The 72,089-nt window shown below is 38.7% G+C and overlaps 5 protein-coding genes and 2 pseudogenes across 5 annotated transcripts; all 7 read right to left on the bottom strand.

Moving 5' to 3' along the window:
* Positions 1-2,859: 2,859 nt before the first annotated feature.
* Positions 2,860-3,822, bottom strand: LOC125119187 (olfactory receptor 7E24-like). Its single transcript, XM_047766049.1, has one exon. The coding sequence runs from the start codon at positions 3,787-3,789 to the stop codon at positions 2,860-2,862; it is 930 nt and encodes a 309-aa protein (XP_047622005.1). The 5' UTR covers positions 3,790-3,822.
* A 13,309-nt stretch (positions 3,823-17,131) lies between these two features.
* LOC125119204 (olfactory receptor 18-like) lies at positions 17,132-18,052 on the bottom strand. The gene has a single exon (XM_047766068.1). It carries the CDS (start codon positions 17,960-17,962, stop codon positions 17,132-17,134), a length of 831 nt encoding a protein of 276 aa, XP_047622024.1. The 5' UTR covers positions 17,963-18,052.
* Positions 18,053-23,808: 5,756 nt separating this feature from the next.
* LOC125119226 (olfactory receptor 7E24-like) lies at positions 23,809-27,196 on the bottom strand. Its single transcript, XM_047766080.1, has 2 exons — positions 26,272-27,196; positions 23,809-23,861 (listed from the first exon to the last, which is right to left on the bottom strand). Exons 1-2 carry the CDS (start codon positions 27,194-27,196, stop codon positions 23,809-23,811), a joined length of 978 nt encoding a protein of 325 aa, XP_047622036.1.
* Positions 27,197-36,553: 9,357 nt separating this feature from the next.
* LOC125119197 (olfactory receptor 18-like) lies at positions 36,554-37,477 on the bottom strand. The gene has a single exon (XM_047766058.1). It carries the CDS (start codon positions 37,382-37,384, stop codon positions 36,554-36,556), a length of 831 nt encoding a protein of 276 aa, XP_047622014.1. The 5' UTR covers positions 37,385-37,477.
* Positions 37,478-41,085: 3,608 nt separating this feature from the next.
* On the bottom strand, positions 41,086-41,182 carry LOC125119229 (uncharacterized; annotated as a pseudogene).
* A 5,328-nt stretch (positions 41,183-46,510) lies between these two features.
* LOC125119206 (olfactory receptor 7E24-like) lies at positions 46,511-47,428 on the bottom strand. The gene has a single exon (XM_047766070.1). It carries the CDS (start codon positions 47,339-47,341, stop codon positions 46,511-46,513), a length of 831 nt encoding a protein of 276 aa, XP_047622026.1. The 5' UTR covers positions 47,342-47,428.
* Positions 47,429-63,536: 16,108 nt separating this feature from the next.
* On the bottom strand, positions 63,537-64,585 carry LOC125119224 (putative gustatory receptor clone PTE01; annotated as a pseudogene).
* Positions 64,586-72,089: the final 7,504 nt, after the last annotated feature.

Genomic DNA, 72,089 nt, shown 5'->3' with positions numbered 1-72,089 from the left:
GTAGAACTTAATAATAGTCACCTTTCATTTAAAATCTTATACTATTACATGGGGGAAAAGGATGCCATTGAATTTCATTATAGTAAACACAAACTATATGTTTCTTCTCTAAAGTATTTGTACAGCACTCTATTTAAGGTCTAATGGTCTGTGGAAGAAAGGATATACTGAATGTATTGATATTTGTCAGGGGAGGGGGAGGAGAGGGCAGGACTGGGAGTTTGGGGTTAGTAGCTGCAAACTATTACGTTTAGAATGGATAAAAATCTAGGTCCTACTCTAGAGATCAGGGGATTGGATCCAATCTCCTAGGATAGACCATGATGGAAAAGAATATTAAAAGAATGTGTATATATGTATGTGTAACTGAGTCACTTTGTACAGCAGAAATTGATACAATATTGGAACCTATAACTCAGTATTATCAAATATATCTCAATATAAAAAATTAAATGTCTTCATTTTCCTTGCAAAGTAAAGGAATAAAAATTTTACATGAATATTTATTCAAGAATAAATTTTCTTGAATTAAAAATAATATTTTCTTCAAAACTATACAATGTAAAGTTATACTTATTCTCCACTCTTGCTATGCTGTTTTTGAATATATAGATAAAAGATATTAACTATCAGCTCTCAAATTACTCAAGTTCTCATTTGCAAAAATAAAATTGTAAGATCTCCTCTCATAGTCCAATTTGAGCATCAGAGTTGACTGTCAGTGAAGTTGGTAGGTGATGTAGCTTAGTGGTAAAAATCAGAGTAACTAAACCAGTTATTGGATAGCTTTTCAGAAAACCAGAATAGTACCTCAGAAACTATAAGTAGAAGCTCTAATGGAAAGATTGATATACACAGGTACCTGGGTATGTACCAGAAAGGAGCCCAAAGAACACTGATCATAGCAGGATACTGCTCAGCCATAAAAAAGAACAAAATAATGCCATTTGCAGCAACATGGATGCAATGAGATGATTATACTAAGTGAAGTAAATCAGAAAGAGAAGGACAAAACTCATGTTATATCACTTATATGTAGAATCTAAAATATGGCACAAATGATCCTATCTGTAAAATAGAAATAGTCTCACAGACATAGAGAACAGACTTGTGGTTGCCAAGGGGAAGGGGGGAGGGATTGGGATGGACTGGGAGTTTGGGTTTAGTTGTTGAAAACTATTACATTTAGAACTGATAAGCAATGAGGTCTCTATAACCCAGGGAACTTTATTCAGTGTCTTGGGATAGACTATGATGGAAGATAATATGAGAAAAGGAATCTATATATATGACTTGGTCATAATTCTATACAGAAGAAACTGGCATAACACTGTAAATCTACTAAATTCTAATGAAAATAAAATTAAACAAAGAGCATGGATACAAATTGAGATCCTAATGAGGTTCTTTTCCCAATTGTTAAGAACATGATTTTTGTTATCCTTGAATATCAAAAATTAAGATAAGGTTAAGTTTATTCATAATGACTTGCATGTCTTAACAATCCACAGGCACCTTTAGAGCCACGCGGTAACTGGAAATATGACAGCATCCCACTAAACTTAATTGTACACCCTAGGTAAAGACATGGCATTACAATCCCTTTTTGTTTCCTGAGCACAATTTGCAGTCTTCTAAATTCAGAATCTCACAACATACCTTTATTCCCCATGCTATGGTTTATCATTCAGAGTTAAAGAAAAAAGAAACCATTCTTGTTATTTTAATGAAGATAATATAATGAAAGTCATTGATTAAATATTTATTGAAAGATTAAAGGCATAGAAGAAAAAAATGTGGTAACATAAAGACATAGTTTCACGCATCACAAAGAGAACAAAGAAATTTCAGCTATGTGTGGGGATGGATGTTAACTAGATTTAATGTGTTGATTCACAACATATAGAAATATTAAATATTTATGTTGTATGCCTGAAACTAATAGAATGTTATATGTTATGATATCTCAACAAGTTAAATTGTTCCGCTTTTTAGTTATGTTACAATGAGAGGCCACTTCCAAGCTTCTTATACTCTGGACTCAACAGTCTACTAATATTTTAATCTGTTCTTATATTCCAATGAAATAGTCACATACATGGCTTAATAGCATCTTCTTCAGGATTTAAAAAAAAATATTGGAGTATAGTTGACTTAGAATGTGCAACCTTAAATTACCTATGTAATGTGATTGAGGAAACTTTGAGTGGAATAGAAAGGATATTTATCAGGAATATTGGAAAAACCTCTCTGCTCTGATAGATCCTCTCCCATCTACTCCTTGGGCATCAAGCATCTGCATTTTACACAAGAAGGTCCCAATTGATAGCTGATTATCCAAACTAAATATTAATAGTGCCTACTTTCCAAAGGTTTAGATAAGAAATTAAATATCCACCGTACCTACTCAAGAATCTTCTCAAATTTATTAAGGGGCAAATATTCATAGATGTCTTTGTTCTAAAGGTAAGGTTTAGATTCTCTGAACAAATGGGGAAACATATAGGAAAATATAGAAGATATCCATAACAAGAAAGAGAGAGCTATGTTTCTTTTGCAGTGAGAGAAATGAGAGTGCTCATGACTAAGAGTTCTGGATAATGCACAAGGAAAGTGAGACAAGTGTACTGATGTACTATACATAATCCTGGAGTAACCGACTTAAGTGGTAAATAAAAAATAACCCCCCCAATTTCATTAGAGTTATACTGAGAATAACAGCTGTATAAACAAATGACAAAGGGCTATATGGGTCCATACATAACATGTGAGTTCATATCCAAAATTTCTTGTTGTGCATATTGGATTTTGCTGCATTTTCCTGTCCTGTGAACCAAAAGGATAAGACGGATACTGACATTAGGCTATTCTGTTGATAATCCTCCACAAGGCATTCTTGACATCTTTGTTCCTCAGGCTGTAGATGAAGGGGTTCAACATGGGGGTGACCAGGGTGTACATCGCTGAGGCCACTAAACTCTTCTGGGGGGAAGAGGAGACAGCTGAACTGAGGTACACCCCAAGAGCTGTTCCGTAAAATAAACAAACAACTGACAGGTGAGAGCCACAGGTAGAAAAGACTTTGTACTTCCCACCTGTTGATGGAATTCTCAGAATGGAGGAAACAATTTGAGTATAAGAATAAAGGATCCCTGAGACAGGAATCCCACCAAAAATGGCACCAGTGAAATAGATTAATATGTCATCAATGGAGGTGTCAGAACAGGCAAGATGGAGAAGTTGAGGAGCATCACAAAAGAAATTAGGGATTTCCACATTTGTGCAGAAGGTAAGCTGTGAAATCATCAAGAAGTGAATCTGGGAGTCCAAAAGGCTGATGAAAAATGACACCAGGACCAACAAACCACAGAGGCGGGGCTTTATGATAACCAGGTAGTGCAGGGGGTAACAAACGGCCACTAACCGGTCATAGGCCATCACGGCCAGGAGTAGACTGTCCAAACAGCCAAAGAGGAAAAAAAAGGACACCTGAGTTAGGCAGCCTGCATAAGTGATGGATTTGCTGTGTGCCTGGATATTCACCAGCATCTTTGGGACTGTGGTGGTGATAAAACCAATGTCAGCCAAAGACAGATTGGAAAGGAAGAAGTACATGGGGGTGTGGAGGTGGGAATCAGAACTGACAGCCAGGATAATGAGCAGGTTTCCAAGTATGGTGACCAGGTACATGCAGAGGAAGAGCCCAAGTATGAAGGGCTGAAGTTCTGGATCATCTGAGAGTCCCATGAGGAGGAATTCAGAGACATGTGTAAGATTCTGTAGTTCCATGTAGAAGAGACACCTGTTGAAGAAGAAGAGATAGTTGGAGTTCTCTTGCAGTGCAGTGGGTTTAGGATCTAGCATTGTCTCTCTAGTGGATTGGGCCACTGCTGTGCCACAGATTCTATGCCTAGCCCAGTTAATTCCACATGCTACAGGTTCACCTGAAAAAAAAATCTAGAGAGATGGCTGGACTAAACAAAACAAGACACCCAGATAAGTGTATACATTTTTGATTCAAGAACGCTACAAGTAAAATATTCATACTTGAGGACCATACACCTCAGGACCTTCATGAATATTTCTATTTGAGTTCTTAAAAGAATTTTCTTCTTCATGTCTGGGTTATTCACCTTTTTCTGTACACAGTCACGTTAGAGATGTTAGGCTGAAGAATGTTATAGAAGAAAGGAATTCTTGAGATAATAAATTCTTGAACACAGTAAAATATCAGTCCTCAATTTAAAAAATAGAATGAATATTCTGTTCAAGAAAAAATTGTTCCAATTAAATGAAACTATGAAGCACTATAAGGTATTTAGAATGAATAAGCAATGAGGTCCTTCCATGTAGCACAGGGAACTACTGTATCCTGTCATTGGGATAGATCATGATTGCAGACAATATGAGAAAAAGAATATATGTATTATTATGACTGGGTCACTATGCTGCACAGCAGAAATTGACTCAACAGTGTAAGTAAATATACCCTAATAAATTTAATAAAGTGGAAAATAAGTTAATAAAAAAATTATAGTACTTAATCTTATACGAATTCTCTTGATTTGGAGTGTAATACTTGGAGAGATACAACTACATTAAGGATCCTAAATTAAAATCAAACAGTCATACTCTGTACTTTTATATGGCAATTATTTTCATGTTTTGTTTTCATAATTTGGTTATGACAGCCATCTTTTATGGAGACCAGTACTCACTTAAATATGTAGGCCATCTGGTCCAACCATTAAAATATAATTCAAACATATAAATATTTGTTCTTGCTGTACTTCATATTTTGATAAATTTGCTTTTGTTATAGGCACAAAATCATGCATCACTAACTAAAGATGGTATTGATTTACAGCGCACCAGCGATTAAACAGTATTTAACTTTTAATGAATATTCTGTACCTACTTTTCATTTTTTGGTGATTTTCATCAGTCTGTACTATCTCAGGGAAATGTCCGAGGTTGAGTTTGCTTTTTGCTGTTTTTGTTTTCAGAGGCTTGATAAAAATTCTTAAATATGTCTGTAATCCTAAACTTTTGTGAGTGGTTGATTTCTCATCAAAGCCAACCTTCTTATACACGGTTAGGAAATTTCTAATCAAATTTGGTTTGATTTATTCTTGTTTTTTATTGCCATTACTCTAGGAGGTGAATCAAAAAAGATGTTGTTGTGATTTATGTCAAAGAGCATTCTGCCTATATTTCCTCTAAGTGTTTTATAGTATCTGGCCTTACATTTAGGTAATTAATCCACTTTGAGGGTATTTTTTTTTTGGTATGGTGTTAAAATGTTCTAATGTCATTCTTTTACATGCAGCTGTCCAGTTTTCCCAGCACTACTTACTGAAGAGACTGTCTTTCTTCCACTCTATGCTCTTGCCTCCTTTGTCATAAATTAGTTGACATAGGTGCTTGTGTTCATTTCTGCTTTTTTTTTAAATCACAACAGTAAATATTAACTTTTTTGATTACTATCAAATGGATCATTTCATTTCTGGGCTTTCTATCCTGTTTCATTGTTCTATATTTCTGGGTTTTTTTTGGGTGCCAATAGCATATTGTTTTGATGATTGTAGCTTTGTAGTATAGTCTAAATTCAAAGCGCCTGATTCCTCCATTTCTGTTTTTCTTTTTCCATATTGCTTTGGCTACTTGGCGTCATTTGTATTTCTTTTTTTAAGTATTTTATTTTTTAATTTCTTTTATTTCATGCCAATTTTAAGATATTTTGTTCTTATTCTCTGAAGAATGTCATTAGTAATTTGATAGGGATTGCACTGAATCTATCGATTGCCTTGGTCATTTTGACAGTATTGATTCTTCAACTCCAAGATCATGGTATATCTTTCCATCTGTTTGTGTTTTATTCCTAGGATTTTATTCTTTTTGATGCAATGGTAAGTGCAATAGATTTCTGTGTATGAATTTTGCATCCTGCACTATGACACGACTCTGTCAATCAACTATAATCTAATAAATTGACACAACTCTGTAAATCAACTATTCTCTAATAAAAACTAAAAAACTTAAATCAGAGTTTGAATCATAGTTGGAATAATGGGTTTATCAGTGAAATGCAGTCCTAAGAAATTATTTAAGGACCTTTTATTTTATTGTACTGTAGAGAGATAGAAGCCCATCATGTCCCAGGGAATTCATTCATGAAACATGTAGAAATCTTAAAGTGTGTCTTAATTCACACAATAAAATTCTCTCTCTCACTTTCCCTTTCTTTATAAAGAAATATCATATTTTTCGATGAATATTTTATATTCCATTTAGTAGAAAATGATAGATTTCCTCAGAAAATCTATGACAGAGATACACCAAAGCACTGTTTTATTGTTTGTCCAGTGCTGTGGGACATCTCTAGAAGGAAGAAACTACCCTCCATGTGGAAGTCACACTGCCTAAGCTCTCTTTCAGATGAAACAAGGAAGGGTCTATTCAATATTTAATAAAAATAGTTTTGCTTGCAGCTTACTCTGTGCCAAGCCAGGTATATAGGCTCTCTGGAAGCAGAAATGAATGTGATTTTTTTCTTACCTTTATTTGGCCCTATACATATTTATGAATTATGTTCTTTGGTTGTGATACCTATTAAAGCAAATATTGAAATAAACTGATCTCAGATTTAGATTTTGAGTTATCCAAAAGCATTAAAATAAGATTGTAAAAAATAATAATAATAAATATCCATCCAAAATGATGTTCTAAAATGTATTAAAGTAGTAGTAAGCAACTATAAACTATCAATTTTTAAATTTTTAAAATTTAGTATGTTTGAGGTACAGTTGATTTTAAAAAGAACCATGCAGGTCATAATCTTCTGAGACAAGAGGTATGATTAAGTCATTATGGTTTCGTAATCATAATGCCTTTGAGATCCCTCGGTTTTATCAAGTGTATTAACAGTTTGTTCCTTTATATTATGGTTACCATAGTCTGTCTATTTTTATAGAGAGACATTTGGATAGTTGCTTATTTGAGCCAATTATGGATGAAGAAATTATAGCTAAAAAATACATGAAAGTGATTCAGTTGTTTCCCTTCAGGCACTCAGAAACCACCTGTGTAAGGACAACAATAAAATGTTTTCTCAGGGCTCTGAAGAAAACTAAAACTTTGTATTACTGAAATATATGGCATTTAATAATAATGATAATGATAATGCCAAAAATATACTTACTGCAGGCATCCATCTCATAGTTACTCACATATTCAGTACTTATTATGTTTAATGCTTAATCATTACAGTTATATGGACTGGAGATCAATTCAGATGATAATGTTGAGGCTCAGAGATCCTAAGAACGTGTCTTGGGTCACACAGATAATGAGTAGAACAGAGGGATTTAAAATTAAATGGAGTGTCTCTGAAGCCCATGCACTGACCACGTCCATTGTTTCCTTCCACTTCAGAGAGTCTAAGCAGAGGTTCAGAGCTCTGTTTCCTAAGGTATATCTTTTAACTACTTCCTGTTTCCTGACTAAGAATGTAACCCAACACTCTGATTTTATGTCTCCTTTAGAGATTGAAGGGAAGTAAATTATAAGCATGAAGGAGGAAGTAGATAGTAAAACAAAATCAAGGAACAGGGCAAAGAAAGAGAGAGAACTGTCCTGGATCACTGTGTGTCAACAAGTTCTGTGACTTCCACCTATGATCTCAGATAACTTCCTATGACTTTTTTTTTTCTTTGAGGGACACACCTGCAACATATGGAAACATTCCCAGTCTAGGGGTCAAATCAGAACTGCAGCTGATGACCTATAGCACAGCCACAGCAACTCCAGATCCAAGCAGTGTCTGCGACCTACAGCAGAGTTCGCAGCAACGCCGGACCCTTAACCCAATGGGGAAGACCAGGGGTTGAACCCCCGTCCTCATGGATACTAGTCTGGTTCATTATCGCTAAGGCACAATGGGAACTCCACTTCCTATAACTTATGCAGCAGGTGACACCTTCTACAGGCCAATGTGGTCTCATAGGAATCCCAAAAGGAAGAGCATAGTAAACAGTGGGTCTCTGGCAGTAGTGACAGAAAAGAGAAATATCAAGTTGGACTGAAAGATGAAAATATTGTCTAGATGCCCTGTGAATGGAGTCTGAATTTTGCATTCAAATCTGACTCCACCCCTTTCTATCCAGGACTATAATTACATACAAGTACATATAAATGTTTTCCTGTCCTTACCTGTAAAATAATGATAGCGAAGGTTGTTCTTTTTTCAGGGAGGTTATATAGAAAAAAGTTAACAAGTAACATTAAAAAATCCTATCTCAGTATTCCCATTGTGTTTCAGAGGGTTAAAATCATGGCACAGTGTCCACGAGGATGCAGGATCAATTCCTGGCCTCACTTGGTGGGTTAAGGATCTAGCAGGTCGCAGATGCAGCTCTGATCTGGTGTTGCTGTGGCTATGGCCCAGCTTGCAGCTGTGGCTCTGATTTGATTCCTAGACAGGGAACTTCCATATGCTGCAGGTGCAGCCATAAAAAGAACAAAAAAAAACTTATCTCAGAGTCTGGCACTAGGAAAGCCTACGTAAAATGTTCATGATATTGTGATCAATGTCATCATTTCCATCATTGTCGTCATCACTTTCATGATCATTTTGGTGATTAGCAGATAGTATAGAAGGAAATATTTCCTGCTGTGGTGGGAGAGATGTCTACAGGTGCTAGAAGTCAGTGCAGGATCAAAATAACATTGTTTGGAGTTCCCGTCGTGGCGCAGTGGTTAACGGATCCGACTAGGAACCATGAGGTTGCGGGTTCGGTCCCTGCCCTTGCTCAGTGGGTTAACGATCCGGCGTTGCCTTGAGCTGTGGCGTAGGTTGCAGACGCGGCTCAGATCCCGCGTTGCTGTGGCTCTGGTGTAGGCCGGCGGCTACAGCTCTGATTCAACCCCTAGCCTGGGAACCTCCATATGCCGCGGGAGCGGCCCAAGAAATAGCAACAACAACAGACAAAAGACAAAAAGACAAAAAAAAAAAATAACATTGTTTGTGAGAGTTCCTGCACCCCCAACAGAACCAGGATTTAAACCTCATAGATCTCTAGCTGAAACATTGGATACTGATTCCCTCCCCTATAGCTGTCCTGCTTGTCTCAGTGATAAAGGGAAAAAAATGCTCCTCCAGCTTGTCTTCCATCCAGTTTCTCCCTGGGCACTCACCGGCTGCTCTGCATCTCTACTGGGGCATGAGCAAAGACTGACGATCCCAAAACCCCTCTCTTGCCTGGTAAGCAATGAAAACTCAAGCACTGTTCTCAGGACTAGCATGGGGCCTCTGATGCAGGCAATGAATGACTCTGGGAAGAGAACATATAGGTATGAATCCCACTGGACTGGAACCAGAAACTGAGGAGCTGGAAGGCAAAAGCGATTATTTACCTTTGTGGGACCTTGGGGGCTCAATGCTCAGAAGCTCATAATTAGCCAAATAGGTCCAGGTCCTCCCAGCCTCTGAGGACTTGCTGATATTAGCGAAAGCAGGAAAGGAGAAAAGGGGCTATCCTTGGAACCTTCCTCATTTTAGGAGAAAGCTCAAATGTATGACTGGCTTCTGACTTCCAAATTATAGGGATTCTTATAAAAATAACACATATTCTATCAATTAAGAACATATAATGAATTTGGGTTTAGTAGATGCAAACTAGTGCCTTTGGAATGGATAAGCAGTGAGGTCCTGCTGTATAGCACTGGGAACTACATTTAATCACTTATGATGGAGCATGATGGAGGGTAATGTGAGAAAGAGAATGTATATATGCATGTGTGACTGGGTCACTTTTCTGTAGAGTAGAAAATTGACAGAACACTGTAAACCAGCTATGATGGAAATGATAAAAATCATTTAAAAAGATAAATGAAATAAGTTAAGTATGCCTTAAATCTGCAAATCCATTAACTAATAATGAAATTTAGAGAGAATTAGGTCTTTTATATTCAGAATCAGATATATTTCTTTTTTTCAGTTAAGATTTACATCTCCAAGGAGAAGTTCCTAATTTTCTTTTGATTGTCCTGGCTGACAACGTGTATTTTAGCAGTGGAAATAGATTTGGGCATTGAAGGTGGATATTTCCTGCTATTTTGAATGACAGCCCATTTTTTTCATTTTTCTGCTGAGTTGATATATATTGGTACATTAGACAACTACCTATTTTCATATACTTATCAGGAAGTTAACTGTTTGATTAAATACTTCAGGAAGTCTCACAGAGGTATACATTCAAAATGTAGGCCAGTATTATGGAGAACAGTATGGAGCTTCTTTAAAAAACTAAAAAGAGTGTTAGCGTGTGATCATGAAGTCCCATTCCTGGGCATTTATCCAGAGAAAACCATAATTTGAAAATATACATGCACCCATATGTTCATAGCAGCTCTATTTACAGTAGCCATGGAAGCAACCTAAATGTAATCAGTAGATAAATTGGTAAAGATGTGGTGTGTATGTATATATATATTTATGTAGTGTGTGTGTGTGTGTGTATACGCACACACGCACACATGCAATGGAATATTACTCAGCCATAAAAAATAATGAAATAATGCTATTTGCAGCAACATGGCTCAACCTAGAGATTTTTATAGTGAGTGAAACATGTCAGACAGAGGAAGACATATATTATATGATATCATTTCTATGTTGAATCTAAAAAAAGGATAAAAATGATCTTATTTACAAAACAGAAGTAGATTCACAGATACAGAAAACAAACTTATGGTTAGTAAAGGGTATGGGGGATAAATTAGGAGTTTGTTAAAATATGCATACTGCCATATATAAAATAAATAACCAGTGAGGACCTACTATATAACATGTGGAACTATACTCAATATTTTGTAATAACCTATAAAAGGAAAGACTCTGAAAAGGAATGGATATATGTATATGTATAACTGAATCACTTTGCTGTGCACTTGAAACTACCACAACACTGTACATCAACTATTCTTCCATAAAATAAACAATAAATAAATAAAATGTAGGTGGGAACTGCCACCATATCAATGCTTGACTAGAAGAGGATATGATTTCAAGTTTTCTCATATGGCAAAGGCAGGATCCAGTTCCTCTTGGGCAGTTGGCCATAGGCATCCCTCAGTTTCTTGCCACATGGACTTAATCTACTGGACCTCTGAAATATGTGAGAGCTGAAAGCAGAAGAGGGCTAGCAGGCTGAAAGTCTGATTATTTACTCATTAATGTTGGAATAACACATGAATAATTTTCCAAATACATTTCGTTGCATGGAAGTCACTAGCTCTAGCCAACACCCACAAAACTTTGTCTATAAAAGGTCATTAATACAGATGTGGGAGATGTTGTTGTGGCTCAGTGGGTTGTGAACCCAGGCTGTATCAATGAGGAGGTGGGTTCAATCCCTGGGCTCTCTCAGTGGGTTAAAGATCTGGCATTGCCATGAGCTGTGGCAGAGTTCACAGGCATGGCTTGGGTCTGGCACTACAGTGGCTGTGGCATAGGCTGGCAGCTGCAGCTCTTATTTGACCCCCAGCCTGGGAACTTCCATATGCCACATGTGCAGCCCTAAAGAGCTAATTGGGAGCATCTTAGAAGCTGCTAATCACAAAGATTTCATCCTCTATCAGGAATTTGGGCTCTAAGCACCAAACTGACTATAGAGATGTCTCTCTGCTTTTCAACATAGTACCCAGCTCTTTGGAGTTCCCTAGTGGCTCAGCAGGTTAAGAAACCAGCACTGTCTGGGAGTTCCCATCATGGTGCAGTGGAACCAAATCCAACTAGGAACCATGGGGTTGTGGGTTTGGTCCCTGGCCTCACTCAGTGGGTTAAGGATCTGGCATTGCTGTGAGCCGTGGTGTAGCCACAGACGTGGCTTGCATCTGGCTTTGCTCTGGCTCTGGCTTAGGCAGGCAGCAATAGCTCTGATTTGACCCCTAGCCTGAGAACCTCCATATGCCACAGGTGCAGCCTTAAAATGACAAAAAGTCAAAAAAAGAAAAGAAAAGAAGAAAGGAAAAGAAAAGAAAAGAAACCAGCACTGTTACTGCTGTGGCACAAGTGTGATCCTTGGCCTGTGAACTTTTGCATGCCATGTGTGTGGCCAAAAAAAAAAAAAGGCAAATATAGTATAGTTCCCAATGCTTCGTAGCACCAACTTCTCAAAAAAAAAACTTTACTGGAGAATAACTTATACATGAAAGAATTTGTTCTATTGTAGGTATTTCTGCAGATCCCACCTTGCTGCCCCTGGCCATGTCATAAGAAGTCTCCCTGGTTTCACTTAAATAGAGAAGTCTCCCAAGCCTTTCCGTGTTGGAAATAAGTGTCACATACCCTTGGAAAGACTTCTTGCTTATCTCAAGGTGAACCACCTATAGAATAACATAGAGATGCTGAGATGTTCACTGCTGTCTCACTAAAACTGATCAGCAGTGATCCTGGAGTGAATAATTTGCATGGTGATGATAATTATGGGGCCATCCTCATGTCCTGAAGTTCAAAGTCTTCACAGTAGTTGGACTCATTTAGAATTTAAACTTTTTTGTGCCATCACAATTCAAGTAAATTTTAATTTTGAAATTACCTAATCTTTTTGTGTATTTTAGTAAGTTTTTTTGCATGTGGGAGGGGGTGTAGAGATGTAGAGAGTTCATAATGTGCTTGTTTATGTTTTCTTGATTAGAGCTATATGTTGAAAGAGACATTTAAACTCTTAAAGAAAAAAATCAAAAGAGTCGTTTTCTCTTTGCCAACAGATACCACAGCCATTTCAGGACCAATTCAACAAGAGTCTCTAGAGGTTTCGGCTTTCTGTTCAACTAGAAAGGGCACATCTCTCTACAAATGTATACTTCTTAGGATCTTTATTTGAACTCCTGAAGTCTTCTTTATTCTTTTTATGGCTGAAACTGTGGTAAATGTAAGTTCCCAGGCCAGGAGTTGAATTGGAGCCGCAACTGCTGGCCTACACCACAGCCACAGCAATGCCAGACCCAAGCCACATCTGTGACTTATGCTGCAGCTTGCAGATCCTTAACCCACTGAGTGAGGAGAAATTGAACCCACATCCTCATGGAGACAACATGAGGTCTGTAACCCTCTGAGCCACAACAGGAACTCCTTGATGTCTTTTTTAAAATGTGGTTTTTGTCTTATAGAGTGAGATAAAGTCAAGTGCATGGAAATCATCATTTCTGGCAACCTCTATGTCTTCACTTTGCAGCCCACCTGGCTCTGATTTCTCTACATGAGGAACTCAGAGATTGGTTTCTAATTAATGGATATAAAGAACACGATTATTTACTCAATATAGCTGGATATGAGAGAAAGGATGCTAATTATGTGTGTGTGCATAAGTGGCAAAAGAACATTTTAGGAGCCCAAATGACCAAATAACAGGAGGAAAGAGAAGGATTGGAGGTGTGAGGGCTGAGACATTTTAAAATGCTTGGGGAGGAAGAAAAATCTAATACTTAAGAGAAGTCATTTCTTAGTGGGAGGTTTCAATCAGATACTTGTTCATTGTTAGTGAAATTCATAGGTAATTTAGGTCCTTGGTAAAAGGCAGGGTAAATTACTGTACTGACCTACCTACATGGGAAAAGAATCTGAAAAGGAATTGATAGATAGATATAGATATTGATATATCTGATTCATTTTGCTGTACACCTGAAACTAACGCAACATTTAAGTCAACTATACTCCAAGAAAATATTTTAAAGGCCGAGTAATTTAAACCTGTTCCTGGATAGATCTTCAAAAAGCCCAGATTGCTCTCTCAGAAACAATGTGTAGCATCTCTAAAGGGAAGGTTGAGATGACCATGGATACCTAGGTATGTAGCAGAAAACAGAGTGACCCCAAATCCGTGATCATGATGGAAAAGAAAGATGAATTGTTATAAAGTGAATCCTAATGAGGTGGTTACTAGTGAAAGGAAAGGTTTCTGCTTTGCTGAGGGTGTGATCCTTTGCTGTCCTTGAGTAATAAAAATTAAGATAAGATTATACATAAGGACTAGGGTGACAATTATCTACAGGCACAATTAGAACCACACAGCAACTGGATCTACCACACCAGTATTTACACTTCAACTTCATATCCAAAACTAAGCCATATCATTACAATCACCCTTATTTTTGTAGGCTAAGCTCACTTTGAAATTTTCAGTTGCCTCTCACAATGTAGCTTTATCCCCCATATTATGATTTATTAGTCAGGGTTCAGTCAAGAGAAGGGAGATTGTGCTATTTATTTTACTGGTGAAAATTTAATATTGGTAATTTGTCAAATAATTATTGAGAGATGAAAGGCACACAAGAAAAGACATTGTAACACAGAGTGTTCACTGAAGGAAGTGGTGACAATGCCATAGGTTAAGGGGTATGGGGAAAAGTTGGGTGATAGGGAAGGGTGACTTTTCCCAAACATGAATGAGAAGGAACTAAGAGAAACAAGATGGAAATTCAGAACAGAAGTCTAAAAATGCCTGGTCCCTGCCATAGCATCACAACTTAAAGTATTAAAGGGTAAGTTTGGAGGAGAAAAACAGTACCTGAATAACCAGCTCATATGACCAGCTCATATGGAGAGAGAAGACATATGAAAAAAATATTATCAGAAATATTGAGAAAAAATCACATTGGTCTTGCTAAGGTAAATACTCTATCTTCTTCTTTATGAATTCTGATTACCTTAAGATCTTCAGGATCTAACTATGAACAGTATAGGGCCCAAGACATACAAGCTATCTTTGAATGGAAATTCTGACAGAATTCAACAATCCTCAACATTGGCTTCACATAGACTCACTTGGTCATGCTCTGGACTTCCCTTGCAGTGCAGTGGATTAAGGATCCTGTATTGTCACTGCAGTAGCCCAGATCACTGCTGTGGTACAGGTTCAATCCCTGGCCCAGGAAATTCTATATGCCACAGACACAGCCAAAAAAAAAAAAAAGTCAGTCATGCCATTTTTGCTCTCTAATCTAATTAAATCTTTGTTTTCTTTTTTTGTAATTCATATATTAGTTTAAGGCATACAACACAGTGAGTCGGTTATACATAATGAGAGATATATATTATTTTTCAGATTCTTTTCCCTTATGGTTGTTATAACAGATTGAATAGAGTTCGCTGTGCTGTGCAATACATCCTGGTTTAACTATTTTATACATAGCCATGTGTATTGTTAATCCTAACCTCCCAAATGATCCCTCCCCTCCCCCACGCCTCCCTTTTGTAATCATAAATTTGTTTTGCATGTCTGAAATCATGTTTAATTTGATGTTTGGAAGAAGAAGGAGAAGGAGATGAGGTAGAAGGAGAAGAGAAAAAGGAAAAGAAAAAGAAGGAAGAGGAGAGGAGAAGGAGGAAAAAGAGGAGGAAGGGGAAGGAGAAGAGGAAGAAGAAGAGGAGGAGGGAGAAGAGGAAGAAGAATAAAAAGGGGGAATAGGAATGGAAGAGAAAGGGAGGGAAGGGGAAGGGGGGAGAGGGAAAGAATGATAAAGAGGGAGCAGAAAGAGAAGAAGAAAGCAGAAACTAAATAACACCTACAATCTTGCCCAAATTACAGTCAATAAACATAAGCATCAAAAAGCATCTGAGCTGTAGGGTGACTTGGCTTCTTCCTCTACCAGCCAGTTTTCATGCTCCTTGCTGATCCTAAGGGTCATGGCTCTTCCCACCAAATATAATTCTGCTGTTTTAGATGTGTTTTCTCTGCACAGTGGCCTGTGGATGAGAGCCAATTCCATTAAGAGTTCAACTAAAGAAAGAGCATCCCCTCCAATCTTGGAAGAAAAACTAGTGATGTGATGATTGATCTCTTACATTTTACTTTAGAATGAAAAGGTTTTTAAAAGCCAATCCGTGGAGTTCCCATCAAGGCACAGTGGAAACAAATCCAGCTAGGAACCATGGGGTTGCAGGTTCAATCCCTGGCCTCACTCAGTGAGTTAAGGGTGTGGTGTTGCCATGAACTGTGGTGTAGAACGCAGATGCGGCTCAGATCCTGCATTGCTGTGGCTGTGGCAGAGGCCGGCAGCTACAGCTCCGACTGGACCCCTGGCCTGGGAACCTCCATATGCTGCAGGTGTGGCCCTAAAAAGACAAAAAGACAAAAAAAATTTAAAAATTTAAAAAAATAAAATCCAGTCCAAGTAAGTTTTAATCCATGGTGGTGGGACTCAGGCAGGAGGATTTTTAAAGTTTATCAGCTGCTTCCAATATGAAGCCAAGATTGAGAACAAGTGACATATATTCCCCCATATACCTTCATCAATAGATTTGATTGAAGCCAAAGTTTTATAGAAAATAGCCTTGGGTAGTTCAAATGATTGAAAATTTTATATGCAGAATTCTCATTGTGGCTCAGCAGGTTAAGGACACAATGTGGCCTCTGTGAAGATATGGATTCACACCCTGGTCTCAATCAGGGGGTTAAGGATCCAGTGTTGCTCTAAGCTGCAGGGGATGTCGCAGATGCAGCTCAGATCCAGTGTTCTTTGGCTGTGGCATAGGCTGAAGTAGCTCTGATTCACTCTCACCTTGAGAACTTCCATATGAGGCAGGTATGGCTGTAAAAAGGGAAAAAAAGAGAAAATTCTATATACATTTTAAAAGAATTGTGAATTTCTACAGAATGCTGGGTCATAGGTGGCAAATGCAGAAGATTCCATAGATGTAATGGAATTCGCTCATGCAGCGATTTTAACATACATAAGAGCCAGAATAGGTAAAAATACCCATTCATTTTTCTGATATAGGTTATTCCAAACTATTGAGTAGATTTTCCTGTGCTATACAGTAGGTTCTCATTAATCATTGTTTTATACAGTAGCGTGTATGTATTATTCTTACCCACTTAAAACAAATACATCATGGTAAATCAACTTTACTTTAATAAAATTAAACTTTAAAAAAGATCAAGAATGGTCTCTTAATCCCATCAAACATATGCCCATATAGGAAATGTTTAGTTATTATAAATATGATAAATAAATAATGTGAGCTACAAAACTTATGCAACCCAACAAACATATCTGCCAATTGCAGATGTTTTGTGTGAAATTATTTTTAAACAGCAGATGAAAAAAAAATGGCCAAGTATTGAAATTAGGTTCTTCTGTTGAAGAGCTTCTGTAAGACCCTCTTGATTTCCCTGTTCCTCAGGCTGTAGATGAAGGGGTTCAGCATGGGGGTCACCACTGTGTACACCACTGAGGCCACTGCATCATTTCTGGGAGAATGTGAGACAGCTGAGCTGAAGTACACCCCAATACCTGTTCCATAAAATAAACAAACAACAGCCAGGTGAGAGCCACAGGTGGAGAAGGCTTTGTACCTCCCACCTGATAAGGGGCCTCTCAGAATGGAGGGAAGTATTTGTGAATAAGAGAAAAGGATGCCTGAAAGGGGAATTCCACCAAAGATGGCACCAATGAAGTACATCATTACTTTATGGGTGGAGGTATCATCACAGGCAAGCTTGAGGAGTTGAGGAGGGTCACAGAAGAAATGAGGAATTTCCACTTTGGTACAAAAGGTAAGATGTGACATCATCACACAGTGCAGCTGGGAGTCCAAAAGGCTGAACAGAAAAGACCCCAGGACCAGCAGGCTACAGAGGCAGGGGTTCATGATGACCTGGTAGTGCAGGGGATAACAGATAGCTACAAAGCGATCGTAGGCCATGATACTCAGAAGTGCACTGTCCAAACACCGGAAAAGATTAAAAAAAGACAACTGAATCAGGCAGCCCACATAGGAGATTACTCTGCTGTGAGTCTGAATGTCCAAAACCATCTTTGGGACCGTGGTAGAGGTAAAGCTGATGTCAGCCATGGACAGAATGGAGAGGAAGAAGTACATGGGGGTGTGGAGGTGGGAGTCGGAGCTGATGGTCAGGATGATCAGTAGATTCCCCAGCACGGTGACCAGGTACATGGACAGGAACAGGAGGAAAGTTAGAGGCTGCAGTTCTGGATCCTCTGAGAGCCCTAGGAGGAGGAATTCCAAGACACCGGTGAAATTCTGTGGTTTCGTGGAGCAGAGGCACTTTCTGAGAAATAAATGAGAGTTGATATAAAAGGAAACAATATACATGTACCCATCAGTGTGTCTCTGTTTCAGAGCCAAGCAGTTCATATATAAAATATTCAATTGAGGACCACAGCCCTTTAGCAATATTTCTTTGTCATAACAAACACACACTTCTAAGAACTTCTTTTTTTCCAAGTTTTTTTTCTCCATACATCTGTTTGTATATGTATCATATCGAAAAAAATAAGCTAAAGAACTTAGAGGAGTAAGGATATTTAGAGCCTCAAAAAACCCTCCATAAGTAATGAATGGCCAACAGGGACTTGCTTTATAGCACAGAGAATTCTGCCAAATATTCTGTGATAACCAATGTGGGAAAAGAATTTGAAAGGGAACAGATGTGTGTACATGTATAACTAAATCACTTTGTTGTACAGCAGAAATTATTACAACTACGTAGATCAACTATACTTCAATAAAACTTTAAAACATAAAACAACACCATAAGCACACTAAAATACCAGTTCTGATTCTTTCAAGGAACCCAGAGGAATAAGAAATATCCTTTCCTCTAAAGAAAAAAAAATCCTAATTGAAGGACACTAATAGACAGTCATATATACTGTATTTTATCCAAATGAGGTACAAGTAATGTCCTTCATCTGTACCATTTATAAAACCCTAAGAACTATGCAATAAAGCATGTGGGTCTACTTTGTGTGTGTAATGTTTGGTTGCTGGCAGATTTTAAGCCATACTTCTTTGTGTGTCTTTGTTACTATTGTTGCCGCTGTTGCTGTTTTGGTGTTTGGGGGCAGTTGCCATTTTTAATTTTTTAAAATTAAAGTATGATTGATTTATAATGTTGCATCAATTTCTGCAGTACATCAAAATGACCCAGTCATACATATTTATACATTCTTTTTCTCATATTATCTTCCATCTGTTCTATCCCAAGAGATTGGATATAGTTCCCTAGACAATCTATACAGTAGGATTAAGCTATACTTTTCTCTCTTCCCCTCTGGCTCAAATTGTGGGCAAGTTTATAATAAGCTCCTGGTTCCCCTTCCTTTGGTGATGCTAGAAAATTCAAACCAAGCCACCTTGAGCACACAGGCAGGAACTCTCACTCGGAAACTACACTCTTGCCACAATTAAAAAAATTTTTTTAACCCCCAAACCAGCCACTTTCTTTGAACTCTTCCCCCATTTCAAACTCACTTATAGGACCTTCCCTGCACTCCCCAGACAGGAAGATCTTCAGCTGAGGAGTAAAACCTATTACATCCTCTTGTATGTGTGGCATTTTCCATCACACCATCCAGGCCAAATCTGGCATGGGAGTCTGTGCTATTTCTGCAGAGTGTCCACTGCAACAAGTGAGGCACTGGGACAACAACCACCACCATCAGAGGTCTTTCTGCTCATGCTGCAGCTTGCTCACTGGCTTTGTTGCCTGATGGCAAACACACACTTTGGCAACTGCCTCCTGGCAAGCTTGTCCTTCAGACTGTGCTGCACTGAGCTGCATACATTGAGCCCTTCCAATCCCCTTAGAGGTGTAGCTAATCTAGCATAGGATTTTCAGTAATTATTTGGCTATTTGAGACAAGAGTTTGGGATTGTGTCTCCCCTTAATGTGGCCCTGGATATTGTGTCTCAGTCCAGACCAATCTGTATGTCTTCAAATAAAGCTGTGGCTGACACTAGGGTCAGGGGACTGACTGGCTATGTGTTTCAAGCATGCAGTGGTGCATGGGTGCTCAGGGGAAAGAGGATACCCTGTGGAAGATATAGGTACCTTATGCGGTTGCTCATAAGGGTGGAAGGAAGAGAACTGTGATAGAGGGAGAAGGGGAAAGAGAGAGGAGGTGGGAGAGAAAAGAAGAGAAGAAAAAACCGATATTGTGTATTTTCTGTCATCTGCATCATAAAAAGCCCAAAATCTTTAAACACCACTGCTGCTACCATTGTCCATGCCTTTGTTACAACAAAGAACTAGATCCTTGTGCTTATAGGGAGAAACATCCATGACACCTATGTAGTACAGTGAAAGAGTTATGTCAAACCCGATTTATGCACATATATAAAGCCTGCAGAATATATCTCAGTTTGGACTAGCCACATTTCAAGGGTCCATGTGAAACTAAACGGTACAAAAAGACACTGTCCTGTACCCTGTGAATAGTCCGGCTGCTCAGATCCAAACCTGGGTTCGCTCCTTTTTACCCCAAGACCAATTTAAATAAGAATACTCTGCTCAAGTGTAAAAAAAAAAAAACAATAATGTGTGTACCTCTATCTTGTTGGTAATTGTGCAGATGGAAATTTGAAGGCTACATAGCACATAGCTAAGAGCCTGTCACAGGATAACCTTGATGAAGTTTGTGATATTATGGTTACCCTCTTCATCACCAACATGATCATAATGATGACATGTAACATCATAGTTTTTTATGGCCACCTGGTGGTATATGGGAATTCCTGGGCCAGGGACTGAATCTGAGCCACAGCTGCATTTAACCCAGTGAGCCAGCCCAGGGATCGAATCTGTGCCTCCACAGTGACCTCAGCCACTGAAGCTGGATTCTTAACCCACCATGCCACAGTGGGAACTCCTCCAAGATGATCTTGGAGTGCTTAGAGCATGCTTCAAATAGATCCACTGCCTTCTCTCTTGTGGATGATGCTTATGGATGCTTAATGGGTGATGCAGGAGAGAAGAATTCTGAATGTGAGTTCTGAAATCCCCAGCAGAAAAACAGAACATAGATTTCATCAGCTACTGAGCTGAAACTAGCATACCAGTGTTCACCCCCCCAACTACCCCATCCACTCTTTTTGTCTTGATGAAGAAACAATTCCCAATAATCCCTCCCCCGTCCACCACCTCCCTGGGTACTCACTGGTCCATGTTGTATCTTTGCTGCATCATGACCTAGGAGTTTGGATCCACTGCCCTTTTCTGCCTGATGAATAATGAGGGCAAAGGCTCTGTCCTCAGAACTGAGAAAGACATACATAGGCATGAATCCCCTTATGCAGATAATGACTCTGAGAAAGACATACATAGGCATGAATCCCCATATGCAGATACATATAAAACCTGCCTGAGAATGGTACCCTGAAAGGCTGGAGACACTGGCTAGTTATTACTTACTGCTACATTGCCTTAAAAACTCAATGCACAGAGCTCCTCATTAACAAAGTTGGTCCATGTTATCCCAATCTCCGAGGACCTCCTAATATTAACAAAAGAAGAAAACAAAATGTATTTTGAGCATTCTGGGGCCTTCCTCTCCTCAAGAGAATGCTCACCTGTACTCTTTCAATGTACAGATTGAATTGCATTCCAACTTCAATCATATTAACTCAACCTGCAGCCTCCTTTTTAAAATTCGATGTATGACTTTTTGACTTTGACATCTCCAAATCCATTGTGTCAATCCAATAAATTAAGGATAATTATATAACGAGCTCTGAAGTTACTTCTCTTTTCTCAGTTAGGGTTTATGTCTCTAAGAGGAACGTTCTAGTCCCCTTTTTAGGGATTTCTGCTTATTTCAATGATGGCTCAAGTTGTAATTTTTCTCTTTAATTGATGGATGTTGGTATATTAGAAAAGTATGGACTATATACACTTATTTATAAGTTGCTACTTCTCTTAAAGAAACCAGAGTATCTAACAGATGCCAATCAAGGTGTCAGCTAGAGCTGCAGTCCTCTCAAAGTTTCACTGGGAGAAGAATTGTTTTCAAGCCTGCTCATGTAGTCCTTGAAAAGATGGAGTTCCCTGTGGGCTGTGGACCAGAGGTTTTCCTCCATTCTTTGCCACATGGGTCTCTCATGGGGAAGCTCACACTTGCCAGTTGGTTTCCATCAAATGAAGCAGCCAAGAAGATGGAGTAACAAGGGTCAGAAAGAGGAAAGGTAGTCTTTTTGCACCCTAATCTCAAAAGTGATATCCCATTAGTATTGCCCTATTGAAAGGTTTGAAAACAAATCTCTAGTCCCATGACACACTCAAGACATGAGTTTCCACCGTAGCATGAATAGAGGAGTGGGAGGTTATTGGGAGCACATTAGAGTCTGCCTACCATGCTGCCTCGTCTTTATCAGGACATTGGTCTCTAAGCACCACAAGACACTGGAGATAGCTCTCTGCTTCTCAACATTGTCCTAAACTCATTACACCACAACTGTCTCAGCCATGTTTCCCTGTTGAGAAGAACTGGCATATGGGTAGAAATTGGCTCTGATTTGGTATTTCTGCAGACCTCACCATGTTGTTTCAGGAGAGGCAGTTTGAAAAAGCCAACGTAATTTTTCTTCCACCACCAAGATCGCACCGTTGACAGCCACAGCCCTTCTGTGCCTCAATACAGCAAAAATCCCTAGGAGAATCCTGATTTTTCTCATTGGGAAGAGTGCATCCTGTTCCAGAATTTATTTTCCTTAGATCAGTTTGTATTCACAGAGATTTAAGTATATGTGCTATGGGCCTGTTAATTCTTTTCCAGTTGATAAAGTGAGTTGTAGGGGAATGATCCCTTGCAACACTCCACATTCTACTAATGCAGTCCTCCTGATGCAGAGGTCTCAGGAGGAGGAGTTTTGAAATTAATTTGTCATTAATTGGTATGAAAACAGTGAAATCACTGAGATAGTAAAGTAGGAGTAACCCAGCCTCTGTAACCCCACAACGATCAACAATTAGACAGCTATCCATGTACAAAAACAACTCTGGAAGAGGTTGGGGGTCCACATAGGAAACTTCAGCAACAGAGTAGAACCAAACTGAGAATAGCTGCATGAAAGGGAAGGAAGCGGTACAACCGCTACGGAGGACAGTATGGAGGTTCCTAAAAAATCTAGCTATAGAACTACCATGTGACCCAGCAATCCCACGCCTGGGTGTTTATCTATGTAAGTCAGAAAAAGACAAATACCATATGATATCACTTATATGTGGAATCTAAATAAACCAAACTCTAGAAATAGACAGTAGGATGGTGGTTACTAGGGACTGCGGGTGGGGGAAATGAGGAGATGTTGGCCAAGGGGTGCAAACTTTCAGTTACAAGATGAATAAATTCTGGAGATTTAAAATACAGCCTGGTGTCTATAGTTAACAATACTGTATTATACACTTGGAAGTTGCTAAGAGAGTAGGTCTTCAATGTTCTCACCACAAAAAAAGATATCTCTTAAATCATGTGTGACATGATGACAGTGTGAATTAACTCTATGGTGGTAATCACCTTGTAATATATAATATAATAGTATCCAATCAAGACACCGTACATCTTAAACTTACAATTATATGCCAGTTATATTTCAATAAAGTTGAAAAAAGGAATACATCAAGCTAGGATACGTGAAGATAATGATATCTGTATTTATTTAGTTCATAACATAGGAATATTGTCTGTTTCATCCCAGAATGCTTTCAGCTAAATATCATTAAAAATGAAGCGTTAAAGGCCCTGGGAATTATGAAAATACCTCCCAGTACACTCAGCTAATTAGTTGTAGGAGCTAATGTCTCAAGTCAAATTTCAGCCTGTGAAGCCCGTGTATTAAAACTATACAATGGCCTGTTAATATATTAATTATAACAAGTTGCCCTTATTGATTGACTGCTACATACTGAATGCATAGTGTTCTGATTAATACATTTCATTGTATCTTCTCAACCAGCCTCTCAGTTAAGTGCTCTTATTATCTTAACTCTACAGATGCGGAACTTAAATAGAAATATGTTCTATATCATATGACGCAAGCTCATAACTTTGGGTTACTTATGAATTACTTAAATGCATATTTAAATTAACTTCCTTAATGTTATAGTAGGATGGACCATTTGGTGGGAAACTACCATTGGACTGGTCCGTGACATACACTATATAAAATTGTTGTATGGCCTTGGAAGATAAGCACTATTGCACTTAATTTACTGCTGAGGATTCTGAGGCCCAGAAAACCATTTTGAGGAGTTCCCTTGTGGCACAGAGGGTTAAGGACCTGGCATTGTCACTGCAGCAGCTTGGGTAGCTGCCGTGGCTTGTGTTTGATCCACAGCCTGGGACATTCTGCATGCTGAGGGTGTGGCCCCCCAAAAAAGTTTGCATTGCCAAAACATCAAAATTTTGAGCCCATATTAGGGTGTGGAGTATTCCATATCCCACATTCTTTCAATTATCTATGTTTCTTATTCTAATCAAGTATTGTCACACCACACCTCATGGCTATGTGAAACTTTCAGTCTTTTCCCATGCTTAATGTTAAGCCATCATTATCACCCTTTTAAATTTAAATCTAAACAAAAGAACAAAATGCTACCTCTGAGGGGAGTGTACAATTTGACATTAAAAGGAAACATAGATTTCTCACTTACCAAGGTTCTTTGGCTATCACTTAAATTTGCATAAGTAGATAGCAAATAGACTAATGTAGTAATTTGTACTGGGTGATAGTTCCCACTAAATTCTATAGCTTCATCATCTGTCAAGTTCATACCTTTCTTCAAATCAAAGTTTTGTATCGATGTAGTTGGTAGGTGACTTTCCTTACACTTAAAAAGTAGAGTCAACTAAATTAGTTGTTGGATAGATCGTCAGAGAACCAAGACTACTACTAAGAAAAAAATATATATACAGCAAAGTGACACAGTTATACATATATATATATACATATATATATATACATTCTTTGTCTCACATTATCCTCCATCATGTTCCATCAAATCAATTAGATATGTAGTTCCCTGTATAGCAGAAATTGACAGAACATTGTAAATCAATTATAATAAAAAAAATTAAGAGGAAACTATTGTGATGTTGCTAAGGAAAGATGGATTATCATTTTGAAGAACACAAACGAAGCCCAAAGACTGATTTATTTTGACAGAATATAGGGAAGTTTGGGAACAGTGAAGTCCTAACCAGGCTGTTACCAGTGAAAGAAAAAAGCTCCCCTTTGCTGCCAACAGGGCCCTTTACTGCTTACGGTAAAGTAAAGGAAGACAAGGTTTAATTTATTTATGACAAATTTTGTAACTTAATAATCTTTAGACACTTTTAGAGCTACATATCAACTGGAAATATACCAGGACTTAAATCTGTTCTACAACCTTTATCAATGGTAGGTACTTAAAGACATTTCTAATTTTTAATCTCATCTGTCAACATTTCAACTGCACACAACTCATGGCATACATTTCTCCCCATGTTATCATTGATCATTCAAGGGTCTATCAAGAAAAAGACTAGCTATTTATTCCAGTTAAAAGAACTGAGTGTAGAGAATTGGTTAAATAGCTACAACAGGACAGTCAAAAAAATGGAACTGTGTGGTTAACAGATAGAAGCCAATAAATACCAAGGGCTTAGGGGTAGAAAAGGAGTAGTGAACTTAACTTTTGAGTGGGGTGAATGAAACTTACTTAGCATTATTTAAAGTATATAAGAAGAAAGCCATAAGGAAGATAGAGCAGTGATGTCAAAGGAACCACCCTGGTATCACAAGGTAAGTGTAGAAGGGTGATTTGGGGGCAGAGAGACAGTACCTTAATGACCAGCACAAATGAAGATCTTATGATATTGAAGGACAATGTATTTGAGGACATTGCCTGGAGTCGTAATAAGCTCTTTTGTAACTTATCCTTTCGAGCTTGATCTCTTGAGACAATGACAACTAAACCTTTCCAAGTGCTTTTAAAAACTCCTCCTACCTAGATACACACCAGTCCAACTAAATCAGGATCTCTGGTAATGAGACCAAGTCCTCAGTATGTATAAAACACTCAGGGGATTCCGTAAAATCCATTCTTGAGGACCAGTGAACTGCATGCTCAGACATTACTTGAATAAACAGATGTGACAGATGCAAAAGTTTTCTGGAAAAGAAGCAGTAATAATGGAAAAAGGTGAAAACATTCAGCATGTAAAAGAGAGTTGTACATTTCTTCTGGATACCATGGTATTTGAGGGGAACCTCTTATGCATTCATTATGATGTACAAGGGATCCCAGAATATTCCCACAATCCAACTAAAAATGAATTAAAGGAAATTATTATCTATATATGGAACATGGAGAGTAATGAAACAACTATGTGACTAAAGAAAGAGTATTCCCTGGTCTGCGATTTAGTTTTGCTCATTTTTTCAATCCACGTTTCAAGAAGAATTACACACAAGCTGATATTAGCCTGTTCTGTGAAGGATCCTCCATAGGGCACTCTTGATGTCCCTGTTCCTCAGGCTGTAGATGAAGGGGTTCAGCATGGGGGTGACCACGGTGTACATGACTGAGGCTTCCACGTCCTTCTTGGGAGATGGTGACAATGCTGATCCAAGGTAACCACCAATAGCTGTTCCATAAAATAAGCAAACAACTGACAGATGGGAGCCACAGGTGGAAAAGACTTTATACTTCCCAGCTGATGAGGGGACTCTCAAAACAGATGAAACAATTTTATAGTAAGAGAAAAAAATCCCTGAGATAGGGAGAAAACCAGAGATGGTGCCAACAAAATACACAACAATGGTGTTGGTGAAAGTGTCAAAACAGGCAAGTTTGAGGAGTTGAGAAGGGTGACAGAAGAAGTTTGAAATTTCCACATCCTTAAAGCAGGCAACTTGTAGGACAAGCAAATTGTGCAGCTGAGAGTCCAAAAGACTAACAAAAACAGACACCCAAACTAAGAAGCAACAGAGGCGTGGGCTCATGATGATGGGGTAGTGCAGTGGGTGACAGATGGCCAAAAACCTGTCATAGGCCATCACAGTCAGAAGAGTACCATCCATACTTCCAAAAAGGATCACAAAAGACATCTGTGTCAGGCAGCCCACATAGGAGATGACTCTGCTGTGAGTCTGGATGTTCACAATCATCCTGGGGACAGTGGTGGTGATGAAGCCCATGTCAGCCAAGGACAGGTTGGAGAGGAAGAAGTACATGGGGGTGTGGAGGTGGGAGTCAGAGGCAACAGCCAGGACGATGAGCAGGTTCCCCAGCATGGTGACCAGGTACATGGACAGGAACAGCCCAAGGAGGAAGGGCTGCAGGTCTGGATCCTCTGAGAGTCCCAGGAGCAAGAATTCTGAGACACTCGTTAGATTTTGTCGTTCCATGTGTGTGGACACCTTTGGAACAAGAAAAGAGGGTTGGAAGAAAGGAAACAAGCAAGTGGGCATGCAGCACGATTGCCATATTTTGAACTCAAGCAAGTCACAAAAAAGTATTGGCACTTGGGGTCACTGACTACAGAATATTTCTCAGTATGTCGAATCCTATCTTCTTGGAAACTCTTTCCTCATTTGTTTGTTATTCACCTCTTCCTATACACATTTACTTTTGAAACACTCGACTGAAGATTAACAGAGGAGCAAGAAAATTAGAAATAATTTTTGTTGTTAGAGCCTGCATTGTAGTTCACAGATGTAGCTAGGATCTCGTGTTGCCAGTTGCTGTGGCACATGTTGAAGCTGCAGCTCCTATTAGACCCCTAGGCCAGGAATTTCCATATGTTGAAGTTTTGGCCAGAAAAAGAAGGATAAAATACAATATTGCCATCTGCAGCAACATAGATGGACCTAGAGAATATTATGCTTAGTGAAATAAATCAGAGAAAGCAAGTACTATATATCACCTATATGTAGAATCTAAAATGTAATACCAATGAATCTATTAGAAAAATGGAAATGGATTCACAGAGAAAACCAATTTATGATTAACAAAGGGGAAGTGGAACAGGAGGGACAAATTAGGAGTTTGGGATTATTAACAGGTACAAATGACTACACATAAAACTGTTTAGCAACGAGGATTTACTCTATAGCACAGGAAACTGTATTTAATATTGTACAGTAACCTATAATGGAATATAATCTGCAAAAACTTTGAATCACTCTACTGTACACACAAAACGGACACAATATTGTAAATCAATTACACTTCAATTAAAAATTTAAAAATTCATTTAATCTTTGACTTTTGTGGCCTTCAAATTTTGATAAATATGGTCTAGTTAAGTGCACGTAATCATCCAACACTGATAACTGCAAAGTTGTTAGTATACAGAGCATCTGTCAAAGTTTGAACATTCATGAAATTTAAGGAACTCTTGAAAAGTTTTAATTTTACACAGGGTTCATTTTACCAACCCCATAGAACCTCAGTAAAATGTCTGGTGTGTGAGACTTCTCTTTGCTTATGGGGGGGGCTCTATTTTGCAGTGGCCTGGTAATACTCCTTCATTAATTTTTTTTTCTAGTAAAAGTTATAATATGATATCACTTATATGTAGAATCTAATTAAATAATACAAAAGAACTTGTTAATGAGATTCTCCTGTATAACACAGGGAACTATATACAATCTCTTGGGTTAGAATATGATGGAAGATAGTATGAGAAAAAGAGTGTAGATGCAGATCTGGACCCCAAATGTAACCAGTGTCATGAGGCTGATGGGTATGTTTTCTTGTCAATGTTTCCATAATGTCAATATGAATTTATTTATCCATAACCAACTTTCTGAAAATTTTACCTGAAGAGTACACTACACATGATGCCTCTGAAATGTATTGGAACCACAACATTGTGTTTAAGTCTCTTGTGAAATACACACAACTACTTCCAGCCTTTTCCTTGTGTGATACATTACCTGAGATAAGGTTGTTTTTACAATGGAATATTACTCAGCCATTAAATGGCATGAAATAACATTCTTTGCAGCAACATGGATGGACCTAGAGATTCTCATGCTAGGCGAAGTAAGCCAGAAAGAGATCGATAAATACCATATGATATTATTTACATATGAAATCTAAAATATTACACAAATCAACATATTTACAAGATGCAAAGAGATGCATAGACATAGAGAACAGACTTGTAGTTGTCGAGGGAGAGGGGTGTGGGAGGGGGAAGGACTGGGAATTTGGGATTAGTAGAGAAAAACTATTATGTACAGAATGGATAAACAACAAAGTCCTTCTCTAGAGCACTGGGAACTATATTCAAAATCCTGTGATAAACTATAATGGAAAACAGTATGAAAAGGATGCCTGTGTGTGTGTGTGTATAACTAAGTAACTTTGCCATACAGCAGAAATTAATACAACATTCTAAATCGACTCTATTCAATACATTTTTTAAAAGATAATTTTTATCAGTTTATAAATCTGTTGATTTTAATATAAATTTAACATATTTTAAAATATATTTATTATATTATAAATGCAATACATTCATAATTTAATATATTTGTAAAGTAAAATTTCATTTTATATAATGTTTTTTTATTTTATTATTATTTGTACTAGTTTCTTGTAAACAATCCTATGAAAATTCTTAAACTTCTCTCTATATCACATATGTAAGAATTTATATAGAGAGCCAAAATAATCAGACAAAGAAATAAAAGACATCCAAATAGGAAGAGAAGAGGTAAAACTGTCACTGTATGCAGATGACATGATACTATACATAGAAAAACCTACAGACTCAACCTAAAAATTAATTGAACTGATCAACAAATTCACCAAAGTAGCAGGATATAAGATTAACACTCAGAAATCAGTCGCATTTCTGTATACTAACAATGAAATATTAGAAAAGGAATACAGAAACACAATACCCTTTAAAATTGCACCCCAAAATATCAAATACCTGGGAATACACCCGACCAAGGAGGTAAAGAACTTATATGGTGAGAAGTATAAAACATAAATCAAGGAAATTAAAGATGTAAAGAAATGGAAAGATATTCCATGTTCCTGGGTTGGAAAAATTAATATTGTAAAAATGGCCTTACTACCCAAAGCAATCAACAGATTCAATGCAATCCCTATCAAATTACCCATGACATTTTGCACAGAACTAGAACAAACTATCCCAAAAATTTATATGGAACCACAAAAGATCCAGAATTGCCATAACAATTCTGAGGAACAAAAACCAAGCAGGAGGCATAACTCTCCCACACTTCAAGAAATACTACAAAGCCACAGTCATCAAAGCAGTGTGGTACTGGTATCAAAACAGACAGACAGACCAATGGAACCGAATAGAAAACCCAGAAATAAACCCTGACCACCCATGGTCAATTAATCTTTGACAAAGGAGGCAAGAACACGAAAGGGGAAAAAGACAGTCTTTTTAGCAAGCATTGCTAGGAAATCTGGACAGCTGCATGCAAATCAATGAAACTAGAACACACCCTCACACCATGCACCAAAATAAACTCAAAATGGCATAAAGACTTAAGTATAAGACAAGACACCATCAAACTCCTAGAAGAGAACATAGGCAAAACACTCTCTGACATCAACCTTTCAAGCATTTTCTCAGGTCAGTCTCCCAAGGCAGCAGAATTAAGAGCCAAAATAAAGCAATGGGACCTAATCAAACTGACAAGTTTTTGCACAGCAAAGGAAACCAAAAAGAAAACAAAAGGAAAATTTACAGAATGGGAGAAAATAGTTTCAAATAAGGCAATGGACAAGGGCTTAATCTCTAGAATATAGAAGCAACTTATACAGCTCAACAGCAAAGAAGCCAACAACCCAATTGAAAGATGGGCAAAAGACCTGAATAGACATTTCTCCAAGGAAGAGATACACAGATGGCCAACAAGCACATGAAAAAATGCTCAACATCCCTGATTGTTAGAGAAATGCAAATCAAAACTACCATGAGATACCACCTCACACCACTCAGAATGGCCATCATTAATATATCTGCAAAGAACAAATGCTACAGGGGGTGTGGAGAAAAGGGAACCCTCCTGCACTGTTGGTGGGAATGTAAGCTGGTACAGCCAATATAGAGAACAGTATGGAGGTACCTTAGAAATCTATACATAGAACTTCCATATGACCCCGCAATCCCACTCTTGGGCATATGTCCAGACAAAACTTTTCTTAAAAAAGACACGTGCACCTGCATGTTCATGGCAGCAATATTCACAATAGCCAGGACATGGAATCAACCAAATGTCCATCGACAGAAGACTGGATTAGGAAGATGTGGTATATACACACAACGGAATACTACTCAGCCATGAAAAGAATGATATTAATGCCATTTGCAGCAACAATGGATGGAACTAGAGATTCTCACCCTGAGTGAAGTAAGTCAAACAGAGAAAGACAAACACCATGTGATATCGCTTATATCTGGAATCTAATGTATGGCAGAAAGGAACCTTTCCACAGAAAAGAAAATCATGGACTTGGGGAATAGACTTGTGGTTGCCCAGGGGGAGGGGGAGGGGGAGGGAGTGGGATGGTTTGGGAGCTTGGGGTTAATGGATACAAACTATTGCCTTTGCAATGGATCAGCAATGAAATCCTGCTATGTAGCACTGGGAACTTTGTCTAGTCACTTATGATGCAGCATGATAATGTGCAAAAATAGAATGTGTACATGTATGTGTAACTGGGTCACCAGGCTATAAAGTAAGAAAAAAATTGTATTGGGGAAATAACTATTAAAAAATTAAAAAATATAAAATAGGAAAAAATTATATAAAAAAGAATTTATATATAGAAATGCAAAACATCACTATTCATAGGAAACCCCATAACCCACAATATTAGTGCCATTGCAGCTTCTACTCTTTCATTCCCATAATTAACAGGTAGACACAAAGAACAAAAAGAAGGTGAATTAATTCTTCTATCACCATTTGAAATATGGGCATAAATTTGGTTTGAAAAAAAACACTTTTTAGCTACTGTAGAGGTGACAGAGAACAGGTACAGGAATAAACCAATAAACATTTGAGTCCTGGATCTTTCTCCCACTGTATGTGCAGTGTGTATAAATCCCTCCTCCTCTCTGGGCTTCTCTTCCTTCCTGGAAATAGAGGGTCAAACACCACCTCTAGAACATCTGTGGCAAAGTCAAGCTGTCTTACGGGAGTTGGAACTTAATAAATATTTGGTCATTTTTATAAAGAATTTCAATCACTATTGGTATATGTGTATAGCAATTACATGCAACCTCCCATTTAAAGACCTCCCATGGATTACATGGCAGAGAGGCTGAAGACGTTCTTATTTCAGGGCACGGGAGCATGGATGATATGAAATCCTAAAATGTGTCTCAGCTCATGTAATAAGATGTACCCCCTTTTTCTTTTCTGACTCTTTCCCCCTGATATTTATGAAAAGTTCTGCAGTGACTTTTCAACCATTGCATCCTGCAGATGTTATTAAATGGAAAATAAAAGGTCCCATAGAAAATTGAGGACATAGACACATAACAGCACAGTTTTACATTGTCTGCAGTCCTAGAGGAAATTCCTGAAAAGGATGAGAACACTGGCATGAACGGTTCAGTGTGGAAACCATGTGGCCCACATTTTGTCACTGTGAAAAGGGTTTATTGAACACTTATCTGGGGATTTTTTTTCCATTCCCCGTGCCTCCTCTGTGCCAACAGAGTATTATGGGTTCCTGGGAATCAGAAATAAATGAGCCTCAGTCATTTATCTACCTATCTGGAAAAGGTAGCTGTATAATACAAACAAAATGTCCTGTTGGGGATATAAGGAAACAATAAAATTAGGACCACGTATAAAGTCCAAAGGCATGAGAGTTAGACTTACCATTGTTTGTAACAAAGTATCTATTTTTTTTGCCTTTTCTAATGCATCATCACATAGTTTTTGTATAGAGGGAATCAATTATACAGTTAGTCCTTATTCAATGGATTTGTATCAACAAGGCATCAATTCATTTGACAATCCTAAGTCTCAGAGATACTAAGAAATTTCCTCCAACTACACTATGAATAAGAGGAGCACACAGGATTCAAAATTAAGATGTCAGGGAATTCCCTGGTTGTGCAGAAGTTTGAGGGTCTGATGTTGTCACTGCTGCTGCTTGGGGTGCTGCTATGGTGTGAGTTTGATCCCTGGCTTAGGAACATCTGTATGCCATGGGCACAGCCCCAAAAAATTTATATTGTTTTCAGTCTCTGAATCCTACACACTAAATTTCAATATTTCCAGACTTTCTGAAAGTTTCAAGCAGATGTATGAAAGTCTCACTAGTATCTGAGCTAATTTCAAAAAAAAAAAAAAAGCTCTTCATTTTCTTGAGTAGAAATAGACTTTAAGGTTCTGACTTTTATGTTTCCTTTTGTGATTGAGCAGGGCAATTGTGAGCATGGAGGAGGAGGTAGACAGCTGAAGTGAAATCCAGGAGCAGGGTCAGCAGAGATCGGCTTTGAAATGTGCTATGCCAATTCTTTATGACCTTTGCCTGAGACCTCGCCCTTCCTTCTTCCTATGGTTGATCCAGCAAGTCCTACCTACTGCCCTGCACTGTGGTCCTCCAGAAAACTCCAACGGAGTGGCATAGTAAGCAAGGGGTCTCTTCCAAGACTGATCTTGATATGACTGTTTGGGTTGGCAGGGGGAACACTGCCCAGATGGCCTGTGTCTGGAGTCAGCCTGTCCAGAATGACTGGCTTCAAACTGGGCTTCGACCTTTTCAAACTCATGACCTGGTACAAGTTGTATAAAATACTGTGCTCCTTTTACCCTGTTAAAGTAATAGTTGTGTCTGAGCACTTATAATTGGAGAGAGATTATGCATGCAAAATCAAATAAGATACACTAAAAAACACCTAGAACCTGACACTTAGGAGGCCCTCAATCATAGCGCATGATGTTATGGTTAATGTAAGCCTGATTCTCCTCCTTGTCCACATTACTGATGTTATAATCACCAGAAGTGCTCAGGGGGCAGTTTAGAGACCCATTAGCTGCTACAGGTGGGGAGATGCCAAGCAGAGCCAGAGCCGGTGATGGTGGAAGCACAAACTGAATGAGAGTTATCCCATTTCTACCAGAACCAAGAACACAAACTGGCCCTGGTGCAAAATTGTGATTACTGGTGCCCCCTCAGTTGTCTAACCTGACTGCTGTGTTTGTCTTGTTGAGGAGGAAATCATGCTCCCAACAGTCCCTCCATCAATAGCTCTCTCACCTCAACACTTACTGGGCTGGGCTGCATCTCTGCTGGACCATGACCAAGGGCTTCATACTCACTGCCCTCTCCTGTGTGGTGTGGGCTGAAGTCTCAGGGTCCCTCCTCAGGACTGGCAGGAAGACAGACTCAGGCTGGGAACTGCTGATGCAGGTGCCCACAAAGGATGGAGACGTAGGTGTGCAGTCACACTATTTGAACTGGCCAAGTAAAGGGCTGGAGGCACTGGCCAATTATGTACAGTGAGTGACATAAGGCTCAGTGCACAAAGCCCATGTGGTCCCAGTCCCTGGAGACTTGCTAGTATTAATGGAAGAAGAAAAGGAGAAAAGTGGATATACTTGGACATTTCTGAGTCCTTTCTCTCCTCAGGAGGAAATTCCCTTGTATTCCCTGCTTCTTATGTCCATGTGTAGGATCTTAACAAGAAATTCAGACCAACCACCCCCCAATGTAACCACTCAGTGTGTTATTTTGATCACCGTAAAGCCATTGCATTGATCACAAAATCTATGCCACATTAGGTTTTCTATACCAAGAATGTGATACTCTTTCTATTTTTTCAGTTACTCTTTGACTTTAAGGATAACTTATATTCATTTATTTAGCCTGTACGTGGGTTGGCATTTTCTGGTAGAAATTTAAACATTTTAGAGATAGGTGTTTTTCCAGTTTTAAAGTTTAGCTGAAGTATAGTTGATTTACAAGGTTGTGATCATTTCTGCTGTACAGAAAAGTGATTCTGTTATACATGGACACACAGCCATTCTCTTTTAGACTCTTTTTCCCTTTAGTGCTCATTTGAATGCAGCGTCCGTCTAAGTTTTATTCCTCTAATTTAATTACACTTACATATTAGAAAACTGTTGATTTTTACTTGGTATTTGGTAACTGATACTTAAATGTTTCAGAAGTCCTCCCAGATGTTGCAATCAGGGTGTCAGCCAGGGCTGCAGACATTTCAAGGACTGACTAGCAGAAGCTAACTTTAGCTCACTCACAGGGCTATTGGTAGATTCATGTGTTCACAAGCTATTAACCAGCGAATGTGCACAGTTCCTTGACACATAGGCCTCCTCCTTGGGAAATGGATCTTATGAGTATGAGCAACAGAGAGACCACAAGATGAAAGCCATATGGTATTTTTGCTCCATTCCCAGAAGTGACTTCCCAACACTTCCCAATGTGTTCATGCAGGAATTAAGTCTATACAGACATCTCACACTCAAGGAGGGGAAAACTGGGAGCATCTCAGATACAGTCCATCATGATAGTCTCACCCCCCTTGAAGACATTTTCTCTTAGCACAATAAGACTCAGGTCCTGTCCATCTTTTTTCCAGCCTGGTCCCAAATTCATCCCACCATCAGGATCACAGCAAAAGTTCCCTGGGCATAACTAGCAAATGGGTAGAACTTCTACTCTACTGGGTACTTCTGCAGATCCCACTCTATTGCTTCATGGGACACAGTCTCAAGTAGACCCCCTGGTTTCTGACTCACTAGGGGAGCCCTTCCATCCACATCAGGCCAATCTGCCTCTATCCCATGGTCAAATGTAGCAAATATGCCATCGTTTCTGGTTTATGCTAACTAGAGAAGTACAACTCACAACACAATATATTTTTGTAAGATTTCTTTTTTAATATTTTCTTTAATTTTATTGGAGTACAGTTGAATTTCAAAATTGTGTTAGTTGCCAGTGTAGAGGAAAGTAAAACAATTATGCACATACATATATACATTCCTCTTCAGATTCTTTTCCCTTTACACAGTTATTACACACTATTGAGTATATTTCCTTGCACTATAAAGTAGGTCCTTATTATTTCTTTTGTTAGCTGGTGGCTCAGTGGGTTAAGGATCTGATATTGTCATTGCTGTGGCTCAGATTCAATCCCCGGCCAGGGAATTTCTGCATGCCACTGGCACAAAAAAATATATTCTCAAACTACACCCAAATCCAATTAAATGAGAATATCCAGTGGTGAGACCAAGTTGTAATAAGTTTAAGCTTGCCAGGTGATTTGAAGAAATGTCATGGTTGGGAGGCAGCATCATATAACCTCATAACATAACCTGCACATGCAGATTTGAAGAAACAGAAATTACTATGGAAAATACACAAGAGCTGTGGAAAAGTTGTAAATGTTCAATATATTGAAAAAGCGTTATTCATCTTTCAAGGATGGCTGGATCACCAAAGATAAACTATGAAATCCCTGTAGATATAGTAGTATTCAGTCACGCAGTGATTATGATCTACAAAGGATCCTAGAACACTCCGCCAGTCATAGTAAAGCCATAAAAGTCATTGAAATATTAGCCATTGAAATAAAAGCCATTGAAATATTCAGCAAGGAGAGGCATCAAGTCCATAAGGGCTACAAAAATGATGTAATAAGAAAGTGAGAACATCAAGTATACATGTTCCGTTTTGCTGCATTATCCAGCCAACACTCCACATGGGTGGCACAAGTACTCAGATTACACTGACTTTCTGAGAAACCTCCTCATAGCCCTTTGGATGTCACTGTTCCGCAGACTGTAGATGAAGGGGTTCAGCATGGGGGTGACCACAGTGTACAACACCGAGGCCACTGCATCCTTCCTGGGAGAATGTGAGACAGCTGAGCTGAAGTACACCCCAAGGCCTGCTCCATAAAATAAGCAAACACCTGCCAGGTGAGAGCCACAGGTGGAGAAGGCTTTAGACCTCCCACCTGATGAGGGGATTCTCAGAATGGAGGAAATGATTTTATAGTAAGAGAAAAAGATCCCTGAGGCTGGAATCCCACCAAAAATGGCACCTACAAAATACATGATTAAGTTATGGGTGAGATCGTCAAAACAGGCAAGCTTGAGGAGTAGAGAAGGGTCACAGAAATAATTAGAAATTTCCACATTCTTGAAGCAAGTGAGTTGGAGGACAATCAAATTGTGTACCTGGGACTCCAAAAGGCTAACCAAAAAAGACACCAAAACTAAGTTGCAACAGAGGTGTGAGTTCATGATGACCAGGTAGTGCAGTGGAAGGCAGATGGCCACAAACCTGTCATAGGCCATCACAGTCAGAACAATACCATCCATACATCCAAAAAGGATGAAAAAAGACATCTGTGTCAGGCAGCCTGCATAGGAGATGACTCTGCTGTGAGTCTGGATGTTCACAATCATCTTGGGGATGGTACTAGAAATGAAGCCCATGTCAGTCAAGGACAGGCTGCAGAGGAAGAAGTACATGGGGGTATGGAGGTGGGAGTCGGAGGTGACAGCCAGGATGATGAGCAGGTTCCCCAACATGGTGACCAGGTACATGGACAGGAACAGGACAAAGAGGATGGGCTGCAGTTCTGGATCATCTGAGAGTCCCAGGAGGAAGAATTCTGAGACACCTGTTAGATTTCCAGTTGTATGTAGCCTGGACTCCTTTTAAAAAAGAGTGGGCAGCAAATAAGGAAATAAGTAAGTGGGAATGCAGCACTCTTTCCATATGTTGGATGTAAGCAATTCGTTTCTAAGGTCATATACCCCAGGTCCTTCAGCAATATTTCTCAGTTTGACACATTTATCTACTTAGAATATTTTCCTCATTGGTTTCTGTGTTATTCGCCTAATTCTATTCACTCTTGCTTTAAATAAAAAAAAACAAAACTCCACTGGGAGGTAAAAGGGAGAAAGAACATTAAGACATGATGTCAGTGAAACACAGCCTACTTCTTTAAAAATAATATAGAATGAGATATTGCCTTCCTCCCTAAGAAATACATAATTGAATTTTTAGAAATCAAGGGGAAAAATTAAAAAAAAAATCAAGGAGTAGTTATAGAAATCATTTTATTCATGCACAATTCTATATATTCATTTCATTTAGAAAGTTTATAAATCTCTATGAAATGCAGAACCATGTCACCTGGATTCAAAATTAGAAACAAATTTTCATAATCAGAAAACATTTTCAGAGTTCCCACTGGGGCTCAGTGTGATAAGAACCTGACCTATGTCAAACAGCTTTCTGCCTAGGTTTTCATCCAGCAGATTTATAGTATCTGGCCTTACATTTATGTAAAATCCATTTTGATTTTATTTTTGTGTATAGTGTTAGAGAATGTTTTAATGTCATTCTTTTACATGCAGCTGTCCAGTTTCCCAGCACCACTCATTGAAGAGACTGTCTTTTTTTTGCAATTGTATATTCTAGCCTCATTTTTGCAGATCAGTTGACCCTAGGCATATTGGTTTATTTCTGGGATTTCTATCCTGTTCCACTGGTCTATGTGTCTGCTTTTGTGCCAGTACCATACTGTTTTGATGACTGTAGCTGGGATAGTATAATCTGAAGTAGGAAGCCTGATTCCTCCATTTCTGTTTTTCGTTTTCAGTATTGCTTTTGTTATTTTGGATATTTTACGTTTCCATACATTTTTAGAATCTCTTGTTCTAGATCAGTGAAGAATGGCCTTGGATCTTGCTTGATTCACCTCCTAAAGTCAAGTCATTAAAAATAAAAATAAACCAATGGGACCTAATTACACTCAAAATCCTTTGCTTTTGAGAAATTATTAAAAAACAAAACCACAACACACAGGAAAGGGAGCCATTTAAAAACAAAATCACAACACACAGAACTGGAAAAAAAACTGCAAATGATGCCTCAGACAAGCCGACTAGATGCCTAATCTCCTAAATACACAAGCAACTCAGCAACAAATAACAAAGAACCCAATCAAAAAAAAGCGGGTATAAGAAAAATAGACATTTCTCCAATGAAGACATACGCGGGCCAAGAGGCACATTAAAAAAAGCTCAGCATCACTAATTGTTAGAGAAATGAAAATCAAATCTGCAATGAAATGCCACCTCACAATGGTCAGAATGGCCATCATTAACAAGTCAGCAAGTAACATAGGCTGGAGATGATGTGGAGAAAAGGGAACCCTCCTAAATTGTTAGTGGGAATGGAAACTGGTACAACTACTGTGGAAAATATTATGGAGGATCCTCAGAAAACTAAATATAGACTGACCACATGATCCAGCAATCCTACTCCATATATCTGGACATAACTTTCACTCAAAAAATACAGGTACCCCTATGCTCATTGAAGCATTATTCCCCAAAAACAAACAAAAAAAATGGGGGAGTTCCCATCATGGCACAGTGCAAAGGAATCTGACTAGGAAGGATGAGGTTGCAGGTTCCACCCCTGGCCTTGCTCAATGGGTTAAGGATCCAGCGTGGCTGTGAGCTGTGGTGTGGGTCACAGATGTGGCTCAGATCTAGCATTGCTGTGGCTGTGGTGTAGGCCAGAAACTGTAGCTCCAATTAGATCCCTAGCCTGGCACACCCCATATGCCATGAGTGTGGCCCTAAAAGGAAAAGAGAGAAGGACAGAAAGAGAGAGAGAGAGAGAGAGAGAGAAATAGAGAAAGAAAGAAAGAAAGAAAGAAAGAAAGAAAGAAAGAAAGAAAGAAAGAAAGAAAGAAAGAAAGAAAGAAAGAAAGAAAGAAAGAAAAGAAAGACAGACAGACAGACAGACAGACAGACAGACAGGAAGGATGGAAGGAAGGAAGAAGGGAGGGAGGGAGGGAAGGAAGGAAGGAAGGATGGAAGGAAGGAAGGAAAGGAAGGAAAGGAAGGAAGAAATGGAAACCACCTAAATGTATGTCAACGGACGAATGGATTAGGAAGATGTGTTACATATATTCAAAGGATACTACTCAGCCATAAAAAAGGAATGAAATTTTGACATTTTAAACAACATGGATGCAGTTAGAGATTCTCATACTAAGTGAAGTAAGTCAGAAAAAGAGAAAAATACCGCATGATATCACTTTTATGTGGAATCTAAAACATGGCACAGATGAACCATCTGCAAAGCAATGGATTCACAGATGTGGAGATCATCCTTGTGGTTGCCAAGGAGAAGGGGGAAAGAAGTGGGATGGATAGGGATTTGGGGTTGGTAGATGCAAACTATTACATTTAGAATGAATAAGCAATGATGTCCTACTGTACAGCACAAGGAAAACTATATCCAGTCCCTTTGGATAGAACATGAGAGAAGAAAATATGAGGAAAAAGAATGTATGTATATGTATGACTGGGTCACTATGCTGTACAGCAGGAATTGACACAACATTGTACATCAGTTATATCCTAGTAAAAATTATTTTAAAATATATAAATAAATAACATGTAAGAACATCTGGACGGTTTCCTTACTATGAAATGATGAGACTTGGACTCCTGAAAGAAAGTTTGGAAAAATCATTAATATTGCTTAGACCAGTGGTTTTAAATCCCAGTTGGTTGATAATTCATGTGTGCTTATTTTAAAATACACAGATACACCAGCCTCTGCCTAGAACCAATATCAGGATCTCTACATGTGACTTTTTGATCATACTACCATGATTCTGGGCTTGATAAACACTGCCTTGGAATATTGCCCAACACTTAGAGAAGGCTCCATGAATACTACTTATAATTGCTCTCATCAATCCCCCCATCACTTCTTTAATGTGAACATTTAATAATACTTGTTTCAGTTCTCACATCTTATTGAGATGTGAAACATAACTGGTAACATTTGGCTTTTCTTGGTATCACAGCACAATCCCATCGCTCTGCAAACCTGTCCCCCAAAAGCCACCAGTGTCATGAAGTTGATGGGTATACGTCCCTGTCAATGTTTCCATGACATCAATATTCTTTTATGTACCTATAAGCAGATTTCTTACAATTTCGCCTTAACAGAATACTACCTATGATGCACCTAAAATGTACTTTAAAAAAATTAATGATTTTTATTTTTCCATTAGGGTTGGTTTATAGCATTCTGTCCATTTCTTCTGTATAACAAAGTGCCCCAGTCACACAAATACATACATTATTTTTCTCACATTATCCTCCATCATGGTCCATCTTAAGTGACTACATAGAGTTCCCTGTGCTATACAGAAAGATCTCATTGCTAATCCACTCCAAATGCTGTCGTTTGCATCTAATAACCCCCAAAAGGATGGTGGCAATGCCTTAGCATGTTGTTCAGCCCAGGGGCCTCTTGCATCCTTGGGAAGGGGAGTGCTAACCTTCTCTCCTTTCATAAAATGTACTTCACCTTGATACTTTACCTGAGGTTACGTCTCTTTGTGAAGCACAAAAAACTATTTCAAATATTTTTCCTGATGTACATGATTACATAAGGCAAAACATCATTTTATTTAGTTTATATATTTATGTTTCTATATTTTAAACTAAATTTAACAAATTTAAATGATATCCACATATATTTACTATGAAGATATAATTGTGTATTTTATTTATTAAATAATGTACATCACACATTTTATATTATATTATTATTTATATCAGTTTATTCTATGAAAATTCTTGTACCTCTCTTCATATATTAAAATGAGAATAGGCATATATTTGTGAGTGGTGATCAGTGCAATTTCAAAGAATTGGGTCGTATTCATATATACTAACATTAATTGCTTATATATTTTTCAATACAAAATCATTCTCTATCAACCACAACACCTTTTACTAAGGTATCCTTTGAAAAAATATCTCTTTATTTTTGCTGCATCCTTATTTTAGTTTTTAATTTTTTAGTAAATTTTAGTTGATTTACAGTGTTAATTTCTGCTGTACAACATAGTGGCCCAGTGATACATAGGTATACATTCTTTTTCTCATACTATCTTCAATCATATTCTATCCAAAGGAATGGGATAGAGTTCTCTGTGCTGTACAGTAGGGTCTCATTGTTTATTCATTCTAAATGTAATAGTTTGAATGTACCAACCCCCAGCTCTCCATCCATCTCACTCCCTCCCCTCGTCCTTTTAGCAACCGCAAGTCTGTTCTCTATGTCTCTAGGACTCTTTCTGTTTTCTAGATGGTGCATTTGTGCCATATACTGGATCGCACATATAAGTGATATCATATGGTATTTGCATTTCTCTTTCTGATGTCTATCTTGTGATAATTTCATGGCACCTGCAGGTGACATTTTCATCTTGCATAGGAAATTGTTTCAACCTTAGATTTCACAACTGGACAGAAAAACATGACTATAGAAAATCCTATAATCCTAAGATGTTCGTGCCATTTTGGACCCTAGAATGAGTCACTGCCTCATTTCCATAATTCACAGATAGACGCACTGAACCAAAAGAGAATAAATCAATTCTTCTACCTTCATTGCACATCTGGGACCCAAGGAGGTTAGAAAAGACCCACTCATTAGCTACAGTGGAGGTGACTGAGAACTGTTGCAAAATAAGCAGATCAATATTTGAGTCCAGGGTCTTGCAACTCCTACATGTGGAGTGTGTGTAAATCTCTCTTCCTTGCTGTGCCACTGTTCCGTTTTGGAAATAAAGAATCTAATACCTACCGCTGGACCATGTATGGACCTCTAAGTTGTTTGTAACTTGGAGATATTGCATCATTTTTTATAAAGAATGTCAATCATCATTGGGATAAGGTGTTTATTAATTAAATCCATTCCCCAAACTTAATGAAGTTTTGTGGATTATATGCCAGAGAGTTTGGAGCCTTTCCTGTCTTAAGGCCCTGGAGCATGGAATGACATGAAATCCAAAATACGTATCAGCCCATGAAATAAAATGTACTCCCAATATTCCCTGATGCCTTTTTCCCTCATATTTATGAAAATTTCTGAAATGGTTTTTTTAATGAATCCTGAAGATGCTATTAAATGGAAAATAATAAGTCCCATAGAGAATCTATCACATAGTCACAAATGAGCACTATTTCGTCTCTTGTCCTAGTCTCATGGGACCTTCTGAAAAGGATGAAAATGCTGGCATGAATGGTCCACTGTTTGGAAGTCCTATGCCCATAACTTCGTCTCTATGGGAAATGGAAGGGTTTATTCAACACTTTAAACGTGTTTCCTTTTATTGTTGGTGCCTCCTCTTTGCTGCTGACAAGATGCAGGCTCTGAGAAATCAGAAATAAATCAGTCATTTTTGCATATATGAAGAATGTTCCTGCAGAAACAAAAATAAAATATCCTGTCAAGGATGTAGGGAAACCATGGCATCTGATCAAAAGATATTTAACCCTAATAACATTAGAATTAGCCTTATCATTATTAGTAACAAAATATTGAAAATTCATTTTCCCCTTTCTTAATGCATCCATCACATAGTTACTGCAGAGAGGGCAACCATGATGTGTCTCATCCTAATGGAGTGGATTTGTATCAACAAAGAATCAACTCAGTTGACAATCCTAAATCTCACAGATTCTAAGAAACTGCCCTTAATGCACTAAGAATGAGTGGAGCGCCAAGGATTCCAAATTAAGTTTTTATTTTCTGAGTCCCATGCCCTAAACATCATTATTTTCAGACTTTTCCAAAGTTTCAAGAAGAGGTACAGAGGTCTAACCACGGATACATCTGAAGAATATTATTTTTAACTGTTTTCATTTTCCTGGGTAGGGGTGGACCCCAAGACTCACATTTCCTTTTTCCTTTTGTGGTTGAGTTGGCTGATTATGAGTATGGAGGAGGAAGTGGATGGAGTAACATCCAGGAGCAAGACCAACAGAGAAATCTACCCTTAAATATGCTGCACCGATTCTTTTGTGATTTTGCCTGTATCTCATAAGTCTTTCCTATCATCAGTGCAGCAAGTGCTACCTACTTCCCTCCACCGTGGTCTGCAAGACAACTCCACAGAAAAGGGCACAGGGAAAGGGAACTTCTGCCAGCTCTCACAGGGAAGACTCGTGACCACTGGGGTTGTCAGGGGGAAGGCTGCCCAGATGCCCTGTGTCTGGACTCAGCCTGCCCAGGATGAGTGGCATCAAATGTGGCTTTAACCCTTACTAACCAATACCACAGTACATGTTACAGAAAAGGCTGTGTCTTCCTCTTATAAACATAATCATGAGGTGTGGACACACAATTTGAGAGAGACAATACAGACATAATCAAAAAAGAGACATAAAATGCATACCTCAGTGCCTGACACTCATCAACAGAGCATGCTGTTGTGGCTGATGCACTGCTCCTCCTCCTCCTCATAGCATTGCTTTCATAAGCATTTGAAATGCTGAGGGGGTAGCTTGGAGGGACCCACATTCTGCTATGATGGGGAGATCTCAGCCTGTGGCCGAGCCAGTGGCAGAGCCAGTGAGGTTGGACTCCAAAGTCTGAATGAGAATTCTCGCCCCACTGGAAATGAGAACATAAACTTCACTGGGATCTGATCCAAAATTCTGTATAGTTGGGCCCCTTCATCTTTCTAACCCAACCTTCATGTTTGTCCTCTTGAGGAGAAGGTGTGGCCTCAACATGTCTTATTTTAATCACTCTCTTCCTTCAGCACTTACTAGGCTGGGCTGCATATCTGCTGGTTGATGACCAAAGAGTACAGATTCATGGCCCTCTCCTGCCTGGTGTGTGATAACATCTCAGGGCCCCTCCTCAGGACTGGCAGGAAGTCAGACTCAGCTGGGAACTGCTGAGGCAGGTGCCCACAAAGGATGGAGACATGGGTGTGGAGTCACACTCTTAGAACTGGCACACTAAAGGGCTGTAGGCACTGGACAATTATGTACAGTGGTGGGACCTTAGGGCTCTGTGCACGAAGCTCATAATTAGCCAATTGGTCCATGTTGTCCAAGTCTCTGGAGACTTTCTAGTAGTAATGGAAGATGAAAAAAAAAAAAAAGAAAGAAAATTGAATGTCCTTGGGAGGTTCTTGTGACAGAATACAGGATGTCATGGTAACCAAGTGAAGTCCTAATCAGGCTGCTTCTAGTAAGGGGAAGAGATCCCATTTGCTGACAGCATGCGTCTTTACAATCGTAAATTAATGGAAGTGGTGATAAATTCATTGTGATGACTTGTGTAACTTGACGATCCATCATTAGAGCCATGCAGCAACTAGAAGATGACATCAAAACCTATTTTCCAGTGGTGTACCCAAACTAAGACAGAGCCTTGACCACCACATTCTTCCCTTTGAACATTTTGCAAACTTCCAATTGCAGGTACATTACAAGTTATTACATAGCTTGTGGGGTATGTAAGTATCAGTTAGGAGTCAGTGAAGAAAAGAGAAACCAAGGAGTCATTTTAATGGAGAAAATTTAACATAGGAGTTGGTTAAAGGCAAAAAAGAACAAAGCATAACACAACTATCATAAGTGTAGGAAGAAGTTACCACACCTAAGGAATGAGGGTATAAATGGAAAAGTTGAACATTTAGGTTGAGCATTTCAGGTAAAGAGACTTTTTCTGGCCATTCTTGAATAAATGTAAGATGAACACAGGATGGAAAATAGAGCAGTAATTTCACGATCCCCATCCTAAAGCAAAGTATAGAAGTGTGGGTTTGGAACAGAAACAATCCCTTCACAAATAGCACATAGGCCAAGCTCTAATGGTATAGAGAGACATCTTATGTGAGGAATCATAAACAGAAGTAATGGGGATGGGGTTCCTGTTAGGTTCCAGTAGGTTAAGTATCAGAGGTCTCCTCTGTGAGGATGAAAGCTCAAACCCTGGCCTTGCTTAGTGGGTTAAGGATCCAGTGTTGCCGCAAGCTACAGCACAGGTCACGAATATGGCTCAGATCCTGTGTTGCTGTGACTGTGGTGTAGGCCTGCAGCTGCAGCTCTGGTTTGACCCATTACCCAGGGAATTTCCATATGCCACAGGTGTGGCAGCTAAAAAATAAAGAAAGAAAAGAATTAATGGGGAAAATAAACTGCCCGTTGCTATAGTAGACTCTTCATATCTTCTGCCTTCGAGCTCTGCTCTCTTTAGGATCTTCTTCTATGAGCAATTAGAAACCAAGCCATAGAGGTCAATTTGGAATGAAAGATCTTTCTTAGATCAGAAGTTCCCTACCTAGGCCATAAACTCTAACCACCTAGGTGCTTTAAAAAAAATCCTCATGCTCCAGATACAACCCATACAATTATCAGAAAATCTGATGTTGAGATCCAGTTGTCAGCATTTTTAAGCATCCTGGAAGATTTCAATAAAAGCCAAGCTTGAGAAGCAGTGGCATGACTCTTCATACATATCCTGCATAAACAGTTTGGAAAAAGAGTTGTCAAAAATAATAGACATTTTCAATAATAAAAAGAGAGCTGGTCATCTTTTCAGGAAGCCTGGGTCACCATGATAAACTACAGACATTTCCATAGATACAATAAGAGTTAGCCATGCAGTAATTATGATATGCAAACATCCCAGAATACTCTCCTAGTCCCATGAAAGACATATCAAATGAAGCAATATTCAAATATGAGGCCACGATAGGCATGAAGGCCTATAAGAGCTACAAAAAGATGTAATGTGAGAGGAAGACTTTTCAGGTCTAGATGTTGCATTTTGCTGCATGTTCCAACCTACATTCCAAATGGATGACACAAGTACTTAGATTAGATAATTTTGCTGAGGAACCTCTTCATGGCTCTTTTGATGTCTCTGTTCCTCAGGCTATAGATGAAGGGGTTCAGCATGGGGGTGACCACAGTGTACAACACTGAGGCCACTGCATCCTTCCTGGGAGAATGTAAGACTGCTGAGCTGAAGTACACCCCAAGGCCTGTTCCATAAAATAAGCAAACACCTGCCAGGTGAGAGCTACAGGTGGAGAAGGCTTTATACCTCCCACCTGATGAAGGGACTCTCAGAACGGAGGAAAGAATTCGAGTATAAGAGAAAAAGATCCCTGAGACCTGAGTACCACCGTAAACGGCGCCAACAAAATACATGACTATGTTATTGGTGGAAGTGTCAGAACAGGCAAGCTTGAGGAGTAGAGAAGGGTCACAGAAGAAATTAGAAATTTCCACATCCTTGAAGCAGGGAAGTTGTATCACAATCCAATTGTGCATCTGGGAGTCCAAAATGCTGATGAAAAAAGACACCAAAAGTAAGAAGCAACATAGGTGTGGGTTCATGATGACCGGGTATTGCAGTGGTTGACATATGGCCAGGAACCTGTCATAGGCCATCACAGTTAGTAGAGTACCATCCATACATCCAAAAAGAGTAAAAATGGACATTTGAGATAAGCAGCTCACATAGGAAATGACTGTGCTGTGAGTGTGGATGTTCACAATCATCTTGGGGACAGTGGTGGAGATGAAGCCCATGTCAACCAAGGACAGGATGGAGAGGAAGAAGTACATGGGGGTGTGGAGGTGGGAGTCAGAGGTGACAGCCAGGATGATGAGCAGGTTCCCCAGTATGGTGACCAGGTACATGGACAGAAACAGGACAAAGAGGAGGGGCTGCAGTTCTGGATCATCTGAGAGGCCCAGGAGGAAAAATTCTGAAACCCTTGTTAGATTTCTGGTTAGATCTCTGGTTCTGTGCAGCTTTTTTTAAACAAAAACAACAAAAACGAGGGTTGAAAATAAGGAAAGACAGGAGTTCCCTTCATGGTTCAGTGGTTAACGAATGTGACTAGGAACCAAGAGGTGGCAGGTTCGATCCCTGACCTTGCTCAGTGGGTTAAGGATCCAGTGTTTGCCATGAACTGTGGTGTATGTTGCAGATGCAGCTCAGATCTGGCCTTGCTGTGGCTGTGGTTTAGGCCAGTGGCTGCAGCTCTGATTAGATCCCTAATCTGGGAACCTCCATATGCCATAGGAGTGGCCCTAGAAAAGGCAAAATAGACCAAAAAAAAAAGAGAAAAGAAGGCAATACGTAGCAGGCATGCAGCACACTTTCTATATTTTGGCTGCAAGCAATATATTCCTAAGGTCATATACCCCAGGACTTTCAGCAATATTTCTCAGTGTGACAAATTTTATCTGTTTAGAACATTTTCCTCATTGGTTTCTGTGTTGTTTACCTGTTTCTATTCACCTTGTTTTGTAAAACAGTACCAAGGGGTAAAAGGGTGCAAGAACCTTAGAGAAAATCACATAATGATCTAAATTAAATACAGCCTACTCCTTTAAAATAAAGTAGAATGAGAAATTGCCTTTCTCCTTAAGAAAAACATACTTTGAATTTTAAGAAATCAAGACATAGTTACAGAAATATTATTTTATTCAAACACAATTCTAGGTGTTTCCTTCATTTAGAATAATTACAAATCTCTATGAATGCAGAACCACATCCTCTGGATTCTAAATTAAAAATGAACATTCATAATCAGAAAACATTTTAGGAGTTCCTGCTGGGGCTCAGGGGTTCAAGAAGCCAACGTATGTCAAAGAGCATTCTGCCTATGTTTTCATCTAGCAGTTTTATGGTGTTAGGGCTTACATTTAGGTCTTTAATCCATTATTGATTTTTTTTGTATGGTGTTAAGGAATGTTCTAACTTCATTCATTTACATGTAGCTGTCCAGTTTTCCCAGGACCACTTGTTGAAGAGATTGTCTTGCTGCAATTGCATGTTTTAGCCTTATTTGTTTAGTTAACCAGCGGTGCATTGGCTTATTTCTGAGCTTTCTATTCTGTTCCACTGATCTATGTGTATGTTTTTGTGCCAGCACCATACTGTTTTTATGACTGTAGCTATGTAATATAGTCCTAAGTCAGGAAGCCTGATTCCTCCATTTATATTTCTCTTTTTCAAAAATTCTTTGGCTACTTGGGGTCTATTTGTATTTTCATATATACTTAAAATATTTTGTTCTAGATCAGTGAACAAAGTCCTTGGATATAGTTTGATTCACCCACTAGAATAAGGTCAGTTAAAAACAAAAATAGGAGTTCCTGTCATGACTCAGTGGAAACAAATCTGACCAGTATCCATGAGGATAGAGGTTTAACCCCTGGCTTTGGTCAGTGGGTTAAGGATCCGGCAGTCCCATGAGCTGTAGTGTAGGTTGCAGACACACCCTGTATCTGGTATTGCTGTGGTTCTGGCTTAGGTCTGTGGCTACAGCTCTGATTCAACCCCTAGCCTCCATATGCTCTGGGTACAGCCATGAAAAGACCAAAAAAAAAAATCCAGGACCTTATTAAACTAAAAAGATTTTGCACAGCAAAGGAAACTATTTTTTAAAATGAAGAGATAATTCACAGAATGGGAGAAAAATCTTAGCAAATGATGTAACAGACAAGGGCCTAATCTCCAAAATATGCAAATAGCTCATAAAATTCAACAATACAAAAGCAACCAGTCCAAAAATGGGCAGAAGACCTAAATAGACATTTCTCAAAAGAAGACATACACTTAGCCAGTAAGCACATGAAAAAATGCTCAACATTAATTACTAGAGAAATGCAACTCAAAACTACTCTAAGATACCATCTCACACCAGTCATAATGGCCATTATTAACAAGTCAACAAATAACAAATGCTGGAGAGAGGGTGGAGAAAAGGGATCCCTCCTTCACTGTCAGTGGGAATGTAAATGGGTACAACCACTACGGAAAACAGTATGTAGGTACCTCAGAAAACTAAATCTAGAACTACCATATGGTCCAGGAATCCCACTTCTGAGCATGTATCTGGACAAAACGTTAATTCAAAAATATATATGCACCCCTATGTTCATTGTAGCACTATTCACAATAGCCAAGACATGGAAACAACCTAAATGTCCATTGACAGATGAATGGATTAAGAAGATGTGGTACATGTATAATGGAATACTACTCAAACATAAAAAGGACAAACTATTGCCATTTGCAGCAACATGGATGGATTTAGAGACTCTCACACTAAGTGAAGTAAGTCAGAAAAAGAAAAATACCGTAGGAGATCATTAATGTGTGGAATCTAAAATATGTCATACATGATCCTATCTACAAATCAGCGACATGTCAGAGACATGGAGAGCAGACTTGCTGTTGCCAGGAGGGAGGGTGAAGGGAGTGGGAGGGACTGGGAGTTTGGGGTTTGTAGATGCAAACTATGACATTTAGAAGGGATAAGCAGTGGGGTCCTACTGTACAGCACAGGGAACTACATCCAATCTCTTGAGTTAGAACACGATGGAAGATAGTATTAGAAGAAATGTGTGTATCTGACTGGGTCACTTTGCTATAGAGCAGAAATTGAGAGAACATTGTAAACAAACTATACTTAAATTAAAAACATTAAAAAAGAACCTGACATAATGTCTGTGAGAAAGAAGTTTCAGTCCCTGGACTCACTCAGTCGGTTAAGGAGCCAGCATTGCCACGATATTTAGCATAGGTCACAGATGTAGCTCAGATCCATTGTTGCCATGACTGTGGCAAAGGGCTGCAGCTGTAGCTCCAATTCAACCACTGGTACAGGAACTTCCATATACTGTAGGTGTGGCTGTAAAAAGAAAAGGAAAGGAAAAAAAGGAAACATTTTATGCAATATTCAGAGATTTATCATTTTTGTTTTTTCTGTCTTCCCTCCTTCCTAAAAGAAGTGATTACTCAAGTATAAATGTTTTATTTTAAAGTTTACATAGTTTATACATCATATTTTTGGCTTTGGTGGACTTCAAATTTAGATAAGCTTGATTTAGTTAATTGCACAAAATCACATAGATTAATGACTATGAAAATGGTATCTTTAGAAATAGAGCTTCTGTCAATGATTACATAATAATGAAATTTTAAAAACTCTTAAAAACTCATTTTATACAGGGTTTTTGTTTCAAGACAATACCATCTCAGTAAAATCTCTGGCGCTTGAGAATATTTTACTTATCTTGGGCTCTCTTCTCTAGTGTCTGAATAATACCACTTCTCTGTTTTTTCTTTTTTTTCCCCTCAGTTTGTTGAAGTATGACTGAAAAAAAATGCATAAAATTGTTCAACTGGAAGGTTTTTATAAAGACATACAGACATTGTGAGTAATTATCACAGTCAAGTTAATTAACATACCCATCACCTACAGTTACTATTTACTCTTTCTCTGTGTGTGTGTGTGTGTGTGTGTGTGTGTGTGTGTGTGTGTGTGTATACGGTGACAGTTAAGCAGAACTATCTATCAGATTTCAAGAATATAATACATAATTGTTAACTATTGTTATCCTACTGTAAATTAGATCCCCCAACTTATTCATTTCATAATTGAAAGTTTGTGCCCTTTGACCAACATCTCCTCACTTGCTCCACCTCTTGACCCTCATAACTACAGATCTAATCCAGATGATCCCCTGAGTTCAACTTTCTTAGATTCTACACATAAGTGAGATCATACAGTATTTGTCTTTCTATGTTTGGCATATTTTGATAAGTATAATTCTCTCCAGTACCATCCATGTTGTCATAAAGGGCAGGAGTTCCTTCTTTTATTGCTGAATAATATTCCTTTGTCTAAATACATTTCCTTTATCCCCTCATCTGTCAACAGACATGTTGGTTGTTTCCATATTTTTGCAATTTGAATAATGCTTTAAAAAACGTGGGAGGGCAGACATTTCTCCTGATTTCATTTGTTTGGGATATACCCTGAATTGGAGTTGCCGGATGATGTGGTAGTTCTAGTTCAATTAGTAGCAATTTTTAATTTTTAAGAGACTTCCATTCTGTTTTCCATAATGGCTGTACCAATATTCATTCCCACCAATCAGGTGCAAGGGTTCCCTTTTCTCCACAGCTTCACCAACATTTGTTGTCTCTTTTATATGTAATTGCCATCCTAACACATGAGAAGAGGTATTTGAAGGGGGTTTTGACTTGAGTTTCCTTATACTAATGATTTTCAGACACCTAACAGCCTTGTTTTCCTGATCATAAACCCTCTTCTTTACAGCTGAGGAGCTTAGCACTAGGGGAGGTCCCAGAGCCCAGAGTATTACCCAGCCTTCTCACATCTAGCTAGCAGGTTTGCATGTCAATCTTTCCTGATACAGGAATTGCAATTCCCTTACTTTTGCTACCTGATTGTAATTCAGTTTCATTATTTTGACATGTCACTCTATGATTTGATGGAGAAAAAAATCAAAATAAATAATGTAAACACATCTAGGAAATTTCCTTACTGTGAAATTAGGATAATAATTGCAGCTACCTAATAGAACTACTGAAAGAAAGTTTGACAAAATCATTAATATTGCTTAGACCAGTGGTTTTAAGTACCAGTTTGTTGATAATTCATGCATACTTATTTTAAAAAATACACAGACAACACACCCTCAGCCTAGAACCAGTATCAGGATCTCTGCAGGTGACTTTCTCAGCCACACTAATGAGAATCTGGGCTTAATAAACACTGTCTTGGAATATTGCCCAACACTTAGAGAAAGCTCCATAAATATTACCTATAATTGCCCTCATAATATGCATGGTCACTTATTAAACATGAGCATTTAATAATACTTGTTTCAGTTCTCATATTTTATTGGGATGTGAAAAACAACTGATACCATTTGGCTTTTCTTGGTGTCTCAGCTCAATCCCATCCCTCTGCATACCTGTCCCCAAAAAGCGACCAGTGACATGAAGTTGATGGGTATATTTCCTTGTCACTGTTTCCATGATGCCAATATTAATTTCTACATCTATAAGGAGAGTTCTTAAAATCTCACCTTAGCAGAATACCACCCATATTTTCTCTAAAATGTATTTTCCCTCAACTTTGAGGTGAAGCCTCTTTGCTAAGTACAAACAAGTACTTCAAACATTTTTCCTGATGCCCATAATTGCATCAGTCAAAACATCACTTTATTTAGTTTACAAATTTATGTTTATAGGTTTTAATATAGATTTAACACATTTAACCTATATACTTCACATACATTTACTGTAACTAAATAATCATGTTTTATTTATTAGTTAACTTACATATTTTATATTACTATTTATATCAGTTTCCTTTTACAACAGTCCTATGAAAATTCTTATGCCAAACTTTGTATCATACAAATGAGAATATGTATACCAACTGTGAGTGGGGATTAGCTCAATTTCTAGGAATTGGTGAATATTCAGTTTTACTAGTATTAATTGCTCATATTTGTTTCAATACAAAAATTACTTTCTATCAACCACATCAACTTTTAAGAAGGGTCACTTGAAAAACTATTTCTGTTGTATCTTTGTTTTTAAATTTTTTTATTAAAGTATAGTTGATTCACAGTGTGAATTTCTCCTATAGAGCACAGTGACCCAGTCATACATATATATGTATATATATATACATTCTTTTTAGCATGCTATCTTCCACCAAGTTCTATCCCAAGAGATTGGATATAGTTCCCTGTGCTGTACAGTAGGACCTCATTGCTTATCCATTCTAAATGTAATAGTTTGCATCTACTAAACCCAAGCTCGCCATCCATCCCACTGCCTCCCCCATTCTCCTTGGCAACCGTAAGTCTGTTCTCTTTATCCATGAGTCTGTTTCTGTTTTGTAGGTAGTTTCATTTGTGCCATATTTTAGATTCCACATGTAAGTCATAGCATATGTTATTTGTCTCTCCCTTTCTGAAGTCTATCTTGTGTGATAATTTCATGATACCTATATGCGACATTTTCATCCTGCATAGGAAATTATTTCAAACTTGGGTTTTAAAACTGGACTGAAAAACTTGACTATTTATAAAAATTCCTGTAATCAATCATGTTAATGACACTATGGCCCCTGTAAATTACTGTCTCATTCTCAGAATTCACAGGTAGACTCCCTGAACCAAAAGAGGATCAATCAATTCTTCTACCTTCATTTCACATCTGAGACCCAAGTAGGTTAGAAAAGGCTCACTCTTGTCTACAGTGGAGGTGACTGAGAGCTGGTACATAAATAAGCAGATCACTATTTGAGTCCTGGGTTTTTCACCGCCTATATGTGGAGTGTGTGTAAATCTCTCCTCATCTCTGGGCTTCTCTTCCTTCTTGGAAATAAAGAGTCTAATACTCACCACCAAGCCATGTGTGGCAACTATAAAGGGTTTGTAACTGGTAAATAGTGCATCATTTTTTATAAAGAAAGTCAGTCAACATTGAAATAATGTATTTATTCACTAAATACAATTCCCAAAATTTAATGATGTTTTGTAGTTGTATTGCAGAGAGGTTGAATCCTGTCCTGTCTGAGGGCATTGGAGCATTGAATGATATGAAACCCTAACATACATGAAATAAAACGTACTGTTCTCATATTTCATGACTCCTTTTTTCCTCATACTTATGAAAATTTCTGCAATGGTTTTTCAATGACTGAATCCTGTAGGTGCTACTAAATGGGAAATAATAGGTCCAATAGAAAATCACATGGTCACAGAAAAGCATTTTATCTTGTCCTCGTCTTATGGGACATTCTGAAGGATGGAAACTCCAGCATGAATGATCCACTGTTTGGAAGCCATAGGCAATTTACTTTATTTTCTATGAAAAATGGAAGGGTTTATTCAACACTTAACTGGCTTTTTAAAAATTTCTTTATATTTTTTTTCCCTACTGTACAGCATGGTGACCCAGTTACACGTACATGTATACATTCTTTTTCTCACTTTACATGTCCCATCATAATTGACTAGACACAGTTCCCAGTGCTACACTAGCAGGACCCCATTGCTAATCCATCCTGAAGGCAACATTCTGCATCTATTTACCCCAAGATCCCAGTCCCTCCCAGTCCCTCCCCCTCCCCCTTGGCAACCACAAGGCTGTTCTCCAAGTCCTTGATTTTCTTTTCTGTGGAAAGATTCCTTTGTGCCAGATATTAGATTCCAGATATAAGGGATATCATATGGTATTTGTCTTTCTCTTTCTGGCTTTTTTAAATCCTGGGTGTCTCCTCTGTGCCAACAAGAGGTAGGCTCTTGGGAATCAGAAATAAAGAAGCCTCTGTTCTTTCTCTTCATATATGAAGAATGCATTAGTATAAACAAACCAAATGTATGGGATGTAAGGAAATAATAACATTAGATCAAGGGATATTTATATCCAGTAAGGTGAGAATTAGCCTCATCATTATTAGTTACAAAATATTAAGAATTTAAATTCTGCTTTATGCATCCATCACATAGTTACTGCAGAGAGGGCAACCACTATTTGTTTCATTCTAATTGAGTGGGTTTTTTATCAAAAAAAAAAAAAAAGGAATCGACTCAGCTGACAATCCTAAACTGAGAATTCTAAGAATTTACCCCCTCACACACTAAGAACTAGTGGAACGCCAAGGGTTCAAAATTAATTTTTTATTATGTAAATCCTACGACTTAATTTCATTGTTTTCAGACTCTCTGAAAGTTCCAAGCAGAAGTGCAGAGGTCTAACCACAGTTACATCTGATGTATATTATTTTAAATAGTTTTCATGTTCCTGAGTAGGAGTGGACCCCAAGACTCTGATTTTTATGTCTCCTTTTGTGGTTGACTTGGCTGATTATGGGTATGGAGGAGGAAGTGGACAGTTGAAGTAAAATCCAGGAGCAAGATCAATAGAGAGATCTATCATCTATATTTTTTTATCATTTCTTTATATGTATATTTTTTCTACTGTACAGCATGGTATCATCTATCCTTAAATATCCTTCACCAGTTCTTTTTGTGATGTTATTTTATTTTATTTTCATCAGAGTGTAGTTGACTTACAGTGCTGTGTCAATGTCTGCTGTAGAGCATATTGACCAAGTCATACATATGTACACATTTTTTTCATGCCATCTTCCATCACCTTCTATCCCAAGAGATTGGATATATTTCCCTAGGTTGTACAGCATGACCTTGTTGCTTATCCATTCTAAATGTAATAGTTTGGAACTACCAACCCCAAACTTCCGGTTCATCCCATTCCCTCTCCCTTCCCCTTGGCAACCACAAGTCTGTTCTCTATGTCTATGAGTCTGTTTATGTCTTGCAGATAGGTTCATTTGTGCCATATTTTATTTTACTTTTTTATTATTATTATTATTATTGCTTTTTATGGCCCCACCTGTGGCATATGGAGGTTCCCAGGCTAGGGGTCTAATCAGAGCGACAGCTGCTGGCCTACACCATAGCCACAGCAGTGCCAGATCTGAGCCATGTCTGTGACCTACACCACAGCTCACAGCAACACCAGATACTTAACCGACTGAGTGAGGGCAGGGATCAAACCTGCAACCTCATGGTTCCTAATTGGATTCATTTCCCCTGTGCTACAACAGGAACTCCAACTTGTGCCATATTTTAGACCCACACATAAATGATATCAGATGACATTTGTCTTTCTTGTCTCTTTCTGTCACTCAATCATTTTTCCTGTCATCCATACAGCAAGCACTACCTACTCCCCTCCACTGTGGTCTGCAAGAAAACTCCACAGAGAATGGAAGAGTGAGCAGGGAGTTTCTGCCAGCCCTCACAGGGAAGACACATGACTGTTGAGGTTGGCAGGGGAAAGCCTGCTCAGATGCATTGTGTCTGGACTCGGTCTGTCCAGGATGACTGGCTTCAAACATGGCTTTAACTCTTACTAACCAATACCACAGTAAATGTTACATAAAATGCTGTGCCTTCCTCTTATTGAAGTAATCATGGGATGTGGGCACTTACAGTTTGAGAGAGATGATGCAGATGTAATCAAACAAGAGACATAATACACAAACCACGGAACCTGACACTCGTCAACAGTGCATGATATTTGGGTTAATGCCATCCTCCTTCTCATCTTCATCATTGCTTTCATGAACATTTGGATTGCTAAGAGGGAAGTTTAGAGAGGTTCATGTGCTGCTATGGTGGGAGGGATGCTAGGCAGAGACAAAGCCAGTGAGGATGGATGCAGAAGTCTGAATGAGAATTCTCACACCCAAACCAGAACCAAGAGCAAAAATTTCAGAAGGCTCTGGTACAACATTCTGGGTATGTTCATGCCCCTTCATCTTTCTATACCAACCATCATTTTAGCCTCCAAGGAGGAAATCATGCTTCCCAAGAGTCCCTCCATCAATCACTCTCTCCCCTCAGCACTTACTGGGCTTGGATACATTTCTGGTGGACCATGACCAAGGAATACAGATTCACTGCCCTTTCCTTCCTGGCATGTGATGAAGTTTCAGAGTCTTTCTTCAGGACCGGCAAGAAGTCAGACTTAGGCTGGGAACTGCTGATGCAGGTGCCCACAAAGAATGGAGACACAGGTCTAGAATCACACTCTTAGAACTGGCAAACTGAAGAGATGGAAGCACTGGCCAATTATGTACAGTGGTGTGACCTGAGGTCTCAGTGCACAAAGCTCATAATTAGCCAGTGGGTCCATGTTGTCCCAGTCTCTGGAGACTTGCTAGTATTCATCAAAGAAGAAAAAAAAAAGAGAAAAGTGAATATTCCTGGAAGGTTCTTGGCCCATCCTCTCTTCAGGAGGATGTTCACCTACACCTCTGTCTCCTTACATGTAACACATTGCAGAATGTTAACATAATATTCATATATTTCCCCCCAATATAACCAGTCAATGTATGATTTTAATCCCTGTAAACCCACTGTATTCATCACAAAATCTATGCAGCACTGGGCCATCTACAGCAAGAATGTGATACTTTTTCAACTTTCTCAGCTAATATTTGTCTCCAAGGATCACTTATTTTAATTACATTAGTTCTTACTTAGCATAGCAATTTATATTTTGGAGATTTATTGTGTTGTGTGTGTGTGTGCATGTGTGTGTTTTGTAATTTCAATGAGTCTTCATTTCTAAGTTTTCCTTTAATGGAATTATGTTGCCGTATTAGGATACCCCTGAGTTTTACTTGTTATTTGTTTACTGATATTTATTTAAATATTTCAGAGGGCCTCCCAGGAGGTTGCAATCAAGCAGTTGGTCAGGGTTACAGACACCTGAAGGCCTGATTAGCAAAGGAGCACTTTTCAAGCTCACTACAGGGCTGTGGTTAGGATTCCAATGTACACCGCATATTTTCCAGAGAACTCCCACAGTTCCTTGATCCATGGGCCTCTGAGGGAATACCTCACCACATGGAAGCTGTGCTCTATCCACCGAGAGAGGAAGAGAAGAGAAGGAGAAAAAAGGTCAGATTTTTTAAAACTCTAATCCCTGAAGGGACACATCCCAACATGTCTTCCATATTTCATTGTCAAAATCAAGTCACTATGTACAGCTCATTGTCAATGGGAAGGAAGTGTACAAGGCATGAAAAGCAGAATTGGGGATCCATAAGAACATCTCAGAAATTGCCTACCACAGAGGCCTCATGTGCTCTAAAAATTTTGTTCTCCAAGCACTTCAAGACTCAAGTCCATTTCCCTGCTTTCTAGCATACTCCCCAATTCATTCCACCACCATAATCCACATAAAATAATCTGGGGATGCCCAAGCAAATGGGTAGATCTTCCCTTCCACTGGGCACTCCTGCAGACCCCCTCCCCTCTATTGCTTCTGGTTGTTCAATTTCAAGTAGACCCCCTGATTTCTGACCAACTAGGAGAGCCCCTCCATCCACATCAGGCCAATCTGCAGCCATTCCAATGCCAAATTGAAGCAATGTTCCCAGGGTTTCTGATATATACTAACTAGAGTGGACTCAATACTCCCTGGAACCTATTTGCTTTATGTTTCTTTGTGTTTTCAGCTCTTAAAGGCTTTAATAAAACATAGTTTGGGGTAATTTTTATTCTAGTGAAAAAAGTGGGATGTATGTGGTTAGTGGGGTGGTGTAAACTTCTTATAAGGGATGGAGAGTATATTTAGGAAAGAACACATGGCAAGTAAGTAGAGGTGGATATGAGAGGGGGAGACATGGTGTTGGGGCACCTAAAATAATTAGGCCACAGGGGAACTAGGTTTGCATAAGTAGATATGCATATATATTATGTCAGTAAAGTTAATTGTTTCTTATTGGGCTACATCTTTTCCTAAAAACTACTAGAAATTTTCCTCTGTCAAATGCATTGTTTTCTTTCATAGCAAAGTCAAGTATTTTGTTTTCTTTAACATCAAAGTTTCTCACAAACGAATGGATATATTCTGTTCATAACTGATTCACTTTGCTGTATACCTAAAATTAACACAGCACTGTAAGTCAAAAATGATCCAATAAAATTTTCTTTGTGTTTGTCATCTATGTACATTGTAGTGAAATGCCTACCTCAATAACTCAAATAGTGAAACGCAAAGTAAATTAAACTGGTTTTGCACAGCTTTCAGAGGGCCAAGACTACTACCATTAAAAATGAAGTCTGACAAATCTAAGAAGGGGTGGACCCTCATCTTGTGGAACACAACAGGAGCCCTCAGACTTAGTTCTTGTGACAGAATACAGAAAGGCATGATAATCGGGGGAAGTCCCAAGCAGGTCATTTCTGCTAAGGGTAAGAACACCCATTTGCTTGACAAAATTACGATCCTAAATAATGGAAAAGAAGATAAATTCATTGTGATGATTTGGGTGATTTAATGACCCTCAGATATCATTAGAGCCACACAGCAATTGGAAATATGATATCACACCCTATTTCCCAGTGGTGTACCCAACACTAAGATGGAGTCTTAACAACCACCTTTCTTCCCAGTGCAATTTTGCAATCTCCCAATTGCAGGTATCTTACAACATATTATATACTCTTGTGCTGCATTATCTATCAGGATTCATTCAAGAAAAGAGAAACCAATTACTCATTTTAATGGAGAAAATTTAAGACGAGTTTGTTAAAGAGTTATTGAGAGATTGAAAGAAAAAAAAGAAAGAAAGAATAACACAGCTATCATAAGTGAAGGAAAAAGCCACTATACCAAAGGCATGAGTGTATAAAGGGAACAGTTGAGCATTTAGGAAAACATTTAGGGCAAAGAGAATTTTACTGACCACTCTTGAATATATAAAAGATGACCATAAGATGGAAAATAGCATTAATCCTAAGAGTCTCATCCTAAAGCAAAGTATAGAAATATGACTTTGGAGCAGAAACAATCCCTTCAAAAATAGCACATAGGCCAAGCTCTGTGGTGTAGAGAGACACAATACATGAGGAATCTTTATCAGAAATAATGAGGGTAGAGTTCCTGTTGTGGCTCAACATGTTGAGTACCCAATGTTTTCTCTGTGACAAGATGGGTTTGAACCCTACCCTTGCTTAGTTGGTTAAGGATCCAGCATTTCTGCAAGTTGCAGCATAGGTCATAGATGTGGCTCAGATCCATTGTTGCTGTGGCTGTGGTGCAGGCCTGCAGCTGCAGCTCTGATTTGACTCTTAGCCTAGGAAATTCTACATGCCACAGGTGTGGTGGAGAAAGACAGAGAGAAAGAAGAAAGAAAAAGAAAGAAGAAAGAAAGAAGAAAGAAAGAAAGAAAGAAAGAAAGAAAGAAAGAAAGAAAGAAAGAAAAGAAAGAAAGAAGATGACTGGAAGGAATTCACGGAAGGGGAAGACTGAAGCCGTCCTTCCTTCTAGTCCAAAAACAGGAGCAAGCGCCCGTGTCTCCTTCTCTATCTCTCCGCCCTCCCGAAAAGCCCTTCCCGCCCTGCCTCCTAAAGAAAAGGAAAGAAGAAAGAAAGAAAGAGAGGAAATATATTGAGTGTGACTACTGTAGGCTCTTCATATCTTCCCCCTTTGAGCTTTGATCTCTTTAGGATCTTCCTCCATGAGTAGTTAGGACCAAAGTCGAACAGGTCACCTTGGAATGAAAGATCTGACTTATCAGAAATTCTCCACCTAGGCCACACACTCTAACCACCCAGGTGCCTTAAAAAATCTTCATGTTCAGGACACAACCCAGCCTCAGTATAAGAATAGGTGGTGCTGAGACCCAGATGTCAATATTGTTAAGCATCCTGGATGATTTTGATAAAAGCCAAGGTTGAGAAGCAGTGGAATGCATCTTCATACATACTCTGAATAAACAGATTGGAAAAAGGGTTGTGGAAAATAATAGACAATTTCAAGTAAATCATACATAGAGACATATGACAATGAAGATATAAGAATCTAAAACCTATGGGACATGGCAAAAGCAGTTCTTAGAGAGAAGTTTATTACAATACAATCTTATCTCAGGAAAGAAGAAATAACTCAAATAAAAACATAAACTTACACCTTAAAGATCTAGAGATGGAAGAACAGATGACATGCAAAATTAGTAGAAGGAAAAAAATCATAAAGATTAGAGCCAAAATTAATAACATAGAGACAAAGAAAACAATTGAGAAGATCAATGAAACCAAAAGTTGGTTCCTTGGAAAGATCAACAAAATTGATATACCTTTAGCCAGACTCATCAAGAAAGAAAGGGAGAGGGTTCAATTCAATAAATTTAGAAATGAAAAAGGAGAAGTTACAACCAACACTCCAGAAATATAAGGGATCATGAGAACATATTATGAGAAACTGTATGCCAATAAAATGGACAAGCTCCAAGAAATGGACAGATTCTTACAAAGGTACAAGCTACCAAGACTGAACCAGGAAGAACTAGAAAATATGAATAGACCAATCACAGGTGCTGAAATTGAACATGTGATTAGAAAACTTGCAAAAAGCAAAAGTCCAGGACCTGAGGGCCTCACAGCTGAGTTCTTTCCAACTTGAGGGAGAAGAGATAACACATCTTCTTCTGAAACTTTTCCAGAAAAACAGAGGAAGGAACATCCCCAAACTCATTCTGTGAAGCCACAATTACCCTGATACCAAACCCAAACAAAGATACCACACAAAAAAGAAAATTATAGGCCAATATCTTTGATGACACAAAAAGTTTGGCCAAATGAATTCAAAAACATATAAAACAGATCATACACCATGACCAATTTGATTCATCCCAGATTCACAAGGATGGTTCAACATACACAAATCAATCAATGTCATACACCACATTAATAAAAGAAAAGTCAAAAACCACATGGTCATCTCAATAGATGCAGAAAAGCATCTGACAAAGTCTAACATCCATTCATAATAAAAACTCTTACCAAAGTGGGTATAGAAGGAACCTGTCTTAACATAATAAAAGCAATTTATGACAAACCCACAACAAGTACAATACTCAATGGAGAAAAGCTGAAAGCCATCCCACTAAAGTCTGGAACAAGACAATGATACCCACTATCAATACTGTTATCCAACATAGTACTGGAAGTCCTAGCCACAGCTATCAGACAAACAACATAAATAAAATATATCCAAATTGGAAGAGAAGAGGTAAAATTGTCTCTGTATGCAGATGACATCATGTTATATATAGAAAACCCTAAGGACTCCAAACAAAAACTACTCAAACTGATCAATGAATTCAGCAAAGAAGCAGGATACAAGATTAACATTCAGAAATCAGTTGCATTTCTATATACTAACAATGAAATATTAGAAAAGGTGTAAAAAAACACAATACCTTTTAAAACCACATCCCCAAAAATTAAACAACTGGGAATAAACCTAACAAAAGAGGTGAAAGACTCTTACGCTGAGTACTATAAAACATTAATCAAGGAAATTTAAGAGGATTCAAAGAAATGGAAAGATATTCTATGCTTCTGGGTTGGAAGAAACAATATCATAAAAATGGCCATGCTGCCCAAAGCAATCTATAGGTTCAATGCAAACAATCCCTATCAAATTACCCATGACATATTTCCCAGAACTAGAACAAACTATCCAAAAATTTATATGGAACCACAAAAGACCAGAATTGCCAAAGTAAACCTGAGGAACAAAAGCCAAGCAGAAGGCATAACTCTCCCAGACTTCAGGCAATATTACAAAGCCACAGGCATCAAGACAGTGTGGTACTGGTACCAAAACAGACAGGCAGACCAATGGAACTGAATAGAGAACCCAGAAATAAACCCAGACACCTACGGTCAATTAATCTTTGACAAAGGAGGCAAGAACACAAAATGGGAAAAACATAGTCTATTCAGCAGGATTTGCTGGGAAACATGGAAAAACTACATGCAAATCAATGAAACTAGAACTCACTCTCACACCATGCACCAAAATAAACTCAAAAAGGCTGAAAGACTGAAATATAAGACAAGACCCCACCAAACTCCTGGAAGAGAATATAGGCAAAACATTCTCTGACATCAACCTTACAAATGTTTTCTTAGGACAGTCTCCAAAAGCAACAGAAATCAAAGCAAAAATGAACCAGTGGGACCTAATCAACCTGACAAGGTTTTGCACAGCAAAGGAAACCATATAAAATACAAAAAGACAACATGTGGAATGGGAGAAATAGTTTCTAATGATGCAACTGACAAGGGATTAATCTCTAAAATACACAAGCAACTTGTAAGATTCAACAGCCAAAAAACCCTACAAACAAATTGAAACAATGGCAGAAGACCTGAAAAGACATTTCTCCAAAGAAAACATACAGATGGCCAGCAGGCACAAGAAAATGTGCTCAACAACACTAATTATTAGAGAAATGCAAATCAAAAGTCTAATGAGCTACCACCTTACACTAGTCAAAAGTCCAGCATTAATGAGTCAATATAAAACAAATGCTGGAGAATATACAGAGAAAAGGAAATTTTCCTTCACTGTTGATGGGAATGTAAATTTTCAGGTCTATATGTTGTACTTGCCACATGTTCCAATCTACACTCCAAATGGATGACACAAATATTAAGAATAGATTGTTTTGCTGAGGAACCTCCTCATGGCCCTTTTGATGTCTCTGTTCCTCAGGCTATAGATGAAAGGGTTCAGCATGGGGGTGACCACAGTGTACAACACCGAGGCCACTGTATCCTTCCTGGGAGAATGTGAGACAGCTGAGCTGAGATACACCCCAAGACCTGCTCCATAAAATAAACAAACACCTGCCAGATGAGAGCCACAGGTGGAGAAGGCTTTAGACCTCCCACCTGATGAGGGGATTCTCAGAATGGAGGAAATGATTTTATAGTAAGAGAAAAAGATCCCTGAGACTGGAATCCCACCAAAAATGGCACCAACAAAATACATGATTAAGTTATGGGTGAGAGTGTCAGAACAGGCAAGCTTGAGGAGTAGAGAAGGGTCACAGAAGAAATTAGAAATTTCCACATCCTTGAAGCAGGGAAGTTGGATGACAATCCAATTGTGCACCTGGGAGTCCAAAAGGCTGACCAAAAAAGACACCAAAAGTAAGAAGCAACATAGGTGTGGGTTCATGATGACCGGGTAGTGCAGTGGGTGACAGATGGCCACAAACCTGTCATAGGCCATCACAGTCAGAAGTGTACATTCCATAGCCCCCAAAATTATAAAAACAGACATTTGCATTAAGCAGCCTGTATAGGAGATGACTGTGCTGTGAGTGTGGATGTTCACAATCATCTTGGGGACAGTGGTGGAGACGAAACCCATGTCAACCAAGGACAGGATGGAGAGGAAGAAGTACATGGGGGTGTGGAGGTGGGAGTCAGAGACAACAGCCAGGATGATGAGCAGGTTCCCCAGTATGGTGACCAGGTACATGGACAGGAACAGGACAAAGAGGAAGGGCTGCAGTTCTGGGTCATCTGAGATTCCCAGGAGGAAGAATTTGGAGACACTTGTTAGATTTCCACGTCTATATAGTTTGGACACCTTTTTTTAGAGAAAAGAGGGTCAAAATTAGGGAAATTAGTAGATGGGCATGCAGCACTTTGTTCATATTTCAGATTCAAGCAGTTCATTTCTAAGGTCATATCCCCTAGGATCTGTAGCAGTATTTCTCAGTGTGACGATTTCTATCTGCTTAGAATTTTTCCTTACTGGTTTTCATTTATTTGCCTTTTTCTACACACACTTACTTTATAGAAACTTTACTAAACAGTAACAGAAGAGAGGGAATATATAAATACATGATCATGGTAATATAGACTACTTATTTAGAAAAAAATACAGAATAAGAAATGCACTCTCCCCTCTAAGAATAAAATAAAGTTCCACATTGAACTAATTACAACAGTTAAATAAAACTTATTTTTCAAATACATTCTCGATATTTCCTTTATTTACAATATTTGTAAATACTATGTAAAATGTGGATTTATGTAAACTGCCTTCTAAATTAAATTGGAATGTTTGTAATCAGATTTTTTTGTGATAGTTATCTTCAGGAGTTGAGTCATTTTTTTATTTTCTGTCCTCCCCCTTTCATGAAATTAATGATTGTTCAAATATCAGGGTTGTGTTTTAAATGTCATTTAATATATTCTTCATAACTCTGGCTCTGCTGGAATTAAAAAATCAACCAGCATCGTTTCATTAAGTGCACATAATCATACAGCCTTGATGAATAAGAAGATGGCATCGTTAACAGAGCTTCTCTCAATGATTAAGCAATAATGACATTTAAGGAACACTCTCTGAGTTTTTTTATTTTAGATGAAGTTATTTGTTGCAACTCAATTCAATCTCAGTAAAACATCCCCCACATGGGGCCACGCTAGTTTTTGTACTCTCTTCTGAAGTGGCCTGATAACATTAGTTCACTGGTTTTCCTTTTATCCAGTTTATTAAGGTATGATGGACAAAATTGCAAATTTGGGTTATACAACAAGAAGATTTCTTTAAATTAGATAATATGATAATTTCTCACACAAAGACACATGCTGTATGCTAGACAATCAGAACTCATTCACTTATAACAGAAATTCTATACCCTTTGACCAACAACTCTCCATTTCCCCCAACCCTACCCCTTACAACTACAGTTCTAATTGATGGTTTTATGAACTGGATTTTCTTAGGTTCCACCCCTAAGGAAAAATCACATAGTATTTTTCTTTCCATGCCTGATCTATTTTAATAAGCATAATGTCCTCCAGTTACATTCATATTGTCACAAATGGCAGGATTTCCTTCTTTTTACTGCATTCTATTGTCTAACATTCTATTGTCTAACATTCTATTGTCTCTGTGTACACAGCACATTTTCTTTCTCCATTCCTGGGTCTATAGATCAGTTGTTTGCATATTCTTACTCTTGTGAATAATGACAATGAACCTGGGAGTACAGATATCTCTTTGAGGTACTGATTTCTTTTCCTTTGGACATTTTCCCTGCAGTGGTATTGCTGGATGATAGAGTAGCTCTATTTCAATCAATAGCAATGTTTTTGTTTTTTGCTTTTTTTTTTGTCTTTTTTGTTGTTTGTTGTTGTTGCTATTTCTTGGGCCGCTCCCGCGGCATATGGAGGTTCCCAGGCTAGGGGTTGAATCGGAGCTGTAGCCACCCGCCTACGCCAGAGCCAGAACAACGCGGGATCCGAGCCGCGTCTGCAACCTACACCACAGTTCACGGCAACGCCGGATCATTAACCCACTGAGCAAGGGCAGGGACTGAACCCGCAACCTCATGGTTCCTAGTCGGATTCGTTAACCACTGCGCCACGACGGGAACTCCTGTTTTTTGCTTTTTTATTTTTGCTTTTTCGGGCCACACCCATGGTATATGGAGGTTCCCAGGCTAGGGGTCAAATCAGAGCTGTAGCCTCTGGCCTGCACCAAGGACACAGCAAAGCCAGATCTGAGCTGCATCTGTGACCTACACACAGCTCACAGCAACACCAGATCCTTAACCCACTGAGAGAAGCCAGGGATCAAATATGCATCTTCATGGATACTAGTCATATTTGTTTATGCTGAGCCATGATGGGAACTCCTCAATTAAGAACAGTTTTTAATTTTTGAGGAACCTCCATTCCCTTTTCCATAATGGCTGTACCAATATTCATTTCCACCAACCAAGTACTAAGGTTCCCTTTTCTCCACATCCTCAGCAACACTTGCTGTTGTTTGGATTTTTGTTAATAGCCATCACAATAGATATGAGGTGATATTTGATTGAGGTTTTGTCCAGCATTCCTGATATTAGCGATGTTGAATACATCTTCATATACCTTGTCTTGTTTTCGTGATGATAAACCCTCTTACTTACAGTTGAGGGCTTTAACACCAGGGGAGGGCCAACAGCCTGCCTAAGACCCAGGCTTCTCATGTTTAGCTAATAGGTTTTTACATCAATCCCTCCAAATAAAGGGACTGCAATTCTCTTCTGCTACCTGAAGGTAATTCAATTTCATTATTTTGGCATGTTGCTCTATGGTTTAATTGAAAAGACATTAAATATAAATAATATAAACACATCTGGGTAGTTTCTATACTATGAAATTATCATAATTAATCCAACCTTAGAGGACCGTGAGTTTGAAAAATCCTTAATATTGCTTAGACAACTGGTTTTTAGTTCTGGTTGATCACTATATTTACTGTTGGAGGCTTGCCAGATATGCATGTATACAGACCATAGTGAATCAAAGAAACTAGATGGTGCTTGAAGAATGATGCTAATCTAGGCTTGCAAAATATATATGCCTTTCCTAGACCCCTGGGGGAAAGGGAGTGAGACAGGAAATGTCCATCTACCAGTGGCTGCTTGAAAGCAAGTTGCCAAATACTCCAGATGTGGCTGATGGAAAGCCATTGACATTCTTGTTCTCATGACCAGAACCCTAAGGGAGTTGAAGGAAAGGGCGTAATAGCCTAAAGCATAAACAATATAATCTTTCTCTGGAGGGTTAATCATTTATAGCATCTATGACTACAAAGGGTCTGTGCCTTGCATATCTGTAGCCTTGATCAGTAACATTGTAAATGACACATACGATTCTGTATGTAGAAGGAAGTAGAAAATAGCAAAAATCATGACTTGGCTCAGAGGGTTGCTATTGCCTCTCAAAGGCAGTAGCCCCCTGATCCTCACTCTATTTCTTTGTCTCTTCTTTCTTAAATCTGCAGCACCGCTGACTTTGGGACCTGAGTTGATGAGCAGGTCTTGTCAATTTACATATGCTTTTTTTTCTTTTTTGGCCACCCTGTGGCTTATGGTGTTCACAGGCCAGGCATCAAATCCAAGCCACGGTTGTGACTTATACCATAACTGCAGCAACAACACCACATCCTTAACCCACCTTGCCAGCCAGGGATCAGACTTGCATCCCATCATTCCACAGACAACACTGTCCTCATTGTGCCAAAGCAGGAACTCCTACATGTGCTTATTTTAAAATACACAAATACCCCAGCCTCAGCCTAGAACCAATATCTGGATCTCTACACATGAGTTTCCTAGTTACCCAAATGTGCAGCTGGGATTGAGAAAAAAATGTCTTCTCAAATATTGCTCAACACTTAGAAAATGCTCCATTAATATTATTTATTGCTCTTATCAATACTCACCTCCTATTTTTTTAAGTTCTATGTAATTTATGTACATTTTATTTAAATTTTTTTTATTATAGTTGATTTAGAATGTTCTTTCATGGAGTTCCCATCTTGCTGCAGTGGTTAATGAATCTGACTAGGAACTATGAGATTGCAGGTTCAATCCCTGGCCTTGCTAAGTGGGTTAAGGATCCAGCATTGCTGTGAGCTGTGGTGTAGGTTGCAGACTCGGCTCAGATCCCTCATTGCTGTGGTTCTGGTGTAGGCCAGTGGCTACAGGTCTGATTAGACCCTAGCCTGGGAATCTCCATATGCCACGGGGCAGCCTAGAAAAGGCAAAAAGACAAAAACCAAAAAACAAAAAAAACCCAATGTTCCTTCAATTTCTACTGTTCAGCAAAGTGACCCAGTCATACATATATGCACATTCTTTTTTTATACTATCTTCCATCATGTTCAAACCCGAGAAATTAGACATAGTTCCTGTGCTGTGCAGTAGAACCCCATTGCTTATCCATTTCAAATCTTATTTTTTAAATATAAACATTTAATACCATTTGCTTCAGATCTCACATTTTATACAGATTTGAAATATTACTGATAGAATTTGCCTTTTATGGCCCCTCAGCTCCATCCCATTCTGAAATCCAGGAGCAGCCTATGGTACCCTCCAAAGGACAAAAGCCTTTCTGTGTCCTCCATTTCCTGTTTGTAGGGAAAATGTTTCAGCCTCCTAGACAGTCCCTGAGATCCAAAGACAGTGACTAATTAGGGGAATAAGGACATCAAGAAAGAAGCAGTAGGTCCCTGAGTCATATTGTGTCTTTCTTTTTTCCCTCACTTCCCTAATCAGTCACTGTTTGAATCACAAAGAAAGACATGTGGTTGCTATGGGGGAAAGGGAGGGAGTGGGCTGGATGGGGAGTTTGGGGTTAGTAGATGTAAACTATTACATTTAGAATGGATAAGCAATGAGATCCTACTGTACAGCACAGGGAACTAAACCCAGTCTCTTGGGATAGACCATGATGGAGGATAATATGATAAAAAGAATGTATATATAAATGTGACTGAATCACTATGCTGCGCAGCAGAAATTGACACAACACTATAAATCGACTGTACTCTAATAAATTTTTTTAATTAAAAAGAAAGAAACAAAACTACCATGAGATACCACCTCACACCACTCCAGAATGGCCATCATTAATAAGTCCACAAATAACAGGTGCTGGAGGGGCTGTGGAGAAAAGGGAACCCTCCTGCACTGTTGGTGGGAATGTCAACTGGTACAGCCACTATGGAGAACCGTTTGGAGATACCTTAGAAATCTATACATAGAACTTCCATATGACCCCGCAATCCCACTCTTGGGCATCTATCCGGACAAAACTCTACTTAAAAGAGACACATGCACCCGCATGTTCATTGCAGCCCTATTCACAATAGCCAGGACATGGAAACAACCCAAATGTCCACGGACAGATGATTGGATTCGGAAGAAGTGGTATATATACACAATGGAATACTACTCAGCCATAAAAAAGAATGACATAATGCCATTTGCAGCAACATGGATGGAACTAGAGAATCTCATCCTGAGTGAAATGAGCCAGAAGGACAAAGACAAATACCATATGGTATCACTTATAACTGGAATCTAATATCCAGCACAAATGAACATCTCCTCAGAAAAGAAAATCATGGACTTGGAGAAAAGACTTGTGGATGCCTGATGGGAGGGAGAGAGAGTGGGAGGGATCAGGAGCTTGGGGTTATCAGACACAACTTAGAATAGATTTACAAGAGATCCTGCTGAGTAGCATTGAGAACTTTGTCTAGATACTCATGCTGCAACAGAAGAAAGGGTGGGGAAAAATGTAAATGTAATGTCTACATGTAAGGATAACTTGATCCCCTTGCTGTACAGTGGGAAAATAAAATAAAATAAAATAAAATAAAAAAGTAAAAAATAAAATAAAAAGAAAGAAACAGTAGTTCAGCAATGTGGCCTGAGCCAGGTTCCTACTTGGGTGAAGTACATAACAATCTGATTCCTGGCTCTGAGTTCTTCTACAGAACTAGGGCCCCCAAGCAGATGGAGGATACTAATTTCAGGCTGAGTTCCAGTCCCAGACTGGTTCGACTAGAAGATTGATGAATGTTTCCTCATCACAAACCAATCAGAGGGAGGTCACACACCTTTCAGTCCCCACCACCCCAATTTTGCCTATAAAAATGTTCCTTTAAACCCGCTGGGGAGTTTGTGACTTTTCAGCTGGAGTCACTGGTTGTTCTCCTTTCTTTGCCCTGCAGTAAACTTTTCTCACCTCCAAACTCTGTCCTTTTGGTTTGTTTGACTTCACTGCATGTCAGGTACAAGAACTTGGGTTCAGCATCAAATTCTCTGCATCTTTCTCCCCCTGAAGCAACCAATGCCATTAAGTTGATGGATCTCCTTTCTTGTAATGTTTCCATCACATTGATATTGATTTATGTTATCCATAACCCACTTTCTTAAAAGCTTACTTAGCAGTTCCCATCGTGGCTCAGCAGTAATGAACCCAAAAAATATCTATGAGGTTGCAGGTTCAATCCCTGGCCTTGCTCCTGGGTTAAGGGATCTGTTTTGGCATGAGCTGCCCTGAAGACTGCAGATGTGGCTCAGAGCCCACATTTCTGTGGCTGTGACATATGCCAGCAACTACAGCTCTAGCTTTTATTCAACCTCTAGCCTAGGGACTTCCATATATCTCAGGTGCGGCCCTAAAAAGACAAAGGAAAAAAAAAGCCTGCTGAAACACAATGCTGTTTATGGTGCCTCTAAATATACTTATCTACCAAAACACTGGGGTTAGGTCTTTGTAAAGTACACACTACCTGAAATATTTTACTTATGTGCATTATTACAAAAGGGAATATATCATTTTATTTGGTTGATAAATTTATATATATATACATTTTATAAGAATTTCATGAATTGTAAATGTATATTTAAAAGATATTTAGGGAGCTTCCATCATGGCATCATGGCACAGTGGTTAATGAATCCGACTAGAAATCATGAGATTGCAGGTTTGATCCCTGCCCTTGCCCAGTGGGTTAACAATCTGGCGTGGCCATGAGCTGTGGTGTAGGTCACAGACGCGGCTCAGACCCCACGTTGCTGTGGCTCTGGCGTAGGCTGGCAGCTACAGCTCTGATGAGACCCCTAGCTTGGGAACATCCCATATGCTGTGGGAGTGGCCCAAGAAATGGCAAAAAGACAAAAAAAAAGATATTTAAATGCAATAATATATAATTCAATATATTTTATTCATATATTAAAAATAGTTGTTTTACATTATATAATTTATATTAATATCATTGTTTATGTCACTCTCTTCTTAAAACCAATCCTATGAAAATTCTTGCATCTCTCTCCATATCATACAAATGATAGTTTTTATGGAATGTGTGAGTGGGATTAGGTGCTCAGTTTCTAAATCAGTGCATTTTTATTTTACTAGTGTTAACTGTCTATATTTGGTTTGGTTTTTTTTCCTTTTTTTCTTTTTTTCTTGCCACTTCCATGTCATGCAAAAGTTCCCAGGACAGGAGCCTCACCCATGTTACAGCAACAACCCAAGCCACAGCAGTGACAATGCCAGATTCTTAACACACTGCACCACTAGGGAACTCTAATTGCCCATATTTGTCCCAATAAAAAAATCATTTTGCCATGAGCTGTGGTGTAGGTTGCAGACGCGGCTCGGATCCCGCGTTGCTGTGGCTCTGGAGTAGGCCGGTGGCTACAGCTCTGATTCGACCCCTAGCCTGGGAACCTCCATATGCCGCGGGAGCGGCCCAAGAAATAGCAACAACAACAACAACAACAACAAAAGACAAAAAAAAAATCATTTTCTATCAATTGCATCTCCTTTTATGTATTGTTATCATTTGAAAATACACTTGATGTCTGTTTTGCGATGATCATTTCAT

This window comes from Phacochoerus africanus, unplaced genomic scaffold, assembly GCF_016906955.1.
Source record: "Phacochoerus africanus isolate WHEZ1 unplaced genomic scaffold, ROS_Pafr_v1 Scaffold_18, whole genome shotgun sequence".
Lineage (NCBI taxonomy): Eukaryota > Metazoa > Chordata > Mammalia > Artiodactyla > Suidae > Phacochoerus > Phacochoerus africanus.
Note: the sequence above shows the minus strand (reverse complement) of the source record. Positions and strands in the feature narration are given on the sequence as shown.

Coding starts and splice junctions, on each gene's coding strand:
- LOC125119187 (XM_047766049.1), bottom strand. CDS start 3,789: ATGGAACTACAGAATCTTACACATGTCTCTGAATTCCTCCTCATGGGA.
- LOC125119204 (XM_047766068.1), bottom strand. CDS start 17,962: ATGTACCTGGTCACCGTGCTGGGGAATCTACTGATCATCCTGACCATC.
- LOC125119226 (XM_047766080.1), bottom strand. CDS start 27,196: ATGGAACGACAAAATCTAACGAGTGTCTCAGAATTCTTGCTCCTGGGA. Junction 23,862..26,271: donor GAGGATCCTTCACAGAACAG/GCTAATATCAGC, acceptor GTAATTCATAAG/TAACCCAAAGTTATGAGCTT.
- LOC125119197 (XM_047766058.1), bottom strand. CDS start 37,384: ATGTACCTGGTCACCATGTTGGGGAACCTGCTCATCATCCTGGCTGTC.
- LOC125119206 (XM_047766070.1), bottom strand. CDS start 47,341: ATGTACCTGGTCACCATACTGGGGAACCTGCTCATCATCCTGGCTGTC.